The sequence below is a fragment of the Carassius gibelio genome, chromosome B4, assembly GCF_023724105.1.
Source record: "Carassius gibelio isolate Cgi1373 ecotype wild population from Czech Republic chromosome B4, carGib1.2-hapl.c, whole genome shotgun sequence".
Taxonomy (NCBI): Eukaryota; Metazoa; Chordata; class Actinopteri; order Cypriniformes; family Cyprinidae; genus Carassius; species Carassius gibelio.
In genome coordinates, this window is record NC_068399.1 from 15,611,858 (window position 1) to 15,672,805 (window position 60,948).

Here is a 60,948-nt window from a genome sequence, read left to right on the forward strand (position 1 = left end):
CCAGCCTGGACAGAACAAGAGCTTGAACCAGGAGTTGTGCAGCATGTTGCGAAAGAAAGGGCTTGATATTCTTGATGTTGAATAATGCAAATCTGCAGGATCGGAAAGTTTAAGCAATGTGGTCTGAGAAAGTCAGCTGTCCAACAATGATAACTCAAAGGCTTCTAGCTGTTTTTGAAGGAGTTATGGTTGATGTGCCTAACTTGATGGTGAAATTGTGATGAAATGATGGGTTTGCTGGAATCACAAGCAGTTCTGTCTTGGCAAGGTTGAGTTGAAGGTGATGGTCCATCATCCAGCAAAAAATGTCTGTTAGACAAGCTGAGATGCGAATAGCTACCATCGGATCATCAGGATTGAATGAGAGTTGAGTGTCATCAGCATAGCAGTGGTATGAAAAGCCATGTTTCTGAATGACAGAACCTAATGATGCCATGTAGACAGAGAAGAGAAGTGGTCCAAGAACTGAGCCCTGAGGCACCCCAGTAGTTAGATGTTGTGACTTGGACACCTCACCTCTGTGAAGGACCTATCTGCCTTTTGCCAGTAGGGTTGATAGGAGGTTCTGGTGGTTAACCGTGTCAAAAGCAGCGGACAGATCAAGCAGGATAAGTACTGATTTGGATTCCGCTCTTGCCAGTCTTAGAGCTTCAACAACTGAGAGCAAGGCATGTCCACTTCTGAAGCCAGATTGGTTGCTGTCAAGGAGGTTGTTGTGTGTAAGAAATGTAGAGACTTGGTTGAACACAGCTTGTTCAAGTGTTTTTGCATTGAAAGGAAGAAGGGAAACTGCTTTGTAGTTCTCTAAAAGAGATGAGTCGAGGGTGGGTTTCTTAAGTAATGGAGTTATACGTGCCTGTCTAAATGATGAGGGAAAAACACCAGTGTGGAGGGATGAGTTGATGATGTGATTGAGTGCAGGTACAACTGCAGGAGAAATGGCTTGAAGGAGATGAGATGGAATAGGATCAAGTGGGCAAGTAGTATGATGATTAGAAAGGATGAGTTTTGAGACTTCTGCCACAGAGAGTGATGAGAAGGTTGTAAATGAGTGTATGTTTGCTGGTGATATGAGCTTGAGTGATTGTGGTGTGGAAAGTTGTGCACTGATGTGTTTGATTTTATTAATGAAAAACGTGGCAAAGTCGTCAGCTATTGGAGATGAAGCAGGAGGGGGAGGAGGAGGACGAAGTGAGGAAAATGTTTTAAAAAGCATGCGAGAGTTAGACGAATTGTTAATTTTGTTATGGTAGTGTGTCATTTTAGCAGTGGAGACATTAGCAGAGAATGAAGATAGGTGTGACTGATACAAATTAAGGTGAGTAGTATTTTTGGACTTACGCCACATCATTTCAGCAGCTCCAAGCTTAGAACGGTGTTCACATAGAACTTCAGATAACCAAGGGGCAGAAGGGGTGTTACAGGCTGGCCTGGAAGATAAGGGGCAAACAGTGCCTAAACAAGATGTAAGAGTGGAGCAGAAAGTATCAGTAGCACTGTTAGCACCCAAAGATATTATATTTTTTTATAGCTTAAATGCATAGCCCTAACTTTAGAGGATTTGTTGTGGAGAGAAGGAAACTAATAACTGTGTTTATCATAGATAGCCTATGTATATATATGATGTTTATAATGTTTGTAAACACTTTGCTTTACTGGCATTTTAACACGTTATTTCTATTTATGAATGTAGCCTATTAATCAAATGCAACGTGAGCCTACATTGCTTGTTTTTTTTCCCTCTCAAAACTTAATTTTATAGGAGTAGTGAACCGATTGTATTTTATATATATATATTTTTTGAAGCCCTGATTGTAACTAATGTATATTAATTTATTTTACAAACTTTCTGAAGCATCAATGTTTAAGTGACAAACCTCTGAAAAAAAGTAGTTTTTCCAGCGATGAAAAATTTGACAGATGACAGAGTTCCCATTTTCATAAAAACTATCCCTTTAAGTGCCAAATGACCAATCACGCTTGTATTGGTGATGTTATATGTTTATATGTCATAACTAAAAGATGTCTTACTCCTGTTGGGCTGTAGATGGACGCATTCGTTCAGTCATAACATTCGACAGAGGTGGAAGATGGAGATTTCTGAAGAAGCCAGAGAATGTGGACTGTCCAGAAACCTCAAAAAAGGTAACAACTGAGGTCTAAGTGATGAGAAATTGCATTTTATTAAAGTTAAAGTTTCTATAAGTACCATTTTTTCCCCCATTCTGTTGATGTGTTTCCTGTTTAAACAGGAAGTTAGGCAAGAACATATTGAAGATTTTAAAAGTAGCCATAATTACATTCAACGCAAGGCAATTTAAAATGATTCCATCTTTTACCAAAATGTTTATCAAAACAATTATCATACAGATTAGCCCTAATTTTGACTAATTTTGGTTTCCTTCAAATCAATGAAAGAGAAGAAGCAACAGATCTTTTCCTCCATTTTGTGACATACACCTGAGTATAATTTCTTAATAAAAAAAAAAAAAAGAAAACCAACCTGGTGACTTGGTTCTATACAGTACATCGGTTATTCATTGGATTGTGAGATTTTTTTTTTTCTTTTAATGGCCACTTTAAATGTCACTGTAAATGCATGTGTGTGATTGTGTGATTTTCTTATCCAGTGTAACCTGCATATCCACGGAGAGCACAGTCACTTCAGTGGAATCACTCCCATGCTGCCTCTCTCTGAACCTACTGCCATTGGTCTGGTCATCGCTCATGGTACTAACCCCTACCAACTATCTCCCCACAACCTCCACAACTTAACATTCAAACGTGTCAAAACATTAAATGTCACTGCAGGTAGTGTTGGTGACTCCATTTCAGCCGCTCGGCCGGATGTGTATGTGTCTGGGGACGGAGGTTACACCTGGTGGGGGACTCTGAGAGGACCCCACCACTATAGCATCCTGGACTCTGGAGGGCTGATAGTGGCAGTGGAGGCGCACAGAGACAGACAAATCAACTCAATAAAGTAACTCACTATCACTTGCCCTGCAGTTGTATAACACATTGTTCTCATTCTGAAAGAACAAACATCTCATTTGTGGTCACTGTCATATATGAATGTTTTCAGGTTTTCCACAGATGAAGGACAGTGCTGGAATGTATTTAATTTCACAGACCACCCGATCTTCCTAGCAGGACTGGCATCCGAGCCGGGAACCAAGACAATGAATATCAGCATTTTCGGCTACCGCCCAGACGATGATGATCAGCCCATGTGGGTGGCTGTCACCATTGACTTCGAGCACCTGCTCACCAAAGAATGTAAGAAATGTTTCAAGAATTATGGGCAGAATAAAAATTGTGTAATAAATATCTTGCTGAATCATCAAAGCTCAGACACAAATCAGTGAATAATGTAGAATTGACCCTTCGCGAGTTTAACTGACTTGACTCTCTGACCAATTGTACTGCTGAATTTGCTATTTCGTCCAACAAAAAACCAGACAGGAGAGTAAAAGGTAAATGGACTGCATTTATATAGTGCTTTCAACAGACCCCATGGTCATCCAAAGCGCTTTTCAAATTGCCTCACATTCACGGCGATGTCAGCCCTGCAAGGCGCCATCCAGCTCGTCAGGAGGAGCTGGTGTTAGGTGTAGACAACCTACATGAACCACTGAGCCACTGCCGAGAGTAGATTAACGTTGAACTTGAAAAATGGTGTGTATTGATGTCTTTCTGCAGTCGACACAAGATACCTTCTGATGTTCATTCATGTTTATTTCATATAACTAGTAAAGAGGAAGAGATGATCGGTACACATGCTGCTTGAATTGAGGCGCTACAGCGATCTGTCATGACACATCAAAGAGCCATAAAATGGCATTTATTGTTTGAATTTCTTACAAAAAAGGCCAAAATTTGTCTTCTCTGTCAGCACGTTGTGTCCTCTTTGCTCCATGATGTATTTTTCTCTGCATGAGAACATGATGTGTGATAAGAGAGTGCCATGGCTTGTCAGACGTAGCAACAGTAACTAAAGTGGGTGAGTCTTTGCGAAGGATCATTTGACATCAAAGAACAATGGTCCGACTGAGGAGTCACTTCATGTCACTGCCTCAAGAAGGAAAAAAAAAATTAAGTTTGTCTGTGTTCTGGTTTGCTGATACATGCTTGATCATAAGTCTCTGATAGCCTAGTTCAAGTATCTGCTTTAATGTTTTTTTCACCAATTTTATTATCTACTAGGTAAAAATGCTAACTATGATTACGTAGAAAAGTGATGTAACTGCTCCCACTACTCAATAATCATCAATATAATTTATATCTGTACCACAATTGTGACAATACAATATTTAGTCTTAGAAGTTTGTACAAATCATGTCTATTCCTAGGTGGAGAAGAGGACTATGTGCAGTGGTTGGCGCACGCTGACTATGACTCTGACCCAGAAACAGACGGATGCCTCATGGGCTACAAAGAGACGTTTAGAAGACTCAAGAAACTGTCAGCGTGTAGAAATGGGAGAGGATATGTGGTCAGCAGGCAGCAGCGTCCATGTAATTGCACTAGAGAAGACTACATGTGGTAGGAAAAATTGCACCACTCTGAGGTTTGGATTTCTGCTTGTGAACAAACAAAAGTGTATTCTGAACATCTCTCCTGTCAACAGCGAGTACGGTTTCTATCGGCATGAAAACACCTCGGAGTGTCTCCTACAACCCGACTTCCTGAATCAAACCAAGGATTTTTGCTTAAATGGGGAGCTAGAAGATCTGCAGAATACAGGGTGATGGTGAAATGCATCTAGATTTCTATATAGCAAATAAATACACACACACTTACATACACTTCACTGTTATAACTATACCACTGTGTTTAACAGGTATCGTAAGATTCCTGCTGATAAATGTGAGGGGGGTGTCAGGCCTCCAAGACAAGATGTTTTTAAAAAGCTTTGTGGGAATGAAACTTCTCCAACTTCCTCAAATTTGGAAGCTAAAAGATCAGTGAGTGGCCTGTTTCTATGACAATCATTATTCACTATACAGTGGCCAAAAAATGAAGTAAAATCACTTATCGTGCATGTTACAGAATAAAGATAATAAAATAGTTTGCATAGCCAGTATGAGCAAGAGTGATGTATTTCTGAAAATCAATATGAATTTCGTTCATAAATCAATCAGCGCATTTAAAAGAATACATAAAAAAACATGGCTGTTGAACATTTATTACTGTAATTGTCTTTCTATTTGAAGTCAGGGATGCTGGTTCTTATTGTGGTGTGTGCTTGTGTGGGGGTCATTGGTTTGGTTATTACTTCAGCTTTAATAATCACTTCAAAGAGGATAAACTGCAGAGAAAGGTAAGGTCCTATGATAAATCTTGATTGTCTTTATTTCTCATATAAAAATTTATATCAAGCCAGATTCTCTATCGGTCAAATTCTGCCCCCTGCAGGTCACCCGCGTATCACTTTTCGGCTCTGCAGCTCCAAGATGATGATCTGTTTGTTAGCAATGAGAACAGTCCCAATGGCAAACTAAATGGTTTCCAGGTCCAGGAGGACTCAGATGATGTGAGCTTGATGAATCAATCAATATTATCCTTGCCTGTATCCACCGTATTAAGCTGTTTTCATTAATTTATAGTTGATTATATATTTATTTTCACCTTCACTTGTTGACTTCTATCCTTTTTTTTCTTTAGGATCTCATTGAATGAACAACATTTAAACAATGGGAACTACCCAGGCTTTGCAGACAAGCGTGAATAGTTTCAAATCTCATGACCCAGGCACTGTGACTGGACAATAAATGCTTGGAAATTATGGTGAACTGCATTATTCAGACCAAGGCAAATGATATCTTGTCTTATACAGGAACCAGAGGATATTCATTAGGAGTGAATTCACTTTCACCCTCTCTGTCTTTTGCACTGGAATCATTCATATTCCCTCAGACTGCTGCTGGCAATCACTCCTTGAGCTTTAGGACTATGTATTTTCAAATAGACCAATCTACAGTTTTTGAATTGTAAATAAATAGAAATGCATTTAAACATCTGCATTATTTATGCTCCTCCTCTCGTCCATATATATATATATATATATATATATATATATATATATATACACACACATATATATGTCAAAAGAAAAAGAGACAAAACAGTTGTCTGTCTTGAAAAACAAACAAACCACACACCTCATAAAAGGCTTACACTCACCTCACACCTCCTCACTAAGACACTCTCACACACACACTACATACCACACTACACACCAACAAGAACCAGACTCTCAAACATGTTCACCCATCTGACTCAAAATTCATTTTATAGGAAATAAAATGTAGTGAAATAAAATAAACAAATTTAATTATAAAGTTTGTAGCCTATACTACTGTATCGTATTGCCTGAAGTTTTCTCTGTCCATTGCCTAGGTGTACACACTATTCAACTTATAAATAAGAAAATTAAATAAATAAAAAAACTAAAATATCAAGAATTTACTATTTAAACATTGTTTACGTCAGTTTAACCCAAACGTCTTAAAATAATAATAATCTATTATTTTTGTATATAATTTTCCATGACATCCAAAGGGCTTCAAATTGAACTACGTAATCTAAAACTAGTATGATTAGTTTTTAACAAATTATTATATAAAACAAAAAACCCCTGGGCACTGTGGGCGGACATGGGCGTGTCTTTCTTAATACACGTACACATCTCTTCACGCGCCCTCCTTCCCTCTGGCGAACCCGGATGTGTGGGGATACTCAGGGCTGTGTCGCCGACGCCGTTGCACCAGGTACTTCTTTCTACTCTCTTCTTCTTTATTCATTATCAGTCTAAAAGTGTTTTGGCGGAGTTGCATGATTTCTTGAGTTCATATTATATATCTGGTTTAAGGTTTATTCTTGTTTTGTATATATTCGCCTATTGTTGACGGCCACCGTCACTGTTACTGTTGACAACTGACAACTAAACTTCGATTCATTAGCTTCTGGCATCTTTTTCAGGCTTAATTAGAGGTTTTCAGGATGTACGTGTTTGTTTTAGACGAATGCTTTACTGGCTTGTGAGAAAGAGACATTTTCAGATTGGCTGGTAACGTTACAATCTAAAACTCAGTTTATTACGTAAACATTATATATTTTGTTTTCCTACCTTTCTATACATGTGAATAGGTTTTGATCAATATTGTTATTAATAATGGCCAGTGCTCATGTTGATATATGAAGAGCAGAGTACAGTTTAATAACAACAAAGATGCTGAGCAAAAGATGGATACTAATATTAGAATTCACTAAAATAATTGAAAATAGAAATTGTGCACTTTATTCATAAACAATGTAATGCCTTCATACATTATATACGTTTGTGATGTTGAAATAAACATTGTAAAGTGTTTGTGTGTGTGTGTGTGTGTGTGTGTGTGTGTATATGCTTAACTGAAAGGATAATCAAGTTACTCTGAATATATAACAAGCAAATACATGAGGATCGATAATGTGAATTATGAATCTGAATCAGCCAAAATTAGGTCAGTTGGTCAACCTGGTCATTGTTTCACTGTGTAATTTTTAACATGTATGTGACCCTGGACGACAAAACCAGTCATAAGTAGCATGGGTATATGTGTAATAATAGTAGGCAACAATACAATGTTTGGGTCAAAATAAATGATTTTTCTATTATGCCAAAAATCAAGTAAAGATCATGTTCATGAAGATATTTAGTAAATTTCTAACAGTATATATATTGAAACTTAATTTTTGATTTGAAATATGCATTGCTGAGAACTTAATTTGGACAACTTTTAAGGCTATTCTCTTAATATATAACATTCTTAATGTATCGATTCTAACAAACCATACATCAATGGAAAGCTTACTCAATAAGCAAATACTCAATTAAAAATACCCTTATGACTGGTTTTGTGGTCCATTTATCTTGAGGAAATCCCTGCAGGTAATGTAAGTGTTTTAGCTGGGATATTTAGGAATTCAGGCTTTTGTTCTCTGATGATATCTGTGCTCCTGTCAGGTGTGTGGATTTCAGCGTGGTGACTGGTGCTCGTGAAGCCGTCAGGATGATGAGAGCGGGAGGTTTGTTTCCGTTTCTTCCAGGATGAACTCTGTTTACGTATATTTAACATGTAACCAAAAGCAAATATTTGCTTTTTTGTCATTGACAATATGCTGTGGTAATGTATGTGTAATAAAAGTGCAAAAAATAGTTTTGCTTTAAAAGTTTAATTTATGCATTTAGCAGACCCTTATATAATTGTTTACCTAACATGTGTTCCGTGGGAATCGAACCCACAACCTTGTGCTGCCAATGCAATGCTCTACCACTTGAGCCACAGGAATACTAAGAAAAAAAAATTGCTGTATTGTTTATTGTGCAAAAGTGAACAAAATGTTGAAATTAAGTTTTTTTTATTTTTTTTTAACAGGACTTTTGAAACTGGCAGTGCTGGTTTCAATCTTATTTGTGGTTGTGTTCCTGGCATTTGAGCTATTAGAGAGCAATATGAATTTGGGGAAAGTACTTGGTGAGTTCATTCATGCAGTCATTTTCTGCAACATCTTTTGTACATACAGAACATTAATGTTACTGCACACATTACATTTATGCATTTAGCCGAAGCTTTTATTCAAAGCAACTTACAGTGCATTCAGGCCACACATTTTTTTTACCAGTATGTGTGTTCTCCGGGAATTTAACCCACAACCTTTTGCACTGCTAACGCAATGCTCTACCACTGAGCCACAGAGATAATACACTTGTTTAGTCAAGGAATGAGTTTACGTTTTTCAGTGTTTGACATGGCACACTGCTATTTGCTAATCGACCTATGTTTCTCAACAGCACGATATGCACCTGCAGAGACCGTCCGTGAGTACAGGGTTTTTATTTTTTTACTACATATAAGAATTGAGGATGGTGAATGAGTTCCTATCTCATCCTAAATAGCAACTGACTGTACTAGATTAACAAACTCCTCCTGTATCTTTGAATGACTTCTATATAATATTAGAATTGTGAAGATATAAATGAGGAATTAAAAACATTAACTTGAACCTGTGCAGAAAGCAATCCTTGGTTACAGGTGTGCATAGTTAAACTTGAACTAAATGGCATGTAGGTGTTAGATTCTTGATATTAGAGACAGAGTTCCATAGTTGTCACATTGGCTGGAGTTTCTGCCAGCTGCTGTTTACTTTAGATAAAATAGGTGTGTTGGGGTGTGATCTTTTTATAACTTCAACCACTTAAAGATGTTTGTGGTAGGCATAATTCAGAGTGAAGACGCCTGTCTGGTATATGTGAAAATAATATAAAGAATTAAAAAACCATGCAGACAGATGACTAGAACATAGCCAAAAAAGTTTTTTTTCTTCTTCCTCAAGTAGTTAAGATGCAGGTTTATGAATGTATTGATGTTTCAGCCACCAGTCGTCCACACAACAAATGTGGCCTTTCTAAACCATGTTCCGAGGGCCAATTTGCTTTTAAGATCACCAGTGGAGCAGCCAGCGTCGTCGGCCCGAAAATGTGCTTTCAGGACAATGTGTAGGTTTTACACAGATCTCTAATTACACAGTACTACTGAATAATCACTATAGAAAAATACAAATCTTGACTTTTTTTTTTAACGGATGGTGACTTCCTGAATTTAGAGCAGACGTGAGAAGATTTTGGCTGCTGCTTTTGAACTTTTAATTTTTTATCTTTTATCTTTTATCAGATTAATGAGTGGAGTGAAGAACAACATTGGCCGGGGTATAAACATTGCTTTGATCAATGGTATGCTTCCTGTTTTGTTTTTAGAAATGCATACATGTTGAAACCTTTTTAACTGAACAGTTACTACATTCTGAGAGAAGTTGGACTGAATTAATCGACAGTATTTTACAGGCAAGACCGGTGAGCTCACCAAGGCTGATTCCTTTGACATGTGGTCTGGAGGTAAATCTGTTTTTATACCTCATATCTTGTTTTCATTTGCAAATTTAGTACCTGTTGTAACTTGTATTTGCATTTTATTAAAATCCATCTTAGGTGATCACCTAACTTAAGCTGTTAGGTGCACAGTCTATTTTTCCCATTTTTATACACACATTCACATATATTCAGAAAAGTATAGGATCGTATAGAATTTGTATTATAATGTTGTCCTCTAAAAAGTAGTCATATGAGAAGAGTTTGAGAATTGTGGGTATTAATGGGATCTCTCCTAACTGCATTTTATTCAACAGTACTCAAAACAATTTTGACCTCCATGTAAGCTAAGCTATTTCAGATAATTCTGCTGTAATGACAAAGCCGCTCATTTTCAGATATTAGGATTGACAAGATATTAAAATAATTAAAATGATTGTAACACTTCAGTGTAGTGACCAACTCTCACTATTAACTAGTTGCTTATGAATATTATTAACATATTGGTTGTTTATTAGTATTATAAAGCACATATTCTGCTTGAGTATATTCTACATCCCTAATCCTACCCAATACCTTAACTTAAAAACTACCTTACTATTAATAATAAGCAGCAAACTAGGAGTTTATTGACGCAAAAGTCATAGCTAATAGTTTGTTAATAGCAAGAACTGGAGCTTAAAATAAAGCGTGACCAAAATTATTTTAGAATTAATATGTGAATCATTAAATTCCTTAATTATAGAGTTTCAAGAACTGATATTTGTATGACAAATAAATTTACATGACAGGATAAGGTTATTTTAAAAATAAAATGTACTCGCAGAGAGCAATTTTCTGGTTAAATATATGAAATAAAAGTGTATTTAAAACTCATTTTGTCTTAAATAATTTTTAATTATGTTGAGGCCCACTTGGAAGTGTGCTGATGCCCCCTAGTGGTTTCTGGCCCCATGGCTGTGTTTCAATTGCATGGCAAGAGACTAATTTTAATACCATTTAAAAACAGGGCCACTTTGGCACAGTTTTATTGTTAAGAGCTTATTTCTATTTGCAAACTGGACAGGGTCAAGAACTTGGAATGACCTCCTGAGTCGCGTTCAAATGTTAATCTTTTCAAATGTTCATTCTTGTCTAGATGTGAACCAGCTTATCCAATTCTTGAAGGAAATAGATGATGGAAGCATTGTTATGATGGCCACTTTTGATGATCCTGCAACAAAGTGAGTCCCTTTTCCAAATATTTGCTCAGATTTTACAGATCTAAGATTTTCTATTTATGTTAACATTCTATTATTATTATTATTATGAACAGGCTAAACGATGAGGCCAGAAATCTGATCGCAGAATTGGGCAGCTCCAGCATCAGCATACTGGCATTTAGAGATAACTGGGTGTTTGTTGGAGGTAAAGGGATCAAGACAAAGAGCCCCTTTGAGCAGGTAATTTTGCCTCGTATCTTGTTCTCAGGCCACAGCCCCCACTAATGAGAAGCCTTGTCCTGTTCAGATTCTTGGTTAATATCTTAAATATCGAATAAACCATCTCTTATGTCTCCAGCACATCAAGAACAATGCAGAGACTAACAAGTACGATGGCTGGCCAGAGGTTTTGGAGATGGAAGGATGCATTCCTATGAAACAGGAGTCCACCTCTTAATATATTTCATATTAGTTTTGCATTTTCATGAACATCCTGGAAGAGTTTGAAAAGTTCAAAATTGAACATATGCAAAGTTGCATCGTTCAGTTAGCATTGACAATGATGCAGGTGAGAGTAGAGTATAGACTTTAAATGTTTTGTTGACTTCCTGTATTTTGAATCTTGCCATTAGTGCTCCTGAGCATTTGCTGCTCTATTTTTGTATTTATTTTACAGGGTTGCCACTACTTTTGACCAGTGAGTTTCCATTACTTTTCTTCCAATTGTCCATGAATAGAATGCACTTACAAAGACCAATATCTAGTCAGGTCAATATTGTAAAGTTGAAAACTTTACTAAATGTTGTGCATTTTCCAGCCCTGGAATTCAGTCTTAAATTCGATGCCTGTAGTAGATCGGATTTGTTTTAATGACAAGTCCTTTTTTTGCCATTTGTGAGGATTCGGTGTCATAAGGAAAATCGAAATATTGAATCAGATGATTTACTCCCAAAAAAATAAATGGAGAGGGTTTGTGCTCATATTTATCACTGCAGTATGACACTCTAAATGTTGATCATACTGGATGAAATGTTAAATGGCTGAGGGTTGCTTTCCCCAAAATGTATTTATTTCTTTGTTTATGGTAATATTTATTTTTCTACTGGCAAAGGTATTTTGACTGCTGGACTGTATTCCTGAAGGTAAATAATTAAGAATCTTGTTTTAAATCCTTAACACTCTCCCGTATCTCTGGTGTGTGATGGATGGAGTCGTTGAATTGTGTTGATTTTTGACCTACTGTTTAACTACTGTTTTCTGCTTCATGCAATTTATCCTTAGCTTTTGGGAATGTTGTTACATATGGGAAGTTCAAAGATTTCCATCTGTTATGTTGATAGTTTGTCTGGTTTCTGCACATTCTGAGATTATTTAAGCGGTATGTCAAGCAGCTGTTACATGCCATTAGTTTATAGCAAGCAATAACAATATCATACAACATAACTGCTTTTATTCCATATTGTGCCTTGTGCAGTGTCAATAATATGCACTTTTCAAACTAGTAGTAAAGTCTTCCATAATTATTAAGGAATTATAATTCAAAACTAATGATCTCTACTTGTTCATTTTATAATTCCCTGCACGATTTTAACTTCATACTGTGACGTTGTGTACTGAAACCCATTCCTTTTGTAAGAAAACCAGTTGTGTGCCTTATTTACCAAAATTATCAAATGATTTTTTTTTATTTTGTGTGATCATTGATGTTGCATGTCATGGCCTTTACATGTAAAGCTGTTTTAAGGATTTATTGTTGTCTAAATTTTATTTAAATCAAGTAAATTGTTTGATTGCCGAGTCTTATGTAATGGCTAATTTTTCTTGTAAAAAAAATAAATAAATAATAAAAAAAGGTTTCATATTAAAATGAAGCTGAGCAAATGGTTGTTGCTTTCATTCCTGGGTTTTGTCTTACCTCTGTTTAGGTTAAGGCTGAGAACCCCCAAGAATAACCCTAGCATCTGTTCTGCCTCATCAAAGCATGATGCGCACATCCAAAATGGTACATGTGTTTATAAAGGAGTTTGTAGATTCTTGGAAGGCGTCCACTTCGTTAGCCTAAGAAAAGACCAGAGAAGGTTTCAAAGCACACAGCTGCACAAGAAAGGGATGGGGAGCTTCACTCCGCCATCTTAACTGATGGAGATCATTTCTCTCAATAACAGATTTATTCCATTCTGAAAATATCAAAATATATAGGTACTGATGTAGGCAACAGTATAATGTACAGACCCAGTCTATACAAATGTCAATGTGCTGAGAACTACCCTTTATGCCATGAATGAATACCTTATATTCTGACCAACTCGTCTCAATATACTAATGCTCAGTCTAAATAAAACGAATGACTAGCGGGAAGTTGTGAACTTGAAGTGCTCTGAAACATGGTAATTAATTTATCCTGCAGCATGTGTCCTTCCCTTCCAACTGCTCAAATCCAGCATCATTACTCTGGCATGGAGATATATAACCACTATTTACAAGTGCATGAAATACGTTACATCCATGAAATCCAATCAAGGTCACTGTATTATTCGAGGGAGAGGACTGCAGGGAGCTTGTAACGTTACAGCTGTACAAAAATGTTCCAGGTTCGATGCTGTCAGTTACCAGAGAATAATTTCGACCTCTTTCAGTTTCTAATAAACAAAAAATAACGTTAACGCTGTTATTTAAGACGTTACCTAAACTGTGGTCCAACTTAACATAACTTGACTAGTTACCCAAACCCACCCCACAAATACACGAACATTAAATATATTAAAATTATATTACCTTGAATTTTGTATTTTTGATACAAGTTATAAGAAACAAGATCGCACCATTTACGGTGTAGTTTGACAGGAAAGTGCGCCGTTTCAGTTCGTTACCCGGATGAAAGTACTTGTATAGAGGCGATTGGCCAATCAGAATCAAGTATTTCACAGGGTGACAGCTGTCCCGTGTTAACCATAGACTGTGGTATTAACATCGTTTGAAATCTGGATAATATCTAAATCTTTACTTTAGAAACATAAAATGTAAAAGTTCATCGCAGAGTAATGTCTTAAACTTTAACTGTAAGTGGATGACTTGAACATTCTGATGAACGCGTCAAAATTACTTTCTGTTGTAATAGAATCGAACCTGGAACAGTCTTATTAAAATTAATGTTTGGCAGCTTTTGAAAATAATACAACCATAATCTGTTAAATATCTATAGCTGTGTAACAGACATCTCTTGGGAAAATAAATGAATACAAAAGTTCAAACTCCCAACCAAGCTGCGAATGTACAGAAACAGTCCAGACACGGGGACAGAATTGAACGGAGCAATATTTTGGTTGCTGAAGATCACATAAATTAGAATCTCTACAATATGTAAAATAATATTGGTTAAAGTTAAAAATAAGATTTTTTTTCTTTTCTTTTTTTTTTTTTTTTTACAGTTAAAGACAAAAGGCAAATAACATACTTTTGGCTTTGGAAACAAACCTATCTGAACATGTTATAGATATAAGAAGCAGAGTCAATGGAGGATTTACACTCCAGAACCAAAGATCATGAGGAGCGAGAAAAAATAAAAATACACGGTGTTCCAATGCATGATGGGAGACCAGGTCTCCATACTAACACCTCCATAAGTGCAAAATAAATAATGCAATATCCCAATCCTGTAATCCAACAGATTTGGTACCATAGTAAGCCTGTAGAGATATGATGCGTGAAATGTGATAGCCAAAAAACAAAAAAAAATCCTGGAAGAAAAAATAATCACATGTTGTTCAGGATGAAATATTTAAAGAGGTGGATCTTGGTATTTCCAACGAGAGCTACCGAAGGGTTCGGACACAAGTCTGAAAAGTCTTTCTGACAGCATTAAACAAGAGTTCTGGCTTTAGAAAAAAAAAAAAACGGATGATACATAACACTGTCCTGTGGAGTATTTCTTATGTGATATATTACTGAGTTGGGGCAAATATTCTAGGCCTCTTGAATAAAAAGAATCAGGTCCTGCATTTGCGTTAGACAGGGATACATATAAAATTGTGAGGGGCAGTTCTTTCGAAACCACGTAAAATTTTAAACAGACATAAACAGCCTGTTAAGCTTTGTGGGAAACCCTTCTGTCCTTTAACAGGGATTCTGAAGAATTTGTAACTTAAGGCAAAGGTTATTACAATTACTTTAAGCTTTCTACTTTAAACCGGCGATTAATCGTTTAGCTGATCTGAGGCGAGGGGGAAAAGAATGGCCAAAAGTAATTCAATACAATCAGAAGGTCTTGACTAACTAGCTAGAAAGTTGTCGGGGAAAATACAGCTGCTAGTATATGCTTGATAAATGTTTTGCATGCAATAAAAAAAGTCCCAAAAAAATCAGAGGCACACCCCCACCACTAATGTATCGTTTCCAAATGAGTCAAATTGAAATTAAATGATGAAACATTACTACACACGTGCCGATGTGGACACAGTGTCATACATTTCTGCCCCAAAGCACTTCAGAACATTCAAATACACGATTTAATGAGATTAGGCCATGATAATATGTTCTTAAAAAATCCTAAAAGTGAACTTGGCAGGGCAGAAATGTGTCAAGCATTACAGAACATTTCAGTTGTGCTTCAACATACAGTAAATTGATGCAGAGGCTGTTGTCAGGCAACGAGGCTTTCAATTTTGCGTGAAGATGTTCAAGACGTTATGCTGTGAAGGATGAGTCTGCGCTTTCCAATGAGGGCCTTCACATCCCTGTTTTCCACCATCCAAGGCTGCGAGCGGAAAATACTAATCCAGAAAAATTAAGGGAGGGACACAAACCAAAAAAAAAAAAAAAAAAGAAGTCCTGACAGATCCTGTAATCACACGGTCACTGCTACATATTTCATACAAAGTTGAAAGGATTAAAAGACTAACACCTCTGAGCACTGTACTGGTTACTGGTTTCTTGTGTTACATGCCCCTGGCTTCCTTCTCCAATTATGGGCTGATTGGCAGTATCCAGGACCAATAACATGGCAGCATTCTTTATTTAAACACCAAAAGTGTTATTGAGGTTTGGGGGTTCAGAATGGAAGAGGCGGAGAGTGGGTCGGACTTGTATCCAGAGCCTTCAGACCGGTCCATTGGGCATGATCTCAGCTGAAGCAGGTGCCTCGACTCTGTGGAGGAATAAGAGAGTGTAAGAGAGGGTGGATGGCTCTTTTTATCTAACATAACATCTGGTTAATACACATTCACATTGACCTGGTCTCCGTCACAGTGGTAGCGCCCGACTCTTCTGTAGACGCTGAAGACTCACTATTGTCTGTGATGCTGAGCTTCTCCAGAGCTTCAGTAGGCACCTCGCTGCAGAGATAAGAGTTTACCACTTAATACTTCTACGTCTTTACAGAATCAAATTCACTTTTCATCATTAGATTGTTTAAAACTTGATTGAATCAACTGGAAAAAGTGGAGTAAGAGGCAATCTAAAGGGGCAGTCAACATTAATACATTTTGTGGGTATAGCAATAAAGCATCACAAAGTCACTTTCAAAACAACCAATTTAAACCCTACAAAAATCTTTCACCCGTTACATGAAATTTCCTATTGAAATCACCGGATTTTGTCTGTGAAAACTCCTCATAATATGGTAAATTACTTAGATATAGGGAAGTGTCCTACATGGAACTACATTAAAACACTAATGCTGCTATTTCTTCTCAAAGTGCTCTAACCTCGAGGGTGCTGTTGGCTGGTTGGCAGGTGTTTTACAGGAACCCTCTGTCTTATTTTCTCCAGGGTCCTCTTCACTGTCTGGACCTCCAGACGAGCTGCTGTCTGCTGCCAAAGGGGCTTCTTGCCTAGGATTTCCTTCCCACGCTCCTGTAGACGAACCACTGCCAGCCGCTGCAAAAAATAAATATGATAAAAATGAAGGGTTCACTAAGTGAATGCATTTCTGAATAGGAAGTTATGTTCTAAATGTTTTCATTGTACTGAAAAGATCAAGAAAAATGTGATTCCCCATGATATTACCACTTTAAACATTTCATCAGGTAAATTTAAGACCGAAAACTGTCTGTTGGTGGACTACTTCCCACGTTGTGTATTAACAGAGTTAATATTCAGACAGACTCAAATACAGCACACTCACAGTTCTTCTCTTGGCCTTGTTGAGCTTGTCCCTCAGTCTGGCTGGACTCTGTGCTGTAATGGAAAAGTCAATGGATCAGCACTGATAAAGGTATTCCCATAATTCAAACACAGCCCAACCAATATTACCTCACTTTAACAAACATTCCAAAAGAGTGTCATAACAAGCATTATACAACTTGTGTTTTTACCTGCCGAATGGCTGGAATTCAGTGAAGGAGGACCAGCTTGTGTCCTGCGGACCCTCACCTCCCTGCTGAGGGGGGCCACCCCAGGAGCTAGAGGAGCTCACCTCAGTCTCACCAAAGCTCGCCGTCCAGCTTGAATCTGTACACAAGCACAAAAATGTTCAATAAACTAATTCATCTGAAAGATTCAGAGTTGTGGGTGATGTTGCAGCGCTCACTTTGAGCCTGAGCTGCTGCAGACTGCTGAGGACTGGCCTCTTCCTCAACATCCTCTTCCTCAGAGGCCGACCCGCAGCCTCCACCCCCATTTCTCACTGCACTCTTGGGTGAACTATCTGAAGAAAGAGACACCCCGAACCTGGAAAGAATAAATCCAGAATGTGAATTCAAATGAACAAAACAGGAGAATATATTTCCTCAAGCATATCATCCATGTGCTGTACCTCGATCTAGATTTGATTTGTGTTGCATAGTTTATTTCTTTTTCATCCCAAATATCCTCCTCTTCCTCACAGTCATCGAACTGCTGGATTCTCTCTTTACAACATGCCTCAAAAGCTGCAGCATTGGCCTAGAGAGCAGAACAATCCGAATAAAGCATCAAAACACTTACAGCAGGGCTAAGTGATCATTTGAAGAATGGACGATGTTTTCAGAGGCTGACACTTACACTATGATCATCTGCATCTATATTGAAGTTAATTTCAGCAATTCGATCGAATGCAGCACTGCAAGATTGAAAAAGGTCTCTCAAAAATCATAATGACAGTCTTGACCACAGAAACATATAAGCACTGTACATCAGTTCATGTCTCTGCAGCATTCTGATATATGGCAATACTTATCACTGGATTTTAGAAACTAGGGCTGCAAGATAAATCAAAATGGTGATTAGACCGGAGCTGCGATTGTCATGCGTATCTTGTCAGTGAAGCACGGTTCTGTGATCAGTAGTAAATCTTCATCTAAAGGCCAGAGGGTGCTCTTGTGGTTGCTGAATAAACAGAATCTTCGTTATAATAAGGTATATCTATAATGTATTCATTGGAATACATTAAATATGTTGCGTGCCTTATTCTGTGTAAGAAGCCACATCACCATCATCGATTTATTTAAAAAACATGACTGATGTTATGAAGTGAGTTTGAAGTAAAAACATGTTATTAAATATGGTATTTTCAAGTGCTTTCAGATGGAGCAGCAGTAATTCACCAAGAAGCAAACAGGTGTCATTATCGCGAACAATTTCATAATCGGATGATTATACCGTCTGTGTCTGTTTTTTGTGTAGCTTGTCAGAGATCTACGGCTCCATCTAAAAGCAGGTGATGGAGATTTATTACTAATCACTGAACCGGCTTTATTGAAAAGATGTGCATGACAATTGCATTCGATTAATCGTGCAGCCCTATGAGAAACATTTATACATAATACGTCTTCAGCACTCACTTGATATTTTCATCATGTTCATTGAACTCCTCATCATTAAAACCAAACTGATCCACAAAGTTGGCGGTCATCTGCTGAATCTGGTAATCAGAGAACGCCTGAAAGCAAAAGAAAAATGAACGCTTAAATGTTAGCCAATCAGTTGTAAGCATTCTGGCTATTTATTTGCTGCTTTTTACCTGTTGGATGGACAGATCATTGGGGAAAGCGCTCTCCATGTCATCATCTTCACTAGATGAGTGTAAGTTATGGGTGCTCACCTGGAACACAGTGAGAGAACCAATCAGAAATCAGCATCAAACCACGTTACATGCTCTTAATGAAAGTGTAAGTGACAAAAAAAAGATACGTGCTTTCCTCACCAAATCCACCGTGTTTCTCCTGTTGGTCTCTCTCAATGTCTCACCCACAAAACTCTCCCAGCGGCCTCTGCAGTCTTCTGGCAGCTCTGTGGATATACAAGTGATTATGATCTCAGACATCTTCAGTTCATAAACTCTTTTGACATATCCCTGAACGACAAACCTTTAATTAGGTCGTTCATTTGAGAGTGAGCCAGCCCTTTCTCCAGGTTTTGAACCACAGTGTTTGCAATTCTTGTCAGGTGGCCCATGTTTCCCCTTCGCCTTCCTCCTTCAGCCCTGGAGATTAAAGTAGAGAAACTACAATCAGCCAATAGCAGAAACAAACAGACAGCCAACAAACACACTGACGATTTGATGGATATCAAGATGAGCGTCATGCTGTCACACATGCTTAGAAATCAATGACAACAAAGAAATGCTCTTACTGATTTTTGTCATTTTCCTCCCAAGCATCCAGAATCCTTTGCACCAGCCGGCAATGCTGAAAGAGCTGAGGAAAGCAAACAGTCAAACATTGAGAATAATGAATAAAAAGGAAACACAAAAGAGCATAGAAAAGGGCATTCAAAAAAGGATAACAAAGAATATGCAGAAGAAAAAAAACGACACACCTCTACTTAACAAACCACATGACTACACATGATATCATTCAAGGTGGGGGATGAACCAAAGGTCATTACATAGGGTCAGTGGTTTGTTCAAATACCTAAACCAAAGTGTGCACAATAGATTACCATTCAAAAGTTTGTAAGACTTTTTTTCATGAAAAGAGCAGCATTTCTCAGATTTTTTTTTATTACTCATGTCTTTACGGTCACTTTTGATCAGTTTGTTATCCTTTGTTTTCCTTGCTAAATACTAAAAAAATCTGTCTGACCCAAACTTTTGAACAGTAGTACATATGTTAAGTAGTGAAAATTAAGCTTGAATTAATAGCCACCAAGGCTCACTACATTGTTTCCTGTAAGTCAATTTGAAAATAGGCACCAAAAGGAAGCGGTCATGAACAAAAACGGATATGAACTAAAGCAGATGGCCTACATTGGCAACAAGAACATCTTTAATGGGCATGTTTGCTGGGTCAGAGGTGCTGTTCTGGCCAGGTGTTCCCTCTTCCGCTTGGCCGCCTGTGCCTGTTGCCGGTCTCTCCTCGTGGTTCTGCAGACCTGGGTTCTGGAGGTCCACGTGGGCAGAGTGATTCAGAATGGATGCCACACACAGCTCCACTTGCAAGTGCAAGAAATTATTCCAGGTGTATTTAAAGAATAAATCCTGCAACCAGAGAGAAGTGGAGAGAAAAGTAAATGATGAAAAACAAGATCGCCCACTCACAGCCAGCTCATAGTGTTGAGTCTGTGATATTCGATGTGCGTGCGTCAGTGATTTACCAACAGCAGGTCCATGGTGTTGAGTCTGCAGATCTCTTGGCAGATGCTGAGGTCGCAAGTCTGCAGCAGAGAAGCCACCAGTCTGGCCACATGAAGGCGGGCGCTCCCCAGGGGCTGCTCCAGAACGCCCACTGTAGTGAGTATTGCACTTCTCTGTTCCAAAGCAAGTAGCGGGAGATTGACACGTTGTTAGAGCGCTGTCACTCTCAGCATTGCACAATGATTGTTGAGACAGAAGCTCTGTGCCAGAACTTACTGTGCTGCCAACAAAGACTGAAACATTAAAATGATGCTCCTGAAGGCTGTTCCCCAAAATTCAGCAGCAATATTATGTTACCTTCAAAGACTTAATGAAGTCACATTGAAAATTAAGTAGCTACTGATTGTTTCTTTTGAATTGCAATGTATATCCGAGTGCAACAGATTATCAAAAAAAAAAAAAATGCATGGCAGGAACTTGGTTCTGCCCATTGGATGCTGATTGGATTTTGAGATGAGGGCATAGAGCCCAAACATTATTGTGAGCTTGCAATTGACGGTGAAGAGGCGGGGTTTAGCTAGAGAAGACTGTAATTTCTCAGGAAGACTGAATTAATTAAAATTTTCAAAATATTATGAGAAAAATGGCATGTATGAATGAATCATTTGAATTAAGATCAGTAACAGATTTACATAGACTTTCCTGAAAAAATAATGATTCCTTCAAATATTTGGGTGTGGCATGTATTTTGATACCTAAAGAACTTAATTAGCTTAAAAACACACAAACTCATGTAAGTTTCTCAATGAGCGTTTTTTGTGAAGAGTGACACCGATGTAGAGTTTTTCCAAATCAGTTACTTAAGAGGTTTTACTTTAGTTATGCACATAGCAAGAATGGTTCAAAAGCCCTGAGATGACATTTATGCCCAGATGGAGTTTCATGTGAGTGTGTGTGCGTGATGGTACCGTAGGAGGGTTCAGCAGGAGCTGCTGGAAGTCCTTTAGATGAGGCTCAATAGCACGTAAAATACTGCTGTTGACAGTGTAAGACCTTTCACATCCCTGAGAATACAGGTCCATCAGACCCTCCAGCCTAACAACATCAGACAGAGAGATAAGATCAAAGATCAAAGATTCCCCCCCAAAAAAAAAGAAAAGAGGAAGAACAGCAAGCGTCCAAGCATGGCTGTTTATTTCAGGATTAATTAGGCCCTGTAATGGATGAACTCACCCTGACCTTCGTGACTCCAGTAACGTAAGAAGCACTTGCGTTCCATTGACGACAGACGCTTCGGTCCTTTCCCCTTCAAACATGTTCTTCAAAAGCTCCGCCACATTCTCTTGTCTACAAAGACATAAATACAAATGGATGCAATACAAAAACAGCCTTTTCGTACAAAAACAGCTGTCTTTACAGAGTGTGTAAATTGTTACACATGGCCCACTATGTTACAGGACTGAGATCTTAGCTAATCAGATTAGACACTTACGACTCCAGGACAGCGAGTAAGGGGTCTGGTTCGGGGACCTCTGACAGCTGATTGGCCTGGTCTCGACTAAGTCGAATAATGTCACAAAGAGTCTGGGATGCATTAGATTGTCTCTGCAGAACAACAAGAATGTCCTTTTTTTAAACTTCCATAATTGAAAATCACGTGGGCTGGGGTTGAAAAGTTCAGCAGAGTGAGGGATATGTTGTACCTCTTCATCTCTCCCTGTGTGCATGAGCTCTGTGAGTCTCTGGATGAGTCTCTCCTCATTCAGCCACTGCAAATACATTCATTCACAGACTAGAATCATAGCCCCGTAATAATGAGTGAGGATTCAGCCAGGACTTGGAGGATAACAGTCAGGCTTAATGCAGGTCAATGTCTCATTTAAGCAACTTATTAATATTACTTAAAGCCATAATTTCTACAAATGGCTCATGAACCTAGAGGTAGATCAATGTAAAATGCTTTTGAACAAGATTAACCATCGTATAACCCTCAAATTCACTTGTAGAGTCAACAACACACGCAATCATTCACACAGTGCATATTAGATATAGATAGAACAGAACACAGTTTATAAGCGCCCCTTTAAATCTGTTCATTCTATTTTATATGTAAATGTTAGTGTGCTTACATTAAGGACCTCCATCCTCAAGGGGGCAGGCTCTACACAGCTGATGAGGCGCAGCAAAAGGTCCATCATGGCCGAGGCATCAATGTGATTCAGCACCAGACTGATAAAGTTGTGTTTTTTCCTTAGGAAAGAGATTACCTGCATGTGCAATGACAGACAACTTACTAACTAAACAAATCGAACAAATAACCCCCATATTTTCTTTGTGCCCTGTTGTGTGTGTTCATTTTCGGAGTTGCGTGGAACAGGTGTGCGTACCTGGTCTGTTTTACGTGCAATCAAGTTGCCGATGGTTTTGCTGAAGAAGGACGCCAGCAGGGGGTTAAGGGGCGGCTCTTGCTCCAGAAAGTGGTAGAGCTTCTCCAAAAGGGATTCATCTCCACCCAGCTTATCATTGATAAGAGCCACATCAGAGGTCAGGAGCTCACAGGCTACGTTTGGAAACCTGGATAAACGAATCAAAACGTCTATATTAATTACAATTAACATGTGACAACACAATCAAACAGCAAATGGAAAAGGCCAAAAAAAAAAGGTCTATGGTGACTTGGCTTTTAGCATTACAAACTTAGCCCCTTTCTGAGGGTCCAACGAAGGCATTTCAAAACTAACAAAGTTACTCTATAGAACTACTTATCTTCTGTTACTAAGATAGCACTAAAGAAAACACTGGTCAACTCAGTGGTGCAATGTTGTCTGAGCCACAAGAGAAGATAATAAACTCTGCGGCAGTGCATTATATCTTATTGTAGGATTCTGCATTTGACAAAAATTTCACCAAGCAAAAAAATCTGGATCAGTGCTGCTGAGAACATATTTCACTCAGTGTAATAACATTTCACAATACTTGGAGAGAAAAGACATTTTGAGTGAATCCACTTGCTCATTTCAAGACAAATGATTCTGCCTCCTACACACAGAGAACCAAATGATTCGTTTTAAATGAACTCTAATGTCTTTCTCTCTCTCTAACCATATGGCCCCAACAGAGCGTGCTAAAACTGATAGATTTTTTTCAACCCTTCAGAACATGAGATTTTCCTATATTTTGTTAAACAGCACAACCCTCACAAACAAAGCAACTCTGATTTAAAACATAGAAGTAGCAGAACAGTATACACATCACTAATTTCTTCCTTCATTTGTCAATTTAACTCCACTTGTCTGCACTTCTACATCTTCACTGTCAGTTTTATAGCCCTCCCGTAACCAGGAGCTCCAGACATGCAGGGCTACCAGTGAAAAACACATATGTCCTATCATCATAATTGCGCAATTCTCAGTACCAGTTGGAATGCTTTTTACTGCCAGCCATTTTTAAGGCCTTGGTTACAAGTAAGTGCAGTCACATTAGTGAAATTTGGGAAAACTTTGCAAGTTAAAAAGTACACTGTTTACTTTCAACAGTGTAGCAGTGTATAAAGCACAGCTCTTAAACGAAGTAGCTTTCTTTTGGTCAACACATCAAACACATGCAAAATCTGCACTGGCTGCATTGGCTGCCCCACTGTTGCAGTGTCTGGTTGGTCAAAACTTGCGAAATAAGGTGCAAAACCGTGAATCTGTCTTACTTGAAGCGAGTTTTCTCCTCCAGGTCAGCAGGGGGCTCCTCCGTGATAAATGTGACCAGCTCCTGCATACAGTGATCCTTGGAGAGGAAGAGGAGGAGCTTGCGGTTCTGTGCTTTGCACTCCTGCAGGACATCCTCCTCTTCCATCAACTCTCTCAGAGTCACTCCCTCTCGATCCAGCAGCTGGTCGATATGGGAGGTGTTGTTCAGGTCAAACTTCCAGAACATGATGGCGGCGGTGGCTGCTGCAGCAGGAAGCCCAGGCCTGAAGAGAAGACTTGAAAGTGAGGAGAAATTTCTATTGCCGAGAAGGTGATCCTAGGAGTATACACAATTTTCCTCCTAGATCCTAGAAACTAGTAGGAGTATACACAATTGTGTTTTCAGACACTTTTAAGAATGCTGTTAATGAAACAACAGTTATTATCGCATTTTTATTTATAGTTAGATTATTTCAAAATATTAGAAATCATTGATAAATTTAAATGCTTTTTAATGATTTCGAGTTGCCCCTTGGAAGTTTGCTGAAGCTCCGTCCCCACGGTTGAGAACCACTGTGTTCCAAATCAGTCGCTTATGAAGTTCCATTGCGGTTAGAGTTATATCAGAAAGCTGCTGTCTATGCAGGATCTAGGCAGTCTAACAGGTTTTGGAACAAAGCTGTAGAATGCGTGGGGGGGTGGGGGTTAACGATGGAAAGCAGAACTAACAGATGAAAGAATCTGGAGAACTGTCGAACAAGGAAGGGGACAGAAATAATTGATGGACCTTTAAAGCATCCAACTAACACATCCCACTCAGAACAAAACATGAGGCAACTGGAACATGAAGAGCAACTTTCCTTCTTTCAGTACTGATTGAAATCACCTGGGCTGTGAAGATTTTCTAACAACTCTGGTCATGAACAAAGCAGACCTTTCCCACAAGATGACTGATACCCACGCATCACACTCTGGGCAATACATTTCACACAGCCTCATAGGCCTGTGATGCGTTAGTGAGCCTATATTAAAGACTCTTCAGGAATCCGAGCTCTGGAACATTAATAGCATTTGTTAAATAAATATATTTTTACCAGCTGATGAAACGTGTGAATCCTTAGTTACACCTCCTCCACAGGCAGACAGGCATTTGAGTGGCAGAATGCAGACAGCACAGAATGACCTAGCATTAATCTGCATGAGGTCCACTTCCCACCAGGCCTTCCTCGAATACACGCCTCAGACGGACTGACACTGGGGAAAAGAAACCAGAAAATGCAAATCTTACAAAAATAATGTGGGCAGAGGGTGAAAAACGCTTTAAACCAATGTAACAAATCATGCAAAGAGGGTATAATGTGTCAACAATAGGGTTGGGAATCTTATCCAGAATCGGTTCAGTTTTTTGTTAAAGAACCGGAACTGTGGACAATTTCTAAGTTTTGAAAACTGTTATGGTGCGACACGTGACCAAGCGATGTGAGCAGCCCTGCACCAGTGTTCTGACGATTCGACGTTTCCCGTAAAAGATATCACAAACCAAATAACAGAAATGCCCCCCTGCCTCTTTAATTACTGAGCACATTGTTTCCAATGACGTGCACTCCACAGACGCGCTGCACCGCGTCTTTAACTAATGAACACATCATTTCCCAGGACTGTACACGCACTCGAGCCTTTAATAATGGTGTTTTGCATGTTGTTTTGTCTCTCCTCTACATTTATCGGCAGGGCGCAGCACCTGCCACCACTGAATAATAGGGGTGGGAAAAAAAATCGATATTGCAATATATTGTTGTGCTCTCTGTCGCAATAAATAATCAATACACTAACGCCCAATATCGATATTTTATTACAACACAAAATGATTAATTTACCCATTGTCAGTGTCACGGTCACTACCCAATATCTACCATTCTGTTTGCGGGGGGCGCTGTTCGAGTAAATAGGGGTAAAGTGGCGCAAACAGCGGCCGGTGAAGAACACAAGTTAACTAACAACAACAGAGAACTGCAGAAAAAAAGAGAAGCGAGAAGAATGGCGGAAAACAATAAAAAAACTAATCAAAGACCCACCCGCTAGTTTCCACTCTAAAGTGTGGAGACACTTCGGGTTTTACGAGACAGTCGATGGAAAGGCACTGGATAAAGACTATGCAATCTGCAAGAACTGCTTTGCAAAGATAAAATATAACAGCAACACTAAGAATCTGCAAATGCACCTCGTTCGGTATCACAGTGAACTACTCTCAGGTGATAATGAGGGCAAACCAAGTCAGCTGACAATCACTACTGCGTTGAAAGCAAAGCTCCCCTTTGGGTCGCCGAGGGCACAGAGTATCACTAAGTCCATCGCCAAATTTATTTGACATAATCTCTGCTCAGAGGTGTGCTCTTACATCTGAGCATGCTGATCAGTTAGTGTTCCTCAAGAGGAATATGCCTTGATGTGTCCACTGTTTACAGTAACTTACTACTGACGTTTCAGTATTATGGTTTACACGTTAATGTTCATGTTGTTTTGTAATGTTCATGCACTTTTATCTGTCTAGATGTACAGTGTTTACATTTAAGACCAGGAGGCAGTGAGTTATTATGCAAATGCACATTTCTTTTCACAATGTTGGAAATGTTGGCATTAATAAATGCATAATATTTCCTTATTTCCTTATTCCTTCTTTTTCTTTTCAGTCACATATATCGTGATATATTGTTGATGAAATTTCTTCCAATATATTCAATATCGTAGATATCGCGAATCGTGATGATATCATATCGTGGACCACATATAGCCACAGAATTGAATCGTGAGGTATCTGTATCATCCCACCCCTACTAAATAACATTATATTTGTCCCATATTGTCATTAAAATACATACTGACTTCAATTTGGACCACTAAATAAATAGACTGCTATTGTAATGCAAGTATGCAGGTTAGATTATTTAGTGTAAAGGTAATTTCAAGAGTGATAAAGTGATAGAAAATATATTTATTTTCATGCATTTCAAATGTTTAAAAATGTGGAAACCACTCATTGCATCACACAATCTCCTGACTGCATTATTATTTGTAAAATAGGTGCTTTATGGAGTGCATGCATACATGGTTATAACGAAGTATAACAGTTTATATTTCAGTAATTTAGGGAAATAAACAAGAGTCTTAGCCCTCAAAGGAATTTTATTGATAGTGTAAAAAACATCAAACACTACATTCAATGAAGGTAAAATAGTAAAAAAAAAACATAATAGCTAATTTAAATGTAACCGTAAAATTTGTATACTGTAATATGTTGAATTTTGACATTGCCAAACTTTAAAGTTTACAGTAAATCATATAACAGTAATTAATGAGTACTGTGCATTTTTTGCAGTATTTTTTTAATAGTTATTTAATGATTTTAATGGAATTGGAAAATTTCTTATGACTCCTAACCCTAGTCAACAATGTATAAAAACACATTACATCATATAGTCGAGGAACCTTGGAGATAAGAAACACACAACAGACTGTGCAAGACTAAAATCAGAACTATTGAAGGTCTCATGAACTGAAGATGCAGTGTACAAAAGTTATTTCCTTATCAACAGTAAACAAATGCACATAAACACTCTCTTCCTCAAAGTTACCCCTATACTGACTCTCTAGCAGACATGCAAACAGTTATTTTAAGTGCGTGCTTAAATGGCACTACAGTGGTTTGTACAACAAATAAATATGAGTCTTGAGAACAGACGTCAAGCATTAAAGGAACAGTTCACCCAAAAATGAAAATATGCTAAAAATGTACTCGCCTTCAGGCCATTCAAGATGTAGATGAGTTTGTTTCTTCATCAGAACAGATTTGTAGAAATGTAGCATTACATTACCTGCTCACTAGTGCATCCTCTGCAGTGAATAGGTGCCGTCAGATTGAGAGTCCAAACAGCTGATAAATAATCACAATAATCCACATGACTCCAGTCCATCAATTAACGTCTTGTAAAGCCCAAAGCTGCATGTTTGTAATAAGCAAATCCATCTTTAATAATTTTAAAGTCCAACAATTCCTTCCACCATACATTATTTTGCTTTCTCCAGTCAAAAAGTGATCATGTCTGAATCAAGAGCGAAATATGCACGGATGAACACTGTTTACAAATCAAAAACTCATAAAAAAAATATGGTGTATTTTGATGTGAGAGGACTGAACAGACAGAGGATGAAGTTTTTAATTGGAAGAAGTGTTATTATGGACTATTATGGATATTTTGGCCAGAAGTGATTTTAAAGTTAAAACGCCTGGAGAACAGTCGAACAAGGAAGGGGACAGAAATAATTGGTGGACCTTTTTAAGCATCCAACTAACACATCCCACTCAAAACAAAACATGAGGCATGAAGAGCAATTTGATGATGAATTTGTTTCTTATAAACACGTAGCTTTTCACTTCACCAGACAGTAATTAATCGACTGGACTTGCGTTTATTAGCATGTTGTTTTTATCAGCTATTTGGACTCATATTCTGACGCCACCACTACAAAGGATCCATTGGTGAACAATTGATGTAATAAATTTCTCAAATTCTGTTCCAACGAAGAAACTCTTTTACATCTCGGATGGCCTGAGGCTGAGGGCGATACATTTTAAGCAAATGTAAAAAAATGGGGGGGGAGGGGTGAAAATTTATTATAAATGCAGTCACGTTTACTTTTGTTTAGTGAATTTTTTCAGGCGAAATCCAGTAATATTTCCTTGACAACTAACAATTCCCCCAATGCAGATTTCGCAAGAGGTTAAAGTTTAAGAATGACTGCATTGACCAACACATTGTGATTGGAAAAAAGCTTCATACTACTTCATCACAACATTATTAACTAAAGACAATGGCCCTTTTCTGACATTTAGACCAAAATCCAGGAGGTTAAAACAAAAGGTGCTACACAACGCACTTTCTTCCTAAATGAAATGCGCACCTACTCCACATCTCGTGCACATATGGCACACTCAAAACAGCAGCTGGTAACAGCTTCCTTAAGCACTACATACTCATCTTAAGACAAATGAGACAGAGAACACATACCGGAAAGAATATCTATCATTGATCTGCAGCTGTGCAAGCTGAAGCACTTTGTTCATTTTTTTAAAAAGTGGCCAAAAAAATAGGCAAGGGGAAATGTTTCTCTCTTTTCTGTGGACATGACTGTGTGCACGTGCAGAGCTTATAATGCAACAATAACAAGCAGAGGACTCCCCAGTGAATTGTACACAGGAAAGCAAATGTCTCTCATTAAAAATAGTAACAGGCAGCAGCATTTGCACACAATATAAGCTGCCACACAGCAGACACGAGCAGGGATGTTGCATGAGATCTATGACAGCAGCTGAGGTTAAATAACTGGCATTGATTGCACAACTGTCCAGAAACTGCCTACTTAGGAAGTTGATCCAGCAACTTGTCCTAACCCCTGGACCCCCAGAGGGGGGGTGTTCCTGCATCACATAACTACAAATGAGATTGCATTCGTCAAACTGAACCCTCGTGTTTTACAACTCAGTAGTTAAATAGCTAAAGAGCATGAACTTATGAATTACTCATGTGGCTGCTAATGACAACATGATCTGAATTAATTGTTTACAACAGACGTCAATAACATAACAGAGCATGTTTCACACCTTATAAAGCTAGGACGGGTAAAGAAGACGTATTACTTTTAAATCCACACACAAAGGGTGGTTATTTTCAATGCAGAATAACAGTTTTAGCAGGAGATCTCGGCGGCTGCATGTTTACAACTGGGCCCCGCTAGCAACAGTTAGCATAAGCGGCTAACATTAGCTACAAAACTGGTTTCCGTATTTTCAAAACAACCCCAAACTCCACCGAAACAACTCCAACAAACACGCTTTTATAGCTCAAAATGGGTTGCTAGAGATGTAAAGCGTCATTTAACGTTAAAGAATGGGATGTTTTCGGTTTGTTTGCTAGCTTGTCTGGCTAACTTCAGCTGAAGCTCTCTCTTACAGAAGTTTCTTCCGATCTGAAGAGAATAAAAATGACACAATTTCTAGGCGAAACATTTCGAGACAAGAATGCTTTGGCGTCAGGCAGAAAGGGTGGGCCCCAGCAGTGCTGTCTGCGTATGTAAACAGGCAGTGCATGTTCTCTTACCCCCGCTGTGTGTGTCTTCAGACGGGCTGCTGCTGCTGCTGCTACTGCCCCGCGCGCGCTTCGTGAAACCCCGCAGCTGCCACGAGACCGTTTTCCTCTCAACTATCTGCCCAGAGCGCGAGCCATCGTCCTCACTGAAGTTGCTTTTCTGCTCCCTATTATCGATAAATTAGTTTTTAGAAAATGTGTCTGCTCTTAATCACTACACAGAGTTATCTCGGCCGCCCACGCGCAGGGCGAGGGAAAGGAAGATCGGAAAGTAAAAATCTCTCATATGTTTGTGTTCAAAATGGCGAAACTCTGTCATAGACGCGCGCGTGCTCTATGGTGCTGTCAGATCACGGTGCCTGCGCATCGAGTGCGCGCTTCCCCGCGCTCATTCCACTAGCCTTGACAAAATGAAGTTATACAATAATAATTATACTAATGAGGATGATAACAACAACAACAACTGGAGTTTATTGTCATATTGTATTAGTAAATTAAACTAGGCCAATACGTTAAACAATTTATTTTATAATTAGCCTAATATCAGTATTTTTTCCAGGCACGGTCTATTTTAATAACCTTAAAATAAACCTTTATTCTAAAGAGTAAAGCACAAAATAACTAGCATCAGGCCTACTGAAACATGTTGACACAAGCTTTGTCTGAAACTAATTCATTCATTTTTTGGATATTAATGAATGTCCATTTTTTATCTGACCTTTCTTTATCTTATAGACATATTCTTTTTGTTTGTTGGTTGGTTGGTTCTTATGACTATATCTATATTAATGATCTTAACGCCTATTATATTAAAAGAAAGACCAAAACAGCTTTAATATGCCTTTTGTCTCATTATTTCCATACCCTCTCCCTTTCCCCATCTTCATTTTTTTTTTAAGTTGTTTCATTTTGTGGTCTCCTATTTTAGAATCCTTCTTGAAAACCAATACCCATATGCGACCCTGGACCACAAAACCAGTCATAAGTAGCAGGTGTATGTGTAACAATAGCTAACAAGTCATGTGTATAGAATGGGTCACGTTTTACTTTTGCCAAAAATCATTTAGGATGTAAAGATCATGCTCCATGGAGATATTTTGTAAATTTCCTACCGTAAATATATCAAAAATATTTTTTTAATTAGTAGTATGCATTGCTAAGAACTTAATTTAGACAACTTTGAAAGTGATTTTCCTCAATATTTAGACTCTTTTTTTTGCACCCTCAGATTCCAGGTTTTTTCTTTTAAATAGTTTTATCTCAGCCAGATATTCTCCTATCCTAACAAACCGTACATCAACGGGAAGCGTATTCATTCAATTTATTTATTTCAGATTTCAGATGATGTATACAAAAAACGGACCCTTTGTGGTCCTGGGTCAGTACTAAGTCATTCATAGCCGCAAGTAGGCGCTGTTCAGCCTAAATTTTTCCTAAACAATGACCAATGACCTAAAACGCGACTATTCACAAAAGCAAGCGATTCTCAGAAGGATTTTAAAGACACAGTGGACCCATTTGTCATCTCCAGTGCTCTGGAAAGGCCATGAAAGTCTGCGACATCAAACACAGCGCTACCGGTGCCGTGTACGCGCTTCGCTGCCTGTCTCGAGTGTGTGCGTCGTTACCTTCGACCCCGAGAAAGTCAAGCCATAGAATATAGACTGGTACACAAATGATGTGCATGTACCAACATCTGACACTGTTTAAGTGTTTGCTACAAGCGGGGGGAAACCCAGAGACAGTACAAACGTTCTATTTGTAACATCACTGTAACCACATCAACCGCAGCATCACTGTGTTTCTCTAACATTCTTTCGGTTGTTATTAGCTCGTGTACCCTCATGTCAGACTCGGAGTAAGAGGTACTTTTTCAGAAGGAGCATGCACATTTCCACGGGTACGCATGTACATTCTGGTGGAAGATGCATCTGTCAAAAGGTGCTACTTTCAGAAAGTGTGTAACTGAAATGAAAGATACACACGTTTGTTCAGGTTTTCCAGTCTATTTAGACTTTACACTTTAACTGAATGTATTTAGTCAAGGACCTGTTTTGTGGTGGAAATGATTTCAGTATTTCTATATCCCTAGAGAAACTTACAGTAACAATAGGATAAAGACGACAGATTATTCATTCTCTCTTACTCTGTCCCACACATAGGCCACCCTTTGAAAGTCTGGGGTCAATCATTTTTTTAAATGAAATTACTACTTTTATTCAACAGGAATTAAATTAATCGAAGCGGCAGTAAAATAAATGCTGTTCTTTTGAATTTTCTGTTCTTCAGAAGTATATCTAAAAACTATGAAGCACCACAATTGATTTTAACATTGTTAATAATAAAAATGTTTCTCGAGCACCAAATCAGCACATTAGAACCACTCTCTCTGCCTTAGAGTTTTGAAATGTATTAGAAAACAGTTATTTTAAATTGTAATAATAGTTCACATAAGTACTGTTTTTACTTTAAACTGTTTCGATCCAATAAATGCAACCGAAACGAGCATGATAGACTGAAAATGCTTTTCAGAAAAAAATCTAACTTACTCCAAATTGGGAATGGTAGTGTTTATATAATACATTTGTATGTGTATGTCCATTAATAAAGCAGTTATTCAGCAGTTATACAGTAAAGATGTGCATAAACATGAAAACCACCCAAAGAAACAAACATTTGCCTGCCAACATTCATACTGCTTTTAAAATAGCGAACAGAGAGCTCAAGTTATTATAGAGTGTTAAATCTCATATTTGTTAAAAAGTCATATTTTTCATTCTGTAATGAGACCAAACACTAACCTACCTGTGATGGGTGTGGTGATGCATGTGAGAAGATCTTGGATGGAAAAACTCTTTTCCAAACTGTTTTTAAATCCATTCAGTTTGGATTTGCAGGTCAGAATTCCCTCAAAAGTCGAAACGCCAGCAGGAAACCCTGTAAAACAACCGCAGACAGAGGTGCCTGCCTCATTTTACTGTGACAATCATGCACATATGCTTAATACGTGGTTATATTTTTGCAGAATCTGCTCCCTGCCCCCACGGTTCTTCCATTAGTTTTCGAGTTGGATCTTTCCAAGTGAGTATTACACCGGTTGAACATGTTATCTGTAATTACTTAACCATCTGTTGATTTTACAGCCCTCACTAATAGCAGCCCTAATTGACCTTCATGTAATCAGATGTTTCCAGTCAGTCCTGATTCACGTGCAGATGCTCTGGGAGCTCGTGTTGCTAGGAGAGCCCGTGGTTGTTATGTCACCCTCTCCATCCGTCTCTTCAGAGACTGTGTTGGCCAGGTCAGGTATGGATAATGTATTTTTCAAAGTAGCACATAAACCGCATAAGCAATTACTAGGAACTTATAATAATGACAATAACAGCTGATAGCGTTTCTATTGGTCTGTTCCTATTAGAGTTTATGTCTATGTTTATTCATGAGCAAACTCCAAACCCCATACCACTTCAGAACTGTTTGGATGTTTAACATCATGGTTTTGGTGAAATTGCATGTTTTTTAAACACAGTTTCTTCTTCATCAGTTTTTAACAATTGATTGAACATAGTGTAGTTTTGCATATTTTTCATGTTTTATGTTCACCGTGTAGCACTATCACCCCGCTGCACTACTGTGGTGATTACAGACCATACTTCACCATTCATTACAGTGAATTCATGGAGAACATGACCAGGACTCAGGCTCCGTAAGCATAAACTCACATGCCACCTAAAGTCTCTCTTTAAGGAACATTTTTTTTAAATTCTTTAATTGTTTACTGATCAACATGTCTTTCCGAACTCATGATTTTCTTCAACAAAAGATGATTTTTTAAAGAATGATCTAAGGCATTTATTTCATATAGTGAAAGTGAATGGGGATTGGAACTGTCAAAATGACACAAAGGCATTGTTCTGTTACTGTCATGGCTTTTAAATATAGCACACAAATGTATGGACCCCTTTTTGTTATTTAGTAGTTGACAGCAGTCATGATATTCTTCAAAAATTCACCTTTAGGTTATTTCTAAATATAAGCTTCATGTGCAAAACAACATTTGTGGGGCAGGATATGACTCTTCCGTCTATTTTCTGCTTGCAGGCCCAATGTGACACTTGGTGTCACAAACCCTTTATTTATAAAGACCTTTCAGTGCTGGCCACACATTATTCACCTCGGAGACCTGAAGATGTCTGGTAAATTATGCTCCATTTTAGCAGCAAGGCTCATCTGACAGCCATTTTTTTAAACATATGATTTTGGCATATTGCACAAAAGAGGAATGGAGTTTCTTTCCAGGTGATTTACCAAAGCAAGGTCAAGAAACTGGCTAAAAACACTGGACACTAAAACAGGTATGCAAGTAAACTTTGCAGTAATCTTATGTGCTGAATATTATATATATATATATATATATATATATATATATATATATATATATATATATATATATATATATATATATATATATATATATATATGTATATGTATGTATGTTTATGTGTGTGTGTGTGTGAACCATAAAGGTATATACACAGCATAACAAGACCTTTCTACACAATGATAAAGTCCTCATCAAGTGACTTTTAAAAGTAGTAATTTTAGTTTTAGTATAATACCATGCATACTATTGCATATTTGCACTTTTTTTTTATTTAAAGAAACCAAACCAATGTAGAAAAGCAATAAAAGTTTTTCAGGAAGAGTGTTTTCAGCTTGTTTTTTTTTATTTTTATATACAAATATGGCATGAAGTTGCTTTAAACATGGTATAAAGCTACTTAAAACATCAATCAATGTAAATTGTAATAATCGTAATTAATAATCGCAATTACAATTTCAAAGGAATAATCGACAATTATGATTTTTGTCATAATCGTGCAGCCCTACTGCAAATGTTAATTCTTGAAAAATGACATTTAAGGTAAAAGTAAAATTACGTCTAACTCCTTTCTTCGGTTTTTCATTTTTACTTTTAGGGTATCCAGAAAGAAAGACTATCAGAGGTGCAGAGCGCCAATCTGAGGCATAAAATTAGCGTTTATGAGTTTCATTCCTCTGCTGGTAACACCTCTGGCACCTTTGTTAAGAGCTTAACGACAGCTTTACGGTCTCATTTCATTCACTAAGCAGTAGCCTATTGAGCACCACACCCATTCTTTTCTTTAGGAACTGTATCTGGAAAGCCTCATGCCACCACAGAGATCTTTGTCTCCATGGACGGTTGTTAAATCAGATTAAGGAGATGTGTATAGGCCATTTCCATTGATTATGTTGGACCTCAGATATGAAGCTTTGGGATTCAAGTTGCAATGAAACAGTTGTGTATGTATTTCTCAGACCCCTCCTTAGATGTGGTCTTTCAGTGAGGATGAGTTCATGAAGACCCTGGAGCAAGCAGGTCCACCCACAACTAACTCTGAAAGGAGATTGGACAGGTCTGTACAGGTAACATGCCAGGGCTGCGTTTCCCAAAAGCATCATAAACCCATTGGCATCAATAATCTGTAAAATCTTATCTAGGCTTATGCTCCTTTGATGAGAAACAGCCCAGGATATGGGGGAACTAAAAACTTCCTGTTAATTGTGCTTATAATCAATGTTTATATATGGCGTTCAGGCGTTTCTTCCAAACTTTGATGGCTGGTATCTGCTCAGGCACAGAGAGATGACTCAGAAAGTGGAATGTCTTCATTTAGAGGCGATCTGCGCAGCTGTGAGTATGATTTTGGATCTAGATTTGGTCATTGCTTATAAAACTATACTTCATAAATCTTTAATTTTATTTTCATTTCAGAGTGAATGTTTAAAGGATTCATTCACCCAGAAATTATACGCTCTCAAGTCGTTCCAAACCCATATGATTTCTTCTGTTTAACACAAGAAGATAAATTATTTGAGAAATTGAACTGGGCCCAGCAGTCTTTAGAAATCAGCACAGCTCAGTACAAGTCAAACTATGGTATGTTGACAATATTGTGGCTCAACAATGATTTTATGTTATGGACATTTTAAGACTTATAATAAAATATGTTCGCAATGGATACAGGCCTATGAAGTTGACTTCATTTGGTATCAAAACTAATATGGTGGTAATTAGCCTAGGCTATTTTGTAATGTCATTAAAGAGTTTACATTGGCAATCAACTTCTTGCAAACAATTTGGCTCTAAACGGCTAAGATCTATAAATGGGTAAGCATGGTGGTGTCCAGTAAGCGACCAACTATGGCAGCGATCCAACGTGTCCTTGTATTGAATAAAAAGACGGCGCCGGCCGAGGAGCCATATTCTGTATCTCTCTCTCTGTGTTCATTGTAGATAGGTTGCTTTTTATTGAAAACATTAACCAATGGCAATCAAAATCACATTAAACAGAAGTAACTGCAGCTGATTGGCAATCAATTCTGATTGCAAAGTACCTTACCATTAATATAAAAGTGTATTTCATAATTTTTAGAAGTCGTTAAACCCATGTCAAGAAGCGGCACAAGTGGCACAACGGGATAAGGAGGGTGGACAATTAGCGAGGGATCATAACGTGTGAACATATTACTGACCATTTGATAAATCATTTATAGTCTATATTTTACTGATAACTTAAACTATGTTAAAATAAATCTTACTGGAATAAATTGAGGCATGTTTCCTCTGCATAGAACGTGTTGTCTTTCTTAACGCTGTAATGCACCTTCGCGTGAAGTGGAAAATCGATTCCTGAGCAATTGATGCCAAATAATTCAGCACCCTCACTTTGGACAGCGCTCTTATAACATCGGACGTAAGAGGCAGCGTGTTAAGAAGCTTCCTAAGGGACACTTCGGGGAAAACACTTAGGAACATAAAGAACTTTGGTAAGAAATATCTTCCGAGTCTTCTTAGCGTGCTAAGAGTGAGCATTATCGGGGAACCGGGCCCTGGTCGCTCTTTTCCATGCAATTTCCATGAATGTAAACAGGGGCTTTTTTTGTTGTTGTTGAGCATTTGAAGCTTCAAAAAGGATACATATGCACCATAAAAAGCATCATAAAACGATAATATGGAATTAGTAGTATATTTAACTAACAACTAATACTGTTCAAATCTATGGGGTCAGCCAGAATTGCTTTTCTTTAAAGAAATTAATGCTCTTATTCAGTAAGTATAGATCAAATTGAAGAAAAAATTACAGTAAATATTATATTTACTGTTATTATAATAAATGACAGTAAATTTTATAATGTGGCTAAAAATCTATTCGGCAAAAAAGGGAATAAATTACATTTGAAAATATTCAGCTCAGTTATTTTAAATTGTAATAGTATTACATTTCTACTTTATTTTTATATAAAATAAATGCAGCTTTGTTGAGCATAAGAGAATTTAAGCATTAAAAAATCTTATTGACCCCAAACCTTTTAACAAAAGTGAGGAACAGACTAAAATTGAAGTTGTTATTCAGATTTCTCCCACAGTCTGCTGTTAACTTAGATTATTTAACAATATATTGTGCCTAGATTATTTAACAATTTTGTGAACGAATCATTCAATAATATTGTTTTGAAACTGGATAAACCAATTATAAAAAAGAACGCAAATTAATTATTAAATAACATCTCCACTTCTCTCATGAATTTTAATAAACACCAAAGAAATCAAGACCTGAAGATTTTCAATGAATAATGACTTAAAATTCTAGCTGTTTTTAGTTGCATGGAAAAGTGCGGCCAGTACAATTCTTCTTTTGTGTTCCACAGAAGAACAAGAACCCTACAAGTTCAGAACAACATGAGGGTTCGATTATAATAATAACAGTCATTTTAAATGATGAATTACTCTTTTAATGGCTCATTGCATTTTTGTTTTCATTAATTCAGGATCTGCTGACCTGGACCAAAGACTAATCCGAATTAGAGATTGTTGACCTCATCCTGAAGCTTTGGGAGAAGGGGTGAGTATGAAGGGGATAAAAATGAATTATTTGTGTTTTACATTAAAACATTTCCCAGAAGCTTCTCCCTCTTCTTCTAAATGTCCTCCCCAGACAAGAGCTTGTAAAACAAGCGGCTTCCAGTTAAAGAAGAACTCCTGGAGAGCTCCTTGCCAGAGGATCTACAGACATTACACAGACAGTGACAATCAGACTCACGTCAACAACAATGACCAGCAGATCCAATGATACATACACCGAGACTGTATTTTCAGAATATACCAGCTATATTTTAACCCATAACACCTGCACAGGTATCAGCCCACATTTCTTCTTCTGGTAAACCCATACACTAACTAACAGGCCTTTCATTTTGGATGTACAGTTAAGAAACAACAGATACTGCTGCTATACAGGGTCCTGGATGACACATGAAGAACCCAGAAAACATTGATACTTTGATTCGGATCATTTGAAGTCCTCTGCTAGACTTCACACTAGATATTAGATAAATTACATTTTAACGTGCACCAAGTATTTTAAAGCTTGCAGTCAGTTAGCACTGCACGGAAAAGGCATTTATTTTATAAATCAACTTTTAGTCAAACAGATTCATTAATTAGTTTAAGATGCTTTATGATGATTTATTAAGTATCAATGACTATATTTCAGTCATGTTGTTCATTTTTATTTAGGGACATTAAGTAGAACATTAGTAACCTCTGCTCAGGAGCACCTCTACTGCATTGTTTAGCCCGTTTGTACTATTTTTATGTTAGAACATAATTTTCTATGTGTTTTTTTTTTTTTACAATTTAGATTCAATCTCATTTAGAGTTGGATTAACAAACTCTGGATTAAGATATATCTAAAACTAGACAGATTTGTCGAGTTCAGTGTCATTAATACACAGTACAATCATGTATAAGCTATTCAGTCTGTATATATATTTCTTTTTGGTCCAGCCTGAACCTTACTTGAAAAGGAAATGGTTGTTCTACTTTTTCATGTGTAGTTTGTATTTTTATTTTTATTTTTGAAAATGCTTGTAAGTTTTACTCTAAAGTTTGCCACTTCTGCAGTATTTTAAAATGTTTATTTGAAAGAGACATATTATGTTTTTATGTTTGGGACTGTACTATTAAAATATGTTTTAACAAACCAGCAATCTGCCCATTAGTAGAAAGCTCATAAACTGATCTGAATGTATCAATGGAGCCACACACAAAATGTGCAGTTGGGAAACTCCAAGACCACTATTGAAAGGCATACTACACTCATTTCTTTCATATTTTTAAATGGCAGAAATATTAAAGAGTAGTATCCTATCTCCAATTCAGCCACTGTTTTAAATGATGCAAGAAGCACCTATCTTTTTAATAAGTCATACTGTAGACATACTGTTATTTTTTATAATAATAATTATCATTTTCTGAACATTAAGTATTAGAGAGAAAACTATTTGCTAGGTTTCCTTTTTTATTATTGTTGCCATACAATTATTCCAACCAATATTTGTATTGTTAAAAAGTTGCTTGGAGTGTTGGATTTTACAAATCATAAACTGACGATTAAATGTTTTAAAATATATTGTAATATTACACTAAAATAAAATAATTAAATGCTGGTTGGTCAAGATTGAAAATGTACAATAATTGACTGACTGAAAATGACAAAGACAACTGTGAAAATGATCTGTAATTAGCTTTCTCAAAAAAAAGCATAATGTATATTCAGCTTAGACATAGGAATAACAGTGTGGCCTTCAAATATCAGAGAAAACTAGAGCCAACCAAAATTTATCAAAAAAAACCTATAACATTAAAGTCGCGCACACAACCTTGAGTTAAATACAAACTGCAAAATGTTTAAAAATTGTACGATTTCATATTTATTTTTAAATCGATGATATATTCCCATTAAAAACCCTGGAATTTGTTTTGTGTGTAAAATAGTTACATATTTTTCATCATGACACTATATGAAAAGTGCTGCTGTGTGAAGGCATTACTTGCTAGATTCCCTCTGAAAAGCCTGTTGGGGCTTTTTAAGAGCATTTTCTTTGGTATAACCCATTCTGTAAACGTTAACTTTTCAACTTAACGCAAAAGTGTTACGTTACGTCTTCAGTTATTATACAAAATCAATAACAACAGTTTGGTGCACCCAACTCTGTTGATACAGACTGAAAACACAGTGTCGAGGTCTAATATTATGTTGCACGCAAAAAAAAGGGAAGCTTGGGAGTATTGGTCAACAGTGTTACATGATCGAACACTGGATTCAAACCATTCATAAACTGTTTAGTATCCTGTCATGCAATAGCGGGAGTATATATATGTCATTATCGGAAACATATCCACATTGTTGCTCCTGATATGTGGTATCTTCTCGCACTGCACACAATAAGTGGTCAACAAAAATAAAGGGATATTTATTTCACCACAGTAGAACCGTAAATTCACTCTTCTGATCTCATTTGCATCACCTCGTCCCTGCCGTCCACCAACTTTGTTGTTGCTGCTTCAGCACAGCCTGTTTCTCTTGAGGACTAAAGTGCAAAATGGTCAAAATGGCTGTGAGTGTCTGCTGGCGCCCTCTGATGTCGTGGAGCGTGAGAAACCTATAAACGATGTTCTTGAGATACTCAAGGTTGGCCCCGTCTCTCCTCTGGTCCCGAATGTGTTTGTCTAGCTGGCACCGTACCTCAGCGACCTCTTCTTCATGCCTCTCCCCATTAGCAATCAGCTTTCCTTGTAGCTGATGCAAGTCCTCCTCTAAACGATGCTTTTGTTTGCGCAAGGCGGCCACTTCCACCTCCTTGCGCGCCAGCTGTTCGGCGTACAACAATAGAGTCGGCTCATTGCGCCCGGCTAGTTTTAGAGCTTGAGTGATAATGTCACTTTCTTCTTGCTCTGGATCGGCTTCCTCTAGGTCACCTCCTTCCATCGCTGTGCTGTTATTTGTAGCATCTTTCTGATGGCTTCCGAAGCCGATCACCGTTGCTGCCCGGAGACGCTCCAGCTCAAGGTCTTTTTCTGCAAGAAGAGCCATGGTGCGATCTCTCTGTTTGTGCAACTCTTCCTCAAGCCGCAAGAAGTTCTCCCTGTGTTGAGCCTCCTGCCTCTCGACTTCCTGTTTGTGGGTCTGCTGGAGTGCTACAAGCGCTTGCTGTCGCTCCTCCAGGTCCCGTCTGTGCTGGACTTCTGCTTCGTCTGAAATGATACGAAGGTTGATGTACTTCTCCTTCAGCTCGGCCAGCTGGTCACGTGCTTCTTCGAACTCCTTGGCTTGGTTGCCATCTTTCGTGTTCTTGTTTTTAAGAACACCCTGCACCCTCATTTTGTAGCGCTCAAACTCCTCTCTAAGCTGCCGGAGCTCTTGTTGGTAGTGAAGCACTGAAGCCTTCTCGCTCTCCGAGACTTCCTGCTTCTTTTCTCCTTCCAGTAGCCTCTCGATGTCCAGACTCTGGTCTTGAGATCTTTGCGCAGCCAGGAGGAGTAACTTCTTCACCTTCTCGAGTTTGCCCTTTAAGACGTCCACGTTCAAGTTGCCGTCATCGAGGTTTAGATCGGAAGTCATTGACCTGTTGGCTGTTGCGATGGCGAGGGTTTTGTTCTCAGTGTCGAGTTGGAGAATACGTTCTCGTAGCCTCTGAGCATTTTGTTGGTCCTTCTGCCTGGCCTTCTCACAGGCACCCAGTAGTTCGGAGAGCTCAGACACTCGCTCCTCGAGGCTGGCAACTCGTCCTTCCTCCATCTGTGCCTGTTCTCGGAGACGCTCCTCTGCTTGTGCCACCTGCAAAAAAAAGCTTTAAATCTTAATTAAATGCTCCTGAACCAATATTTTTTCATCAAAATACCTTTATTTGTTTTCAAAAAGGTGAACGAACATGACATGAGGGTGAGTAATTAATGACAGATTTCCATTTTTGGGTGAACTTTCCCTTTAATAATTTTCATGTTATGGCCAGTAACCAATAAATTGCTGATATAAAGAGTAAATTCAAAATCTAAGACTTCAATTAATCATTTTGAATACTTTTGAGTGAATTTAGGAATTACAACATTATGATGTACAGTAAAAAAAATGGATTGTTCATTTTGAGAATTACATTTAAAATGTCTTCAATTCTTGGTGTCTTTAAATATTAACATTGATCGATACCAATATTAAAGTCAGCATAACATGAAAATTCATTCTTTAAAAAAAAAAAAAAAACATTATTGTAATCTATTTTCTAAATGCATGTTATTAACCTTATTGTGACAATTCATCCATGCATGTTTCATTTTTATTTTTTTTTACTTGTAATTTTAAATTAGAATGTCATAAAATGATCTTCTGCTGATGTAGTCCCGACATCTCAAGGTTCAGACTACTTAAACCTCATCACTTTCTTACAATCGACTGCAAATAATTTATTCAAATCTGCCTCAACAACCAATGGACTGAACCAAGTCTCCTCCCAACACTGCACTCACATGTAAGTACGCCAAAATACGAAAGAAACACCAGTTCTTCTTGTACATGTGCTACTTTTAAATACTAAAAATGAGGAGTTTTCAATTTTTTTGAAACTCAGATTTATACAACATCCAAAAGCTGAATAAATAAACTTTCCATTTATGTATGGTTTGTTATGATGGGAGAATATTTGGCTGATACAACTATTTGAACATCTGGAAACAGAGGATGCAAAAAAAAAAAAAAAAAAGTTGTCCAAATGAAGTTCTTAGCAATGCATATTACAAATCAAAAATTAAGTTTTGATACATTTATGGTAGGAAATTTACAAAATATCTTAATGGAACATGACCTTTACTTAATATCCTAATGATTTTTGGCATTCAATGTTTTTTTGGCGACTGGTTTTGTGGTCCAGGGTCACATAAGTGGAATTCCAGACAAAACTGTAAAATACGTCACATTCAAAACATACCTTTCTGATTTCCTGCTGGAGCTGCAGGTTGAAGTGAGCTTTGAGCCCTGCGATCTCTTGCTGGAGCTCCTCGACACGTGGATCAGGTTTGCTCTTCTCCACCGCTGCCGCCTTCAGGCTTGTCCTCAGCTCCTCCCGTTCTTGAGTGATCTCTTTCAGCTGCGTTTCATAATCCATCCCTCGGTCTGCCGCCTGCATGGCTTCAGCCAACGTCTCTCGCGAATCCTCCAGTTTGAGTTCGGCGTCCTGTCTCAGCCCTCTCTCCTCCTGCAGGAGTTTCTGGAGCTCTCGGAGCATGAGCGCATGATTGCTCTGCTCCTGCTCCCGTTCGTGCTGCTGGGTGATGACACGGGCTTTGCTCTCCGCCAGCTGCTCCTGCAGGCTCTGCATCTCCACCTGGTGCTGCTTCTTCTCTTCCTCCGTCCTGGCCCGCAGCTCCTCCTGCTCCTGCTTCATCTGGCGCTTGTCGGCCTGGAATGAAGCCTCCATTCGGGACTTTTCTTGAGTGACGGTGGTTAAGGAACTGGTCAGAGTGGACAGCTGCATCTTTAGTTGGATGATACGGCGGTCTGTGTCCACTGCAGGTGGTGCCAACTCTGTACATCCACCACTGCTGCTGCTGCTAATACCACTTTCTGACCCACTCGCCTCCTCAGATTGCTGAGGCAGTGCGTTTGAGACAGTCCCAGCGGTGGCTCCATCTACAGTACAGCTTTGGTCGTCCTCTATTTGGTCTCCTTTAGTGCTGTTACTGGTCACGCTAGAGGCCGCTGTATCCAGGCTGTCTTCGCTATGAAGAGATGATCGGTCATCTCCAATGTCAGAGGGTAAAAGTCGTCTAGCGTTTTCTGTACCTCCACCAAGCTGACTTAAATCGACCTCCTGTGAAATGTTCAGCACCTTCAGGCTGGCTTCCAAGGCCTCTTTTTCCTTGAGTAGGCTTTGGTACGCTCTGACGACATCTTTAAAGCGGGTCTGATACTTCACAAGCTGTTTCTTCTGCACTTCGATGGTTTCCAGCAGCTCCTTTTTGCCCGGGCCTCCACCGAAGCTCATACCGAACTTCTCCATTGTGGATCAGTCAGTGTTCATACTCTCTAATGTGATCTCCACCTGAAAAGTAAACACAGATTCAGGACTGTGAAATAAAAGAAGAGCGAGTAGGAAACTCATTTAGAAGCATTACACAATATTTGGAGTTTGCTGAAACCTAAACATTTCCAAAATACTTTTTGTGAATGTTTCACACTTTAGTATTATCAATGGAAAGCACATAAAATACAAATAAATCAAACACTCATAATTTGACTTTTTGAAACTTTTTAGTGTTATGTTGTCTTTGAGACTGCTTTTGCCCGGTATATTAAGATAATACTGACTATATTTATAGCTCATTTCGGTGATTGTTGTCTTTAGTTAATTAGTTGGCAAGTTGTAAAGGTGTGAGAATACATACATTACATTAAATCCCACATTATGATATTTATGTCTAAAGCACTGTGCAAAACACGTTAACCGAATGTGCTCTTAATAACGTTTGTTGTTCATATAAGCGTATTTAAAAGCAGAAATATCGCATTACCGAAGTACGTGTCCTGTTTACTTGGAGCCGTCGCTTCCTGGCTGGGAAGGAAGTGACGTTCAACTAAAAATTAAAAGCTTAAGTTTACTTTAAAATAAATCTTACGAGTGCATTACAAAACTGGTTTATATTCCAGATTATGCGATTTTTAAATATCATCAAAAAAAAATGCATATAACAAATATGAATCAAGTCGGAAATATATTGTCCATTCCTTTCACTTCTTTGTTTGTTGTGGTTGATGCTTAAACAGTGACTACCGCCATCTATAGACAGTTAGTGCAGAATAAGACTTTAAAGAGTAGGCTACATTACTTTCAAAATAATTTAATACACGCTCGAAGTTATGTACTCTTGCACAACAATAAAAGTGCATGCTTTTATGGCATAGTATGGTATCTGATATTCGGCTGTGGCATATTAGCCATGTTCAATAGTAGTACTGTTTCTTTAGTAAAATATAAAACCTTGCTTTTTTTGTATCATATTATATAAATATATATATATCCGGCTTTTATGACCCATATAGTGTTTTGGCATTTCCAAAATTTTGGTAGCATAAATAACTCACAGTCATACCACAAACAAATTTTTAATCCGTTGTTTGATTAGTGTATTTTAAACATAAGTTGCTAACATGCCACGGCGTAAATCTACACTAAACCTACCACAAAGATGTACAAGCCTGATAAATGGGACAACAGTTGTAGTCCTTCAATAACAAGAAAAGCGACAACTAATAGGTCTTTCTCTGTTAAGAAATAATAAGATCCCTGATACTAACATTTCTGATCCGCACTCAGCTCTTCACTTTCCTCTTTCACTTCCATATGGGCCTAAAAGGAAATTATGAAATAATCAAAAACCCATTAGGTCTAGCAATTACGTTTTGCTCTTTCCTGTGATTCACAAAGTGCACTACCACACTGTTACTGTAACTGTGTTTCCATAAAAATAATACTGGAATATTTCACATCAGAGTACTCTTAAATTGTGTAAAAAAATAAAATAAATAAATAAATGAAAGAAAACTAAATGAAAATCTGTATCAATTTAAGCAATTTTTTTTCTTTTTTTTTGTGGACAACTTTGGACTCTTGTGTGCCCTATCAAAAACCCATGGCACAGGCAATGTAAACTCTCTAAACTTAAGGAGTGTTGCGTTATAATGTCTGATACTCTCTAGTAAACTGTGCACAGTGGCACTGTTTCGAAAAGCATCTCCCTTTGGTTTTAATCAGCTACATGAGTTTGAGCGGTATAGTAGTGCTAGTGTATGCCTCGGGATTGATCTAAAAAACGATCAAACTATTAACAACAGAGAATTTTTAAAAGTGCTCGAGCATAAATAAGATGCAAATAAATAACACATGAAAATTCCAGACGTGCGTCGCAGTACAGGACATGTTGAAATGCTCTTTGCTGTTTCAACTTCATATTCAGGACTTCATAACCAGTTCCTATTCTAACGCACTATTCTGTATTTTCCATCCCCATTTCTTCTCCTTTGTCACCCATTCCATATATTCTTTTTTTTTTTTCTTTAAAGCTTCATCATATTATTATTCATTTAACCCTGTATTATGTTAAAAAAAAAATGAAAGATGAAGGTTAAGTATTGTATTATATTATGGGTAGACATGGATAAAAGCATAAAGTAACTGTGAAACAATGAGTAAGATTAGGAATTTCCTAAATTATTTTCATAAAACATATAATTCCAGCCTATGAACAGGAGTGACATTTAAATATGCAGTAAAAGTCATTCAGTCAAGATTATGACAGACTAATGCACTTTTGTCAATTCTGTAAAATTTGTAAAAGAAAAACTAATCTTGTTCTACAATATGCTCATCATGATTGGAATAATTTACATGTAATATATATATTATATATAGTTTATGCTAAAAAAAATGACATAGTACTATATTTTATAATTAAAAATGTATTCTATGTAACCACAAATAATTCAATGCTTATTTTCTACAACCAAAAAAGAAAGTAAAATATGCATAGTATTTTATTTAATATATTATTGTTAATGCAATTATTCAAAGATGCGATTTCAAGCCTGTTAATTAAATGCATTTGGAAATAGACTGCAAGATGTATTTAGTGCACTTAAATTTCTGCTTTCACAGATCCCAGGGAAAATAACTTTGTATTACAACACCTTACTAAGACTGGAATATGAAATTTATAATGAAATTCTAACACCCAGTGTAACATTGTTGAAGAAAAACTGCTTCCGTGGCTAATGCATGTGTTTGTATACATAATCTGAGTCTATTATAATTCCTGCATAAAAATAGAATGTGATAAGCAGGTCCTTAAGGTCTTATATTTGTATGAGGAAACCATATGTTAATGGATGTATGGGTTAAATGTAATCGCACACATATATAATGAACCCCAGTAATACCTGAAATGTGACCACTCAAGCATAAATGGGGGCTAAAATATTGACAGCAGTTACTCCTGCATTAAAAGACATAGTAATGATAAATCCCTTAACCAGTCTGTAACATTAGAATCATACAAGAAAAACACATTAACTTACTCTGGTTCAGGTCAAATACACCTGACCCCCCCCAAATCGGTGTAATAAAGTCATTTTACAAAAGAAATTGAGTGTGATTGTGCTAAACATCAGATAGTTGCAATGGCTGGGTCATTTCAATGTGAGGGCACCATTTTGAGCTTGTCATAATAGGTACGATCAGTCCATATTATCCTCTTTACTACACAATAACAGGTTCCCGCTGGTTGTTCTGCCTTTTGACTACAAAAACTTTCTGTCCGGAGATGGTCACAGCATAAACGTAGTCTTCAAACATCACTGTAAACACACAAAAAAAAGAAAAACACAAAATAAGATCACGATATTTACTAAGTGATAGACTTACATAGATTTTTGAAAACAATATTATATATTATACACACACACACACACACACACACTATAGTAAATGACAGTTGAGGGGTAATTGTATAATAAAAATAATGCTAAATGTATAATTTCTTAAATTTCTCTTGTTATTAGGGTGAAACATTCTAAACGAACTCATTCCTGACAGGCTTTAAAAGATTCATCTAGGGGAAAATATGCCCCTAGACATGCGTTTCTTACCTGACATGCGTTTGAAAGGGGGCTCAGCGGTCCCATGCAATCTGAAACGACAAGCGGTTCTGACCATCTGCATGATCACTCCTGCGGTGTGCTCGTCATTCTCCAGCTCTCCTGCGGACTGAGACAGGACGAGATTTATCATCTGTACATCTATCCATCCATTAAGAGTTCAGATGCAAAAGCCTTTAAATGCCGTCTGAGTTAATATAGGCTCCTATATTAAAGTTAAGTTATTTCACTTTAATTGCATAGAAAATGACCTAAACATTGCCATGAGAGTAAAATTACCAAATCTAAACATAAGAGCCTGATTATGATTATTTAAGATGAAAACTTCAGAGGCACTTGGAAGCTTTTACATTTGAACTCATCATACACACGCACACTTGTATTGTATTTTACATGAGTATATTATATTAGAATGAATTGGAATTCGCTCTTCAGAACTCAAGATTCTTTTTCAACACATTTCATCTAATTTTGTCAAGCAGCTGCAATATGATGAACTTTACTGCATATGAAGTGTTTATTAATAACTTACCGCGAGTACACCTTCCTCACTGATAACCAAATACCCAATCTGATCGGGTATTCTCTCTAAGCCTTGGGTCAGAGCGGTGGTCTGCAATTTAACACAAAATAATGCAGGAAATGAACATTAGCAGAACTCATCTGGCTAACGTTTCTTATATATACACTATTTATAATTTGTATCACATTTCCATACACACACCACGTCAAAAACTTTTCATTAAAAGAAACATGAAGCTCGACAAATGCCCCCAAAGTGAAAATTAAATGTAACTTTAACGTACCATTTCTAGGCAGTGCAGCGAATTTTACTCTGACTGTTGTCTTCCTTCACACCCCGGATCACGTGACTGACAAGCAAGCGTCGCGTGTTTATAACGTCAAATCACAAGGTAGATGGATTTTCCTATCACTAATGTTTTTATGCCACAACACGTGATGAAATCCGCTAAATGATTAGAATATGTTTTATAGTTACAGAATTCTGCCAGCATTTAAGTTGTTAACGCAGGATCATTATCACCACATTAACACGAGCAGCACTCACTGACTCCAGATCAGCTGTCTACATAAAGCGCTTACAGTTCAGTTAAAGCGGAAGTTCTGTAGTCACCTGATTAAAGCACATGATCCAGCAGGACGGAAAAACATTTCATCCATTCGGTCTGTCATTATCCATTCGGTCTGTCATTTGTGCAAATATAAGCAAAAGACAAGATGCCTGGACGGGGGAAATTAATCGCCGTTATAGGGGACGAAGACACATGCACCGGATTCCTCCTCGGAGGGATCGGAGAACTCAACAAAAACCGAAAACCCAATTTCTTGGTGGTGGAAAAGGACACTAGCATCGCAGAGATAGAGGAGACCTTCAAGTAAGATACATGATTTGAAACATCTGGATGGTTTAAGAGCATATATAATGATATGATAACGTGTATCACACAGAAATATGTAATGTAAATCTATATATGTCTATCTATACATCCGTCCATCCATCTATCTGTGTGTCTGTCTATCCATTCGTCCGTCCGTCCGTCCGTCCATCCATCCATCCATCCATCTATCCCTAACTTTAGCATTCTGTAGTTTTCATATAATACAATTATGACTGAAAATAGAACTTTGATGAATTTATAATACACACATCATTTTTTTAAACTTGAATTTTAGCATCAGTTATATCTGTTCTTCATTTCCAGGAGTTTCCTGGCTCGCAGTGACATTGGCATCATCCTCATCAACCAGTTCATCGCAGAGATGATCCGTCACGCTATAGATGCCCACATGGAGTCAATCCCGGCCGTTCTGGAGATCCCTTCAAAAGAGCATCCGTATGACGCCTCCAAAGACTCCATCCTGCGACGGGCCAAGGGCATGTTTTCAGCAGAGGACTTCCGATAAGCCCATACCCCCGTGGGGTCACGATCTGGCCTAGGCGGGTGTGAGAGTTAACAAATCTTACGTCTTGATCTCATCCGTCTCACTGAAGCTGGAACCCGTACTATAACGATTAAATAATGATGTGCTGTTAATGTGTTGTTCTGTGAGTTTTGCCATTCCCAAGTTTGAAGAAGAGGAAATTGTTTGTCAGTGCTCCTAATAATAATTGTAATATAATATAATTAATTATATTATATATAAAAAACGGCAAAACATGTATATCTTTTGTTTTACCCCTATAATGTACAACAGACATTATATACCACAAGAAATTAAGTTAAAATAATGAATTATATTGTATTGTCTGTACCTTTAATATTTAAGTTCTTTAATCTCAAAGCTAACAATATTGGACTGCAAAGCCACTGTTCCCCCTTTAAATCAATATCAAATAATTTAAAATGCTAACTGGACATCTTTGGATCTCTCACATCTGTAACTGTAATATGATGTGCTATAAATGTGTAATATGATGTGCTATAAATGCACATTTTGTCATTGTATTGGCTGTCACTGTAAGCACTGCTAAGAGGCTGTGAGATGTGATGTATTAAATGTGCTAACTTATGTCTTCAGAACTGTGACTTGCAGTTTATTAAAATAAATGGAGTCTGACACTTTTCCTTTTGTGTGATGAATAAACTGTCTAATTTTTATTTTACAGTATATTAGTATACAATAAAACAATATTTAAAAAGCCAAAAAGTACATCAACATACTTATAATCAATATTAAAAGATAACAGAAAAGTATATATATATATATATATATATATATATATATATATATATATATATTTAATGATTTTATGCCGCGTGTATTATAAGAAACCAAGGTTAAAAGTTAAAACAAGGTGAAATATATATTGTTTGGCCTGATATACACATTAAGATAATCATGAGAAATAAACTTGTGTCCTATAGTTCCTGGAAATCATATCATCACTGTGTTGTCACACACACGGAAGTCTAACTTAAACCTAAAAACTGATATATCTAAGTTTACTGCTGTTCTAAGAATGACCAAACACTGATGAGAGGAAGTGATTCATCTTTCTGTGGTTTCTTACACGATTACTGTCAGCTCCCACATGTTTTTTCAGAACATAGATAAGGTCACATAACTCTTCTGTCCCTGTCTCATTCAAGGACAAAACCTACCCCGGCTTGTGGGAATCACACACAACTCAGATCCCCAAAAGATTCAAGAGCTTTTGAATGCTCAGGGAGTTGTATATAAGCTGAAATCAGCTCTGATCTGCTTCATTCACATTCACTGTCAGTGCTGGTGAGGAACATCATGTTTCTTGTCTGGACTCTCAGCTTTCTGATCCTCAGCTCCACTCTTGGGTTTCCCATGCTTAATAGCACAAGGTAAGATATTTTCATGCATACCTATGAATGAATGTGTATTTTCCCACACACACACACACACACACAAAAAGTAATGTAAATGTATTCTTTTCAACAGTGTATCTCACATGGAGACTTTTCCTAATGTTACAGAGAGCAACTCCACCGAGTATATTAAGACCAATCTGACGAACAGGTAAAATTTGGAGTCCAACATAATGCTAAAACAATTCTCTCATCTAACCCAAATGTCTTGACTTTTCCTTTATATCTGAAATAAGGATGCAAAAAAGGCCTGTCACGTAAGTCATACATTTATTTATTTGTAAATGATGCATGGATTATATATTATATTATATTATATTATATTATATTATATTATATTATATTATATTATATTATATTATATTATATTATATATTTGTATGTTTTCCTTGTATTTAAAAATAAAGTGTGTTAGTTAAAGGTGTTAAGATTTGCATTTAAAATAATGGAATCATTCTTTACATTGTTAATGTGTTAATTAGTTTATTAATGTATGCTGCCCTTCTGACAGCATAAAGACAAATTGCACAAAGGATGCTTGTTTTGTTCATATTATCACATTGATAATTACAGTAGATTGTGTTTTTGGCCTCGTTAATCTAAAATGCCAGCTTTCATCAATGGCTCTCACACAGAAACAAATCTTAATTGACTAGTGAAATGTGACCATAATGAAGAACAAATAACTTCCTGTCTCGTTATTCCCGTGTCGTTCTCTGCATCACCTTCATTCTTTTTGACACACACCAGATGCGTGACTTGTATTACTGCAAATGGCCTTTAAATCATTTCCTTACTGACAAAAGAACAGAATATTATATTTTAAATTATCATTCAGTATTTCTTGGTGCCTAAAATTCTCTCTCCTTCCAGCCCGCGTTGTTTTCTGTCCACTTGTTCCTTGTTTAACCTGGTGTCCAGGCTACAGGCTATGAGATTGGGGACATGACCAGGGATCCAAAGGGAATTGGCAAGAAGTGAAGCATGATCCAGTGGTGTTTTGACGGACTTTAAGAGGATGTTGCACTAATGCATTACAGTGAAGTTATGTGCTCAGCTATATATTAGGCTTGCTTTAATATTCTGTGAAAACAGGATTTATGCATGTTGTGTATGGGCAAGATACACACAGAATCTTATTCTCTTACAGTAGTGTTGTGATGCTTTTTTTTATTATTTCTGTGAGAATAATTGTAGTGAAATCCTGCTAGTTATTTCTGTCCAGTCTTGCAGACATTTAAAAAACAATTTTTTTGTGAAACCTTGCCCATTATATGGAAAATGGAACAGCATATTATATTGAAATTTTGTATATATTTATTACAAATTATGTGTATAAGTACTCTGGTTTTTGCAGTTGGTTATTGTGTGGTTTGAGTATGCTTTCCTGTGCATTGTGAATTAAAGACCATTTAGATCAATTTTTTGTGTCTTTCGTTTTGGATTGCAAAACCATATGACAAATCCATAAGTGAGAACATATGTGCTTTATGTTTTTTCATGTATGTTTACAGGAAGTTGATTAATTCGTTGTTTAACCTATGGTCTTTCCTTTATTTTCTCAAGGAACATGCCTTTTATTGACATGTTTTTTTTCTTCTTCTAAATATTTTTTATTAATAATGAATTTACACAAAATTTTAACTCAGCTAAGAAAAAAAATAAAGAAAAAAATAAAGAAACTCTTTATTTTTCAGCAGCTTGTGTTTCCAGCAAATTACATAATATGCATGAATATAAACATAAAAAGTAGCTTACACTCATTTCACAGGGGCATATGCAATAATTTCTTATGGTCCATTGAATAAGCATGCAGAAAAGTTATTTAAACCCTTGCCAATAAAGAACGTGATTAAAGAAAGTTTATTTGGATTTTACATGATTAGTTTAAAGTACAGTAACCCACACACCTCTAAGCTAATAATAAAGGGTTGCAGAAGCTAACATACATTCCTCATTGAATCTGTCAAAAATAACTATTAATTATAACTGCATAATGTGCTATAAACACACTTTTTGCCATTGTCATCTGACGTCTGAAAGGTTCATCTTTTCAAAGCTGTTTTCAAATATCAGCTAATGTTTTGATTATGTGAAGTTACATTATGTTGTCCAGTAATCATTGGAGACATACGAGCACTGTTTTTTCTTTTTTTTTTTGAAAAAATCACATCCCAAGTGTACATTCATATATAAAAGGCTATTAAAACTCACACAATGTCATGTATCTACAACCTTGAAACAACTGATAATAGATCAGTTAAGCAAGTTATAGCTTGGTTTCCCACATCTTATTAAGAATAAAAAGAAATAAGTCTGCCTTTGTTGCCCTGTGGACTATTACATTAAATACTATTGAAACTCCAAAAACGCCCTGAAACAACTGACAATAGATAAATGAAGGCAGTTGTGAAGCATGGTTTGACTTATACAGAAAAAGGCTGTCCATGGACATAATGTTCCTTATCAATATAAAAATAAAAAAAGAAACTTTGATGATAGTCCCGTTAAGTAAACTGAAACCAAATATCCACACACACTTCACACAAAAATCAGATGTATTCCCATGATTACTGTTCAACATTGTGACTCTTGGAATTGATTGATTTATTTATTTTCTCTCTATATACTGCAAAACATTGATAAGGTCTCATCAATCATCTCTGTCTGTCTTTTAAATGTTTGTCCCTGTCTTATTCAAGGACAAACCCAACTCCTGCCTGTGGGAACCATACACATGTACAGATGCTTAACATATTTAAAGAGCCTTTGAATCCTCAGAGAATTTCAAAAAAATCGTTTAACCTGCTCTGATCTGCTTGGTTCACATTCACCCTGTTCACTCTGCTGATGATGAACAGCATGTTTCTTGTCTGGAGTCTCAGCTCTCTCATCCTCAGCTACGCTCTTGGGGATCCCATCCTTAATAGCACAAGGTAAGATATTTTCAAGCATATCTGAAATATTGTCCACGAAAAATTACAACATTCTGCTTCACGCTTGTGATGCATTCATTTTCAGCATTGGATCCCATGTAGAGCCTTTTGTCAATGTCACAGAGGGGAACTTCACAGGGTATAATCAGACCAATCAGACAAGGTATATAATATATAAACACGCTTAATGATGATTAAATAAAACAGCATGCATGTTGGCCTCTTTTTTATTTAAATTAAAATTATTTAATTAAATAATTAATTATTAACATTTATTATTTTTTATTTCATTAAATCAGGTAAGAAAAAGTTCTTCATTTATTCATAAAACATTATGAAATCTACTCTTTTCATAAACAGTGTTTCCTCTGTCACTGTTATCATTAAGCTAACATTTATAGTTATTTACTGCTGTTGATCAGAAAAAAGTATGAATTTAGCATATTGATAAATGGCCTTTTTTCATACTGAAACTTTCCTAGATAAATGCTCTTTCTTATCACAAATAACTTGTCTTTTCTGACAGACATGAATTACAAGAAGTCAAAGTCATGTAAGTCATTTCTTTTAAATTTCTTTCAATTGAAATTGCTTTTTGTTTTTTAATAATGCATGTGCTTCTTATGACATGTCAGACAAACCTCAATGCATCCCATGTCATTCTCTTTCTCTATCTACATCTCTTTTTTTGACACACACAAACAACAGTGTCACGTCTCTGTTTATTGCATATTTTAACAGCTTGTTCAATCACAATTCAAACCTTAGCAAATGGCTAAAGCTAGTCTCAGTGAGAGATCCAATGGGAAATGGCAAGAAATAAAAAAAGACGTAAAAGAAAACTTGCATGATCCTGAATGAGATAATCCCAGTGCTTTATATATATATATATATATATATATATATATATATATATATATATATATATAGTTTTGCTGCATTATGAAAACAGGTATGATTTTGTCATGTTGGTATCACAATATTCTCGAATCCTCATTGTACATGTGGTGCTCTGGGCTTTTGGTGATATCTTTATAATAAATAACTTTTCTGTGATGTAAGTGGATTTGTCTTAAAATGTAATGACACGTGTGTCTTGTTTAACAAAAAAACATTTATGGAAAGATTTTTTTACATAGATCACACAACATCACATTCTAAGAACTGTGAATATCACATTCAAAACCCAGCTTTAGTTTACTTGAATTATTTCATACTGAATCATTGGAACAACATTTAATCGAAAAATTTAAACAAAGCATTGTAAGTCTATCTAAAGGATACCAAGTCAAGTATTTGTGTGTCCTATAATTTGTCTATTTGGTTATGTTTTTTGTTATACAGATGTTTTAATAATATAGATTTTTTTTCCCCGTTTGTTTGTTTCTTTTTAGGGAAAGATACTTACCTCGAAGGTGAGAAATTCTAATTTGACATATTTATGAACGAGGTTAACTACATTCACATGAGTAGTAGTTTATTCTAGGAAAAACGATGGCATTCAAATGTAAGTTAATATTTATCTGTACTTCACAGCCTAGGATGTTTTTTGCCTACCTGTGCCACGCTAAATCTGGCTAACGACATGCAGACCGGGGATGAGAAGGCCGGGGACAAAACCAGTGATGCATGGGGGCCTGGGAAAAAATAAGAGATGAAGAGGAGAAAGAGGGTTACTTATTTGATTGTTTTCAGACATGTTTATTTGTAAAATGTCTTTCCTTTGAGCCTTGGTAACTTTTAATATACATTGTATTATTCTAGCAAACATAGAAATATGTTTTCGACACATTGTTAATGTCATATCTCCACACTAATGAAGAATAAAATAATTCTTATTTCCATCCATTGACTCCTAGCTTTCATTTGAAGATACAATATTATTAAAATAATACAAGTATGTTGCCTGTTTTATCATACATAAAAATATGGCTAAAAATAACTGGCAAAAAATTGACCCACTGACCTAATTTAGGTTTCAATAACAACTACGATCCCCCAAGTACCTCAAAATCTAACATAAATACAGTTGATATACTTTCAGAAGTATGTCAGTAACTTATAGTGCATGGCAAGAGAAGAAACTAGACAAAGTGTTCTGAAAAATGTATGAATTAAATCTGTCAGACATAACTAGGCTGCGTACATTCATACATATATCAGTTACTCACTGTAAAACACGTCACTCCCAGTATACAGTGAATAGAAAACGGATTTACTTTGAAACAATCTTCACTTTAGAAATTGCTGGAAACTATCACAAATAAAAACAAGTAAACGGCAAGCAACACACTGAATTGAACACAGAACTAGAAAGACTTAAAACTTAAGACTTTCTTGTAAAACATACTCCAATATCATTTATAGAGAAGGAATGAAAGATTGTGGCAAAATACATTTCTAACTGCAATTGCATGTGATTACCAAAAGAGGGCCCCATAATATTAGTAGCATGTCTGTGCAACTTTGTGAAGGTGTTTTAATGGGCTCATCATGAGAAATTAAGATGTAAAACAATAAACCTAATTTTATTATTGAACACTGCATTAAATACAACGTTATTGGTAGGAGTCAGCATTATGTCTCTTAACTGTGATTTTATATCTCACAAGAGTGATTTAGGCTATACACACACACACACACACACACACACACACACACACACACAGACGTGGCCAGAAGTTTTGGCAGTGACATAAATTTTCTGTTTTGTAAAGTTTTGTTAAAGCTGATGTGGTGTTCATTCACATTGTTTCTTGATTTTTGTGTAGAGTTATCAAATGCATTTAAATTTTTTTTACTAAAAGCTTAATCGGCCAAAAAAATGTACCTTTCAAAAAAAAAAAAAAAAAAAAAAAGTTTTTTGATCCTGACACAAAACGACCTGCTAACATTAATTGACTAATCATATCAGCAACACATGTGAAAGTGTGAATGAGTTCTTGTCACTATCATACTAATTAGATTGTCAGAGCAGACTGGCTGCTATAAAAGGAGAGAAGAAGTGCTTCCAATCATTGTGCTCTTGTTCAGTGTTTACCTCCAAAGAACACATGCAGCCATCATCACTTTGCATCAAAATGGCCTCACATGCAAGGAAATTGGTATAATGAATATTGTACCTGAAAGAACCATTTACTAGATCAACAAGAACTTCAAGGAGACAGGTTTGACTGGAGTGAAGAAGGTGTCAGAGTGTCCAGAAATCGCCAGGACTGACCGTCTGACCTCCGGAGGAGTCAGAATCGTGTCACCAGCAGTGCAGGGCTGGCTCAGGAATGGCAGCAGGTTGGGACGAGAGCATCTGCACACACAGTGAGGCCAAGATTTTTAGACAATGGCCTTGTTGTCAAACAAGCGACTTATCTCCAAGAAAAATGTCGAAATTCAGCAGGAAGTACAGGGATTGGACAGCAGAAGACTGGTGCAAAGTTATTTCCCCTGAAGCTCCCTTCCGACTGTTTGGGACATCTGGAAAATCAATTGTCCGGAGAAGAAAAGGTAAAAACACTACCATGAATCCTGTGCCAACAGGGAAGCATCCTGAGACCATCCATGTTGCTTTTCAACTAAGGGAGTGTTTTTTCTCATAATTCTGCTCAAAAACACTGCCAATAATTAAGAATGGTATCAAAATGTCTTGCAAAAGTGACTTCTACCAATGATCCATGACCAATTTGGTTCTGATCCATGCATTTTCTAGCATGATGGAACACCATATCAAAAAGCAAAAGTGATAAAGAAATGAAGTGAAGATCATTACAATGAAATTTTGGATCCATGGCTAGGCAACTCCCCGGATCTCAATCCCATAGGGAACCTGTAGTCTGTCCTCAAAAGGCAAGTGGACAAGCAGAAGCCCACAAATTGCGATCAACTCTTGAGAACTAATAAGGCAAGAATGGATCGCCAAATGGATTTCCAAAACTTTTGGCCATGACTTATATCAGTCACACAAAAATATGTTGGAGAATGCGCATTTAATCTAACAATGCAATTATAATTTGAGACTTTAATTTTTTAATGACCAGGTTTAGTCATTAATTTCAAAGACACAAGATCCCAGAGCATCACAATGTTTTCGAACTATCATCGGACTCCAGATTTACAAAAAAGAGTGCTGTGGAAGAATGAGTTATGGCTGATTAGTTCCACCCCTTTCCAACCTTCTGAACGGTTCCAATAATTCTGCTGCCACTCACACGCTGAGGACCAGGGAAGAGGACAGCAGATTTACTGTATATTGAGTCTTCAGAAGGGAAAGCCACCATTAGCTGTGATTGCTTTGAGTTAACCAGGGTCTTCATCATCAGATCAACTCAACAATCAAAAGTGAATGTGACACGTCAAGTTGCTTGTAATTATCAGCTTGCTATAAACTAAAGAAAAGGGGCCTCCAATGGTTTATGTGTGTCCCCCGAAGACAAATTTATTCCACGTTCACCTTCGGCAAAGGGTAGCTCCTTTACTGAATGTGGCTAACACACACACACAAATGATATGGATGCTGTACTGCATTCTTGGGAGTCAACCTGATGGTCCTCGGACATTTCTGCAAATAACCGTATTAAAATAATAATAATAAATCGGCCTAAGGTGGTTTCCTGTTCTTAGCTGGTTTGAGATGGTTTAGCTGGTCTCCTAACCTAAGCTCAAGCAGATCGACAAATTTATTTAAGAGGTGTTATACTCCCCAAAGATTATTATTTAGTAATATTATCAGTTTGACTGCATTGACATGGATTAGAAAACTGAATTCAGCTGAATAATGACACTATTGTAGAGCTGCTTAATAGCTAAATTGAATTGGTTTCATAACTGACCAATTTTGCAACATTTATACTGTTACTGAACTGAAATTAATTACAGTGGACTGATTCTACAGCTGAATAACGACACTACAGCTGATAGAGCTGGTTAAAGATGAATTAAACGTGTTTCATTATTCATTCTCTTTACATTGAACTGGACTGAATGAACCAGAGCAGAATTTGAATTTGTCTCAAAGATAATGAAATTTGCATCATTTATTCTGTTTAATACAGTGAAGCTGCTTTAAAACAATCTCTTTTTTATAAAGCGCTATATAAATGAAGGTGATATGACCTGAATCTCAAACTGTCCCGCTCACACAACAGCTTCAAAACAAGGCTAACCAAAAGGCCAGTGTTAATTCCTTTTCTGTCCTCACCATTACTGTGAATATCACCTGACCAATGACTAATATTGCAATATCCATAACACTGGAAAGTCTTATCACAACTGACATGAAACAAGTCCAATTAGCTTTTCCACACCTCCATGTTCCTGGTTTCTAGACTGGTGCTTGCAGGGTACATTTATTTCCAGTAACAGCAAGTGCAGAGCCTAACAAGAACCTAACATTTCATTTTCTCACAGAACGAGTTACTGTTATGCAAACACTTTCTGGTGATATTTAATCTCCTGCATTTTATAGCCTAGAAAACGTTTTGGTCTAATGTGAACAGTTGCAGACATATATTACTTTGGTTTGGATTATTTTCCTCTGTGGCAAGCAGCAGCTTTCCTTGCCTCAGTGAGGTCAGCACAAAGTGGATTAAGACAAAGTGAAGCTCTCATGCTGTGCTACGAAAGTGGACGACTGCCACAAACACGCACCTACTCACACATAATAACCGCTGAATTTTGGAGTCGCACTTCATCGCCAGGCCAATTTCACGTCATTACTAAAAATGCAGATGAAAAGCCTTTTAGCATTTTTGAATCCTGCCATAAGGCTCTCTCGAGAGTGAAAGAAATACGGGTTAAGCGTAACTTTCTAGAAGTTTCTTTCACTCACCCACTCCCACACACAACATTTCCTCTCGATGGTTGTTTTTTCGGTAATCAAGGATTGTTAGTTATAAATGCCTATCACGGCCTCATTGAAATCTCTTATTGGCCATTCACTCAAGTTGCCCAAGTCCTTCCTCTCTTTTTTCAAATATCCCTGGTTGATGGTCCTCATCATTGTCATGTCAACACTATCAGTCCATCCTTCTCCCCTTATCTTCATCATTCAGTTCCTGATGGAGCAGTCAATGTAGGCTGATCATTAGGGGTTATAATGAGTGTGTACCTGTCTGTTCTCACAGTCACTGACCTGCCTCTATCCACTGTGACTCATTGGAGGCCTCTTCATTTTCTAAAGAACAAGCCAGCCTTCTCTACACCCGCACAAGTCCCTGTCATTATTGATGTGTGTTGGATTGTAATTTGTCATTGAGCAGAGGCTTCTTCCAAAGCGACTTATACAACATTTATACCTATTGAGAAGCATGTGGATGAGTGTTGGATAAATCCAGTGATGATGGTTCATATAGCTCATCTCATCTCATTCCACCTCATCTCATCTTCAGTCTCATTTCTTTCTCAAACTCATCTCATTTTAATCTCAAACGCAACTCCATATAATCTCACACCACTTAAACACAATTTCATCTCACCCTTCATCTCAATCAATGTCTTAATGTAGTCCCTGTCAGCATTTATGTCATCTCACCTCATTTTATTTCATCTTATATCATCATCTCATTTTATCTCACACCATTTAAACAGTATCTCATCTCACCCTTCATCTTAAAATGACATTTAGGTTTACTTGACTTATAATTAGAAAAAGTTGAAATAT

The 60,948-nt window shown here is 37.2% G+C and overlaps 6 protein-coding genes, 1 long non-coding RNA gene and 1 pseudogene across 11 annotated transcripts in view; 5 read left to right on the plus strand and 3 right to left on the minus strand.

Annotated features, from left to right (window-relative positions):
• si:dkey-159a18.1 (sortilin) overlaps positions 1 to 5,788 on the plus strand; it is a 12,330-nt gene extending 6,542 nt beyond the window's left edge. Inside the window, exons 12-21 of one of the 2 annotated variants that reach the window (XM_052555207.1) lie at positions 2,048 to 2,145; positions 2,631 to 2,730; positions 2,812 to 2,983; positions 3,086 to 3,279; positions 4,353 to 4,545; positions 4,631 to 4,747; positions 4,844 to 4,967; positions 5,217 to 5,323; positions 5,419 to 5,536; positions 5,668 to 5,788. In XM_052555207.1, coding sequence (XP_052411167.1) covers positions 2,048 to 2,145; positions 2,631 to 2,730; positions 2,812 to 2,983; positions 3,086 to 3,279; positions 4,353 to 4,545; positions 4,631 to 4,747; positions 4,844 to 4,967; positions 5,217 to 5,323; positions 5,419 to 5,536; positions 5,668 to 5,682 — 1,238 coding nt within the window. In that variant the 3' untranslated portion in view covers positions 5,683 to 5,788. Of the gene's footprint in view, positions 1 to 2,047; positions 2,146 to 2,630; positions 2,731 to 2,811; positions 2,984 to 3,085; positions 3,280 to 4,352; positions 4,546 to 4,630; positions 4,754 to 4,843; positions 4,968 to 5,216; positions 5,324 to 5,418; positions 5,537 to 5,667 lie in introns of those variants that run through there. The other variant, XM_052555208.1, reaches the window with a different exon arrangement.
• Positions 5,789 to 6,670: 882 nt separating this feature from the next.
• On the plus strand, positions 6,671 to 12,986 carry LOC127956921 (protein FAM3C). Its single transcript, XM_052555210.1, has 10 exons — positions 6,671 to 6,773; positions 8,012 to 8,073; positions 8,424 to 8,522; positions 8,840 to 8,866; positions 9,421 to 9,544; positions 9,720 to 9,778; positions 9,890 to 9,940; positions 11,052 to 11,136; positions 11,229 to 11,355; positions 11,474 to 12,986. Exons 2-10 carry the CDS (start codon positions 8,058 to 8,060, stop codon positions 11,570 to 11,572), a joined length of 687 nt encoding a protein of 228 aa, XP_052411170.1. The 5' UTR covers positions 6,671 to 6,773; positions 8,012 to 8,057; the 3' UTR covers positions 11,573 to 12,986.
• A 278-nt stretch (positions 12,987 to 13,264) lies between these two features.
• LOC127956918 (serine/threonine-protein phosphatase 6 regulatory subunit 2) lies at positions 13,265 to 30,832 on the minus strand. 4 transcript variants are annotated; one of them, XM_052555206.1, is made up of 24 exons: positions 30,441 to 30,832; positions 25,380 to 25,539; positions 24,306 to 24,569; positions 22,993 to 23,179; positions 22,735 to 22,872; positions 22,309 to 22,374; positions 22,098 to 22,210; positions 21,839 to 21,952; positions 21,574 to 21,700; positions 20,626 to 20,778; positions 20,279 to 20,509; positions 19,663 to 19,727; positions 19,398 to 19,513; positions 19,235 to 19,320; positions 19,052 to 19,132; positions 18,873 to 18,970; positions 18,094 to 18,151; positions 17,867 to 17,994; positions 17,642 to 17,781; positions 17,427 to 17,562; positions 17,237 to 17,289; positions 16,818 to 16,989; positions 16,344 to 16,445; positions 13,265 to 16,258 (listed from the first exon to the last, which is right to left on the minus strand). In XM_052555206.1, the coding sequence occupies exons 3-24, from the start codon at positions 24,530 to 24,532 to the stop codon at positions 16,210 to 16,212; spliced, it is 2,640 nt and encodes an 879-aa protein (XP_052411166.1). In that variant the 5' UTR covers positions 24,533 to 24,569; positions 25,380 to 25,539; positions 30,441 to 30,832; the 3' UTR covers positions 13,265 to 16,209. The 4 variants fall into 4 exon arrangements, with proteins under 4 accessions (XP_052411166.1, XP_052411163.1, XP_052411165.1 ...); XM_052555203.1 differs by having other exon boundaries at positions 19,226 to 19,320; positions 22,098 to 22,231; positions 30,441 to 30,760; XM_052555205.1 differs by having other exon boundaries at positions 19,226 to 19,320; positions 30,441 to 30,759.
• Positions 30,833 to 33,211: 2,379 nt separating this feature from the next.
• On the plus strand, positions 33,212 to 38,584 carry LOC127956558 (protein DENND6B-like; annotated as a pseudogene).
• Positions 38,585 to 39,121: 537 nt separating this feature from the next.
• LOC127956603 (GRIP and coiled-coil domain-containing protein 1-like) lies at positions 39,122 to 45,002 on the minus strand. The gene is made up of 3 exons (XM_052554635.1): positions 44,860 to 45,002; positions 43,278 to 44,390; positions 39,122 to 42,133 (listed from the first exon to the last, which is right to left on the minus strand). Exons 2-3 carry the CDS (start codon positions 44,346 to 44,348, stop codon positions 40,820 to 40,822), a joined length of 2,385 nt encoding a protein of 794 aa, XP_052410595.1. The 5' UTR covers positions 44,349 to 44,390; positions 44,860 to 45,002; the 3' UTR covers positions 39,122 to 40,819.
• Positions 45,003 to 46,861: 1,859 nt separating this feature from the next.
• On the minus strand, positions 46,862 to 49,004 carry LOC127956663 (ragulator complex protein LAMTOR4). The gene is made up of 4 exons (XM_052554782.1): positions 48,805 to 49,004; positions 48,531 to 48,611; positions 47,990 to 48,107; positions 46,862 to 47,698 (listed from the first exon to the last, which is right to left on the minus strand). Exons 1-4 carry the CDS (start codon positions 48,805 to 48,807, stop codon positions 47,601 to 47,603), a joined length of 300 nt encoding a protein of 99 aa, XP_052410742.1. The 5' UTR covers positions 48,808 to 49,004; the 3' UTR covers positions 46,862 to 47,600.
• Positions 49,005 to 49,134: 130 nt separating this feature from the next.
• LOC127956662 (V-type proton ATPase subunit F) lies at positions 49,135 to 50,585 on the plus strand. Its single transcript, XM_052554781.1, has 2 exons — positions 49,135 to 49,395; positions 49,723 to 50,585. Exons 1-2 carry the CDS (start codon positions 49,238 to 49,240, stop codon positions 49,922 to 49,924), a joined length of 360 nt encoding a protein of 119 aa, XP_052410741.1. The 5' UTR covers positions 49,135 to 49,237; the 3' UTR covers positions 49,925 to 50,585.
• A 598-nt stretch (positions 50,586 to 51,183) lies between these two features.
• On the plus strand, positions 51,184 to 52,781 carry LOC127956664 (uncharacterized). Its single transcript, XR_008153613.1, has 4 exons — positions 51,184 to 51,336; positions 51,434 to 51,511; positions 51,597 to 51,617; positions 52,234 to 52,781. It is a non-coding gene; the product is annotated as an uncharacterized LOC127956664 (long non-coding RNA).
• The last annotated feature ends 8,167 nt before the right edge of the window (positions 52,782 to 60,948 follow it).

Bases quoted from the DNA above. Each gene is read 5' to 3' on its own strand.
- LOC127956662 (XM_052554781.1), top strand. From the start codon at position 49,238: ATGCCTGGACGGGGGAAATTAATCGCCGTTATAGGGGACGAAGACACA. The intron at 49,396-49,722 runs GTAAGATACATG...CTTCATTTCCAG, and splicing joins GAGATAGAGGAGACCTTCAA to GAGTTTCCTGGCTCGCAGTG.
- LOC127956921 (XM_052555210.1), top strand. The intron at 8,867-9,420 runs GTGAGTACAGGG...TTGATGTTTCAG, and splicing joins TGCACCTGCAGAGACCGTCC to CCACCAGTCGTCCACACAAC. The intron at 11,137-11,228 runs GTGAGTCCCTTT...TATTATGAACAG, and splicing joins TTTGATGATCCTGCAACAAA to GCTAAACGATGAGGCCAGAA.
- LOC127956918 (XM_052555203.1), bottom strand. From the start codon at position 24,532: ATGTTCTGGAAGTTTGACCTGAACAACACCTCCCATATCGACCAGCTG. The intron at 22,375-22,734 runs GTAAGCACACTA...ATGTATTTGCAG, and splicing joins TGAGGATGGAGGTCCTTAAT to TGGCTGAATGAGGAGAGACT. The intron at 19,133-19,225 runs GCACGTATCTTT...ACTGTGTTCCAG, and splicing joins CGGTGGATTTGGTGAGGAAA to GTGAGCACCCATAACTTACA.
- LOC127956603 (XM_052554635.1), bottom strand. From the start codon at position 44,348: ATGGAGAAGTTCGGTATGAGCTTCGGTGGAGGCCCGGGCAAAAAGGAG. The intron at 42,134-43,277 runs GTATGTTTTGAA...TTTTTTTTGCAG, and splicing joins TCCAGCAGGAAATCAGAAAG to GTGGCACAAGCAGAGGAGCG.
- LOC127956663 (XM_052554782.1), bottom strand. The intron at 48,108-48,530 runs GTAAGTTATTAA...GTCCTGTCTCAG, and splicing joins GTGAGGAAGGTGTACTCGCG to TCCGCAGGAGAGCTGGAGAA. The intron at 47,699-47,989 runs GTAAGAAACGCA...GTGTGTTTACAG, and splicing joins CCCTTTCAAACGCATGTCAG to TGATGTTTGAAGACTACGTT.